At 45.5% G+C, this 71027-nt stretch overlaps 2 protein-coding genes and 1 non-coding gene across 11 annotated transcripts; 1 reads left to right on the top strand and 2 right to left on the bottom strand.

Moving 5' to 3' along the window:
* Positions 1–4771: 4771 nt before the first annotated feature.
* Positions 4772–4844, bottom strand: TRNAK-UUU. Its single transcript has one exon. It is a non-coding gene; the product is annotated as a tRNA-Lys (tRNA).
* Positions 4845–13928: 9084 nt separating this feature from the next.
* On the bottom strand, positions 13929–28857 carry LOC122489095 (zinc finger protein 883-like). Of its 3 annotated transcripts, XM_043590602.1 has the most exons (4): positions 28403–28857; positions 27853–27943; positions 20671–20734; positions 13929–16501 (listed from the first exon to the last, which is right to left on the bottom strand). In XM_043590602.1, the coding sequence occupies exon 4, from the start codon at positions 16315–16317 to the stop codon at positions 14395–14397; it is 1923 nt and encodes a 640-aa protein (XP_043446537.1). In that variant the 5' UTR covers positions 16318–16501; positions 20671–20734; positions 27853–27943; positions 28403–28857; the 3' UTR covers positions 13929–14394. The 3 variants fall into 3 exon arrangements, 2 of the variants coding, with proteins under 2 accessions (XP_043446537.1, XP_043446538.1); XM_043590603.1 differs by lacking the exon at positions 20671–20734; XR_006298833.1 differs by lacking the exons at positions 13929–16501; positions 20671–20734 and adding an exon at positions 26623–27106.
* A 10765-nt stretch (positions 28858–39622) lies between these two features.
* On the top strand, positions 39623–50258 carry ZNF391 (zinc finger protein 391). 7 transcript variants are annotated; one of them, XM_043590612.1, is made up of 6 exons: positions 39639–39865; positions 40228–40280; positions 44560–45430; positions 45977–46072; positions 46153–46240; positions 46823–50258. In XM_043590612.1, exon 6 carries the CDS (start codon positions 46900–46902, stop codon positions 47974–47976), a length of 1077 nt encoding a protein of 358 aa, XP_043446547.1. In that variant the 5' UTR covers positions 39639–39865; positions 40228–40280; positions 44560–45430; positions 45977–46072; positions 46153–46240; positions 46823–46899; the 3' UTR covers positions 47977–50258. The 7 variants fall into 7 exon arrangements, with proteins under 7 accessions (XP_043446544.1, XP_043446547.1, XP_043446548.1 ...); XM_043590609.1 differs by lacking the exon at positions 46153–46240 and having other exon boundaries at positions 39623–39865; positions 40228–41399; XM_043590613.1 differs by lacking the exon at positions 46153–46240 and having other exon boundaries at positions 45314–45430.
* The last annotated feature ends 20769 nt before the right edge of the window (positions 50259–71027 follow it).

The raw sequence follows: 71027 nt of genomic DNA, 5'->3' as shown, positions 1-71027 counted from the left end.
CGCCGCGCGGGCTTCCCCTCCAAAAGGCTCGCAGACCGTCGCGAGGAGGAAAAGGAGGTTTTCTGTTTGCGCTGCAAGGAAGCAGACTGTCCCGGGGACGGCGCGCCGGTAACAGAGGGGACCCACCCAGCGCGGTGCTCCCGGGCTTGCACGGGGGCCACAGTCTCCGCTGGACCCCGTCGGGAGCCGTTTTCACACGCACGCGCGCACTCAGACTCACACGCGCGCACACACGCACTCACGCACGTACGCATTCACGCACACACACGCGCACAGTCACACTCACACACGCCGTCGGAAATAAAAAACGAGACACCGATAGAGACAGGAGCTGCATTCCCTTGGCTCCGATCAGAGCAGAACTTTGGGCACGTCCCGGAACAACCGCCCTGGCTCGTCGCTGCCCCCGCGAGGCCGCCAGGCCCGAGGGCGCGTCCCGATCGCTGAGAACCTCGGATCCTCGCTGATGGAAACTTCGGGACGACGGGCGTGAACGAGCTCGCGGGACCGCCGCTCGCTTGCTGCAGGTATTCGTCTCCCCTTCGCCCCACGCCCGTCCGCAGGGACACTGGAGGGGCGGCCTCTGCACGCTTGCTCCGGTGCCAGAGTCGGGGCGCGCGCGGCCAGTCCCGGGGCAGAGAGGGGGCGCGCACGGCCCTTCCGGGGACAGAGCGGGGGCGCGCGCCGCCCTTCCGGGGACAGAGCGAGGGCGCGCACGGCCCTTCCCGGGGCGGAGCGGGGGCGCGCACGGCCCTCCCCGGAGCAGAGCGCGAGTGCACAGCTTTCAAACTTTCGGACTGCACCCCCGAGTCAGAAATACATGTTAAACCACAACTCAATACAGTATGCAAACAATCTGTCTACTGGTTTATCTATCTTTCAATCGAGAGAGAAAGAGAGAGAGAAAGGAAGAGAAACCAAATTCCATCACACAATATTTTACTACATGGGGTTTATTCTGATAGTTCCCACTCCCATGATAGTCTATTTCATTTATTAAGAAAGCAGTCTTGGCCTTTTCTTCGCTGTTGATTCTACACTTCTGAGACACATGGTAGGTTGAAAAACACTGGCACCTGTATAATGGTAATAAAAAATGGCTTTGTCCCCCTGGAGTCAAACAGTGGAGTGGAAGACAGTGCCCTTTTCATATTGGAGGGGACCAGTAGTCAAAGAGTTAGGGAAAAGGTTCTGGTTCCAGCAGCTTTTCCGTTTGATATTACACAGTAAACAAGTGAACTTTGTCAGGGTCTATACTCCAGATGCCTCCCTGTATGTGTGTCCCTGTGGCAGGTGAAGGGATAGTACACGGGCCACACTGTCCTCTCTGAGTCAGCTTTCCCACCTCTGTCCTACATTTGAGAGGCGGTTTCTGTCCCCTCATCTGTGGAAGCATTCTTGCCTCTTAGGGCACATTCCGCTGGGGTTTTTTGCTGTTTTACCGACCGTTTCCAACGTATTGTTCTGATGGTCCCCTCTACCTGGAGAATTCTTACTTCTGATCTCTATAGGATTTGCTCCCGGCCTTTGTTCACATGGCAGGACCCATGAATCCAAAGGCTTTGGAGAGATTCAGCCTGCCCTCCGTTTTCTGTGAATACCTCGAAGAGCTGTTTGTTTGTTTGTTTGTTTGTTTGTTTGTTTGTTTTTACTGCTGAGTTGTATTCCATAGAATAGATGGACCACAGTGTGTTTACCCAACCACCTACTGGGAAACATTTGGGTTGTTTCCCAGTTTGGGCTATTACAAACAAAGCTGCTCTGAGTAAGAATGTAGGGGTTTTGTGTGGACATAAGTTCTCGTTGTCCTGGGATAACTGCCCAGGAGTGGAATTGCTGGATTGCATACAGTGTTGTGTGTAGCTTTTTGAAAGAGACGACCAAACTGCTTTCCAGAGCGGCTGCACCACTTTCCCTTCCCATCAGCCATGGGTGACAGACCCGGTTTCTGTGCCCCCTGGCCAGTCCTAAGCAGGGTCACACAACTAAACTGTGTTATTGTAACTCTTCTGAGGGGTGCGCGGTGACACCTCATCATGGTCTGAACTCACATTTCCTAAATGACTGGTGATATTGAACATCTTTTCCCGGGCCATTTGTATATCCTCTTTGGTAAAATGTCTCTTTGTGTCTTGTGCCCACCTTCATTTATTTATTTCTTTTCTTTTTTTTTTTTTTTCAAAGTTTATTTATTTTTGGGACAGAGAGAGACAGAGCATGAACGGGGGAGGGGCAGAGAGAGAGGGAGACACAGAATCGGAAACAGGCTCCAGGCTCTGAGCCATCAGCCCAGAGCCCGACGCGGGGCTCGAACTCACGGACCAGGAGATCATGACCTGGCTGAAGTCGGACGCTTAACCGACTGCGCCACCCAGGCGCCCCTCATTTATTTATTTCTTAAGTAGGCTCCACACCCAGCGTGGGGCTTGGGATCAAGTGTCAGATGCTCTATCCACTGAGCCAGCCAGGCATCCAGGTTGATTGTTGTTTTAATGTTGGGTTTTGAGAATTCTTCATATAGTCTAGATATGAGGCTTTTGCCAGATATGTGGTTTGCAAATATTTTCTCCCAACTGTAACTTGCCTGTTTATCCTCTTAAGAAGGTCCTTTCCAGAGCAAAAGCTTTTAATTTGATGAAATTCAATGAGTCACATTTGTCTTTTATGGATGTGTTTTTGGTGTCATGTCTAAAGCTCTGCAAGCCCGAGGTCCTCCAGATTTTATTTTTTTCTAAAAGTTTTATACTTTTATGTTTTTTTAATTTATTTTTGAGACACAGAGAAACAGAGGGGGGGGAGGGGCAGAGAGAGGGAGACAGAATCCAAAGCAGGCTCCAGGCTCCAAGCTGTTAGCACAGAGCCCATTGCAGGGCTCGAACCCACAAACCACGAGATCATGACCTGAGCCCAGGTCAGACACTCAACCGACTGAGCCACCCAGGCACCCCTTGTATTTTACTTATCATTTCCAATTACTTTTTTAATAAGGTGTGAGGTTTAGGTTGAGGTTTGTGCTTTTTTGCCTATGGATATCAAATTCGTTCACCAACATTTTTTTTTTTCAACGTTTATTTTATATTTATTTTTGGGACAGAGAGAGACAGAGCATGAACGGGGGAGGGGCAGAGAGAGAGGGAGACACAGAATTGGAAACAGGCTCCAGGCTCTGAGCCATCAGCCCAGAGCCCGACGCGGGGCTCGAACTCACGGACTGCGAGATCGTGACCTGGCTGAAGTCGGACGCTTAACCGACTGCGCCACCCAGGCGCCCCACCACCATTTTTTTTTTGAGAAGACCAAGACTTTCCTTCCTCTTCTAAACTGCTTTTGCACTGTTGTCAAAAATCACTTAGCTGTACTTGTATGTGGCGATCTATGGGTTCTCTACTGTTTCTTTGACTTACACGTCTGTCTGCCAATGATGTACGGTCTCTTACTGTGGCTGTAAAATAAGTCTGGAAATAAGAAGATTGATTTCTTCCACTTTATTTCTCTTTTTCTCAGAATTGTTTTAGTTATTCTAACTCATTTGCCTTGCCATATACATTGTAGAATAGTCGTGTTCGTGTCTACAAAAAACTCACCCGGATTTTGGTAGGAATTCTGTTAAACCTGTATCTAACTTTGACAAGACTTGACGTCTTTGGGTCTTCCAATCAAATGAACACAGAATATTTCTCCATTTATTTAGGTCTTTGATTTGTTTCAACAGCATTTTGTAGTTTTGTGTTTTTCCGCATGTACATATCCAGGTAGATTTGAAGCTAAGTTATTTTTTTAAGCACCATTTAAATGGTACTGTATTTTAGTTCTGGTGCCCACATGCTTATTGCTAATGTATAGAAATACGATGGATTTTTGTATTCTGATCTTGTATTCTGTGACTTTGCTGAACATACTTATTAGTTCTAGGACGTTTGTGTTTGTTTTGAGTTTCCTTAGGATTTCCTGTGGAACCATCATAACATCTTCAAGTGGAATGGGAAGTACACTCTGTAGGCAGAGAGGGAGGGGGAAGTGTGTATTTCTGGAGAAAAATGTAATCCACTGAGCAATTAACAGCACCATCAACCCAGACTTTGCCAAAATTGTAGAAATGAACAAAATGCACTTTTGCAAAATGCAAAGTGTCCTGGTGTTTCTGGGTCGGATAAGTATGTCACCTTAGACCATACTGCAGTATCGGACGAGTAACTCCACACCGTTTTTGTGCGTCATTAGAATGTGACATGGGCGCCTGGGTGACTCAGTCAGTTAAGCACCTGGCTCTTGAGCTCAGCTCAGGTCTTGATCTTGGGGTCTTGAGTCCCAAGCCCGTGTTGGGCTCCGTGCTGAGCGTGAAGCCTACTTAAAAAAAAAGAAAAAACAAAGTGACGTCAGGGGGGTTTGGCAGAGACTCTCCTCACCTGCCAAGGGGCTCAGTTGTGAGCACAAAGGACAGGAAATCTGAAGGTCCTGGATTTTGACACGGTGAACACCTTACTCCGTAAATATGGTTTCCAGTTCCTTTTCTAAAACACCCAAGTCTAGAGGAATAGTTTTCTTACACTCCATGGACTTTTGAACATTTTGTACTGTGTTCCTGGGAAATCTATTAAAAAGTGCTAAAGTTGTCTTCTGCTTGCAATAGAATAAATAGCAAACCTTGGCTACTGGGTAAGGTTTTACTTGGGAAAGGTAAAAGTCGTCCAACTTGGGCCCAAACTTAACCTTCTCTGAAGGACAAAAACCTGGAGAACCTTCACACCCCTAGGGAAAGCAAGGGCCATACTGCCTGGACAGGGACTTGAACCCTGGACCCTCAGATTAAAAGTCTGATGCTCTGCCAACTGAGCTACCCAGGCTCTTGGAGCACAGCTCTGTCCAGATGCGTAAATAAGATCGAAACTACTTCAGCTCAACAGTGTGGTCGATTCATTCTTGCATTCAGGAAAGGCAGCTGAACAGGCGTTTCATCTCTATAGTCAGTTCACTCAGCACTTGTTTATGTTTTCTGTAGGTAGAGAAGGAATATACATCCAGAAAACAATCCTTATTTGAGTACAGTTGTAGAAGGGGAAGATAAACAAAAGCAACCGATTGTTTCCAGTAAATATTTATGGAATGCTTAGTGAAATCTTTAACCCCTTATTTACGGGGCACCGAGAAATAACCGAAAAGGATACCAAGAGGAACAAAGAAACAATAAAAATATAAATAACTAACAAAGAACAAGAGAAGAAATGTGAAAAGCAACCAGGGGAGAACGATGGTAAGAATCTGAGAAATTTGGGAGCATCTGCCAATTTTTTTTTCTTGCCATAAGAAAAAAATGAGTCATTAAAAAGGAAGAGAAATGTCGTGGTGACTGTGAGTGGCCCCACTTTGTACCCTGGGCTGGTATTCTTAACCCCTGAAAGAATGTTGGCAATTTAGTACTCCCTGCTACATTTTTTTCAGTGGGCATGCAACATTTTTCTTCACATGTTTAAATTCTTCCAAAGGGTGTTGTGACTTGTATCAAAGAAATCTAAAAGATAACTTAATACTTAGCCACATGCCTCCTGGCGCCTGAGCGGCTCGGTTGGTTAAGTGGCAGAGTTGAGGTCAGGTCCTGATCTCACAGGATGTGTGTTCAAGCCCCGCAAGGGGTTCCGTGCTGGCAGCGGGGCCTGCTTTGGATTCTCTCTCTTGCTCTCTGCCACTCCTTGCTTGCGCTGTCTCTCTCACAGATAATTAAATAAACATTAAAAATATACTTAGCGATATCCCTTGTGACAGAGAGACCCCTTCTTTAATCTTCCGTGGAAGAGTTTACTTGGATCCTTTAGCCCCTTGAATTCGTTATTTCCACTTCGTGTCTCCCATGGAACTTTATCCCAATACTGTCATTTTGTATTTGGTCTTTCTTGATCTTCCTACCATACGCTTCTAGGAACCAAAGACAGGTATAAGCATTGAAATCTGATGTTATTTCCTGCGACCCCAAATCTGTGTTAAAAACACTTCCTGTGGGTTGTGTTCTATTTGCACCTGCCTTAGTGGGAGACGTAATGGACGTGCATGTGGAATTTGTTACCCCCCCTTCCCCTCATCGCCCCCCAAAGAAATCGTGGAAGAGACCCAGTCCTCCAGCAGGAGAGTGTGACAGCAAAGCTGGAGCGCACGGGGACAGTGACCTTCCTGTTGTCTCATGTCCTCCCTTGCTTCTCCGCTTTGCAGGCGCGGTCACCCTGGAACTCCGTCCCCTTTCCCCATTTGCCAGCCCCTGCTTGTGCTTTGGGTCTCAGTTCAGACACCACCCATCACCTCCTTCTGGAAGCTTTTGTGGACGCTTCAAGATTGGCTTTGCAGCTCCCGGAATGCACCCAGGATTCCTGGGGTTATTTATGAATTAACAGCACTTGTTACATGATGTGGTATCACTCCCTGGTTTGTCCCTTCCCGGGGCATGGCCATGTTCGGGGCCCAGTCCTCAAATGCCGTGTATGTGCAAATGCCTCTTTTCATCTCGGACTCTGCCTTCTAACTCCAGCTTCACAGATGCAATTGTTTCCCGCACAGGTATTTTACACTTGCCGCCGTCGGAACTGGGCTCCTGCCCCCCTCCCCAGTCTGGCTCCTCACCCGTCTTCCCCAACTATAACCCGTCTGTGCGGTGCTGTCCCACTGGAACGCCCATCTTCCCTTGCCTGCCGCCGAGATTTGTGCAACAGACTCGTCACTGGTCTCCTGTTTCAATTTTCCTTGCCTTCTTCCTGTCTACACAGAATGAGGGCAGAACTCTCCAGGGGCGCCCCTCTCATTCGGATAAAAGCCCAGCTGCTTCCAGTGACCTCCCTCCCCTCCCCGTCTTCTCCAGCCACAGCGCCTCCTGCTGGTGCTCAGACAGGCACGAACCACGCCTGCTCCAGGCTCAGGCCTTCGCCCTTGCTGTGTGCTCTACCCCGAAAGCTCTTTCTTCCCAAAGATGCGCCTAACTCGTTTCCTCCTGTCCTTCAGGCCTTTGCTCAAATAGCACTTGCTCAGTGAAATCTTACCTGCTCAATATACGTAAAATTTCAAACCACTTTTTTTTTATTTTTTTTTAACGTTTATTCATTTTTTGAGAGACAGAGAGGGACAGAGCATGAGCAGGAAAGGAGCAGAGAGAGGGAGACACAGAATCCGAAGCGGGCTCCAGGCTCTGTGCTGTCAGCACGGAGCCCGACACGGGGCTCGAACTCACAAACTGTGAGATCATGACCTGAGCCCGAGTGGGATGCTCCACCGACTGAGCCACCCAGGCGCCCCTCAAACGACTTTTTAAAAGTTGTCCCCATCATCTTCCTGCTTTATTTCTTATAAGTGCATATACTACATACTTTTTTCCCTCATTTGTCTGAATTTCCCATTAGCATGCGAATTCCACGGGACAGCAACTTTTGCCCATTTTGTTGACAGCCATCGTCCCGGGGTCCAGAGGAATGCATGTCCTCTGCGGCTACACCTTAATAATCCGTTAAGTGCGTGTTGAACGAATGGCCTACCAGCCACGCAGTAAACAAGTTTCCTGCAGGAGGACGTGTGAACACATTTCAAGAGTTTAAGACCGAAAGAGGACACGGATGGTCTTTTCCTCGGTAGAATGTTCTAGGCTCTGCTTACATGGCTCCTGGTCGTGTGTCTCAACCTGAGTTGCCGACCGTGGGTCTTCTGTCTAATCATGTGGCCTGACCGCGCTGGTCGGTGCTGGTGCAGGAGCCACAGCTTGTGGTGGGACTTCACACCTGAGACTTCCTGTCTGCGCACCTTGTCTCCGTGGTCATTAGTTCTCCCCCTTTCCAAACCTTTAGGTCACCAAGGAATACTGAGCCGCTTATTTTTTTATTTTTGAAAGAGAGAGAGAAAGAGAGCGCGAGTGGAGGAGGGGCGGGAGAGGGCGGGACAGAGGATCCAAAAGGGGGCCCCACGCTGACAGCTGTGAACCCGACGCGGGGCTCAAACTCATGAACCGCGAGATCATGACCTGAGTCGAAGTTGGACGCTCAAACCACTGAGCCACCCAGGCGCGCCATGGGCCTTGATTTTGATACTTCAAACTACATTTTGGAAACTGTCGGCATTACAGTAACTGCGTAGTTACATTCTTAATACATTTCACCACGTGCACATGTTAATTTTGTCTCCTTTTGAAACTTACATAAGTATAATCGTACTAAATGTTTCCTTTGTGTCTTCCTTTCACAGTATTATGCTTGTAAGGTTCATCCGTATCGTTCTCTGTAGCTCTGATCTGTTGTCAGCTGCTGAATAGTGTTTGACACTGTTTATTGGCGTTGGTGCAAATGTCCACTCGGGTTGCTTTCAATTGTGGCTCTACAAACAACACTACTGTGAAAATTCGGATACTCCTCTCCTGCTCTATGTGTGCACGTGTTTCTCCTGGGGAAACATCTAGGGTAACGCGGTATGTGTATCTTCAACTGATGAAAGTCCAGCTGTCTCCCACGGTATTTGTGTCAGTTTAGACTCTGAATAGTAGTGATCGAAGCTATTACTTCACATCCTTGCCAATAATTAGTATTTCTTGTCTTTTTAATTTTAGCAATTCTGGTGGAAGATCAGTAGCATCATAATTGCAGGATTATTTTGCCTTTTCTTAAGTTTCTAATAAGGTTGATTGCTGTAGTTGTTTTAAAGTATGTGCACAAATTCTTTGGCAGTCTGTCCGGTCCGCAGAAAGTGGTCCAAATTCCCTCTCCTTGACCGGGGGCCCTAGTGACTCGTCTCTGAGTGAGGCAGAAGGGACACTGGTGACATCTCAGGCTAAACATCTGCCTGGCTCCCTCTCTCTCTGGGAGTCATAGACTTCATAGTCCTAGAGGCTCTTTCTGAATTCTGAGTTTTCACACTAGTCTTCTGTAGGTTACTTACATCACAAACATCCCCTCCCATTTTGTGAGTTAGGTTCATTCTTTCGTAGTGCTTTTTGATGAACAAATTCTTCATTTCACTTATTCTTAAAATAATTTGTAAATTTAATCTCATTAAGTCAATCCACTTTTCCTATGTTTATTTTTTTTAATTTTTTTAATGTTTATTATTTTTGAGGGAGAGACGGAGTGCGAGCGGGGGAGGGGCAGAGAGAGAGAGAGGGAGACACAGAACTTGAAGCAGGCTCCAGGCTCCAAGCTGTCATCACAGATCCCGACGAGGGGCTCGAACCCATGAACTATGAGATCATGATCTGAGTCGAAGTCGGACGCTTAACTGACTGAGCCACCCCAGGTGCCCCCACTTTTCCTATATTTAGTGCTGTTGTGTCTTATTCCTTACTCCTGTCCAAAAGTCCCCAGTGTATATTTTTTATCTTCTCTTCTAAATGCGTTATAGTTTTGTCTTTTGCATTGCAGCATTAATGCACCTGGAATTAGCTCTTAGGTATGGTGTATATTTTTCTCATACAGATGTGTAATTATGCCAGCACAATTTCCTCTCCGTACTCCTCTGCATCCCATTTGTTAAATACAGAATGTGCTCCTCTTTTGTTCCATTGATCCACTTGTCCGTCCTTGCACGGACACCACGCTGTGTGCCTTCATGAGGTTTTAGAGGGAGGGTTTTTTTTTTTTTCACTGAAGAAAAATTGGCATATAACATTAGTAGCAGGTGCACTACATAACAGCTTGGTATTTGTATACAATAGGAAGTTATCACCATACAAGTGATGCCCTCCACCCATCCTCCAGCCCCCTTCCCCTCGACAACTACCAGTCTGCTTTCTGTATCTGTGAGTTTTGTTTTGTGTGTTCATTTGCTTTGTGTTTTAGAAAGCACATGAAGCGAGATCAGACAGCACTTCTCTGACTTGGTTCCCTCCACCCGCGTGGAGCGTGGCCCAGGGCTGAGCGAGGGGCTCCCAGGAGCCCAGGTGATGCAGGCTAGGGGCGCTGGGGACCCGCACTCCGGGCGGCAGTGTTCCCCTGTGCCCCTGAAGTAGCGAGACGGTGCTCACCAGCACCTCCATCATCTGGAGATAGTCCCAACTGCTCCCTGCCCCTCCGGCAGCCACCGTGAGATTAGCAGTGATTTCCTTTACAAGGAATCCAGGCAGCTCTGGAGGAGACAGTCAGCCCGGAGACCTTGAAAACTAGGGCATCTCAGGCCCCAGAGCCCCTGGGGCCCCCAGAGAGAAGCGCCTCTTGCTCCCCAAGCCAGATGTTCTAGGGGTGTCCCCGCCCCAGCACAGGTCCCCAGGTTCAGGGGTGCCTGCGGTGGGACACACACCCCTCCCTGCTCAGGGAGAAACCCCCGCTCTCGAGGTCCCTCCTGTCTTGTGTCTGCTCCCCGGAGGTGGGGGTCTTGGGTGAAACCGCATCTCCCCTCCCCTGCCCACCCGCCTTGGCCTTTTCCTCCCTTGCTGTGGAGGGCTCCGCTCAGCTGGATTTCAGGTCTCTTTTGGCCGTATCGCTTTGGTTTCCAGATAGGCTGGAGGAAAACCAGTGCTCCAGTTTCTCGGACAGACTTGTGCGAAGAGCGCACGAGCACACGCCAACACAGACCTTCACCCGGCTTGAAACCCGTTTGAGATATCCTTGGTCACGTGCCTGCTTTGGGGGTGCCTGTACTTGGCTTGGTGCTCAGCTCTGGGCGCATCGCGTGGCGAGAAAGACCTTACAGTAAACGTTAATGCATTTAGAAATCAGCTGAATTTCCCCTTGCGGATGGGGAGCACGGCCTGCCCCTCCTGAGAGCGCCTGGCCTGTGCAGACCGGTCTCCCTGCTTCCCCTGTTCCCCAGCGGCCCTAGGGGACCACCTGCCAGCCTGCCCTCCAGACTGAACTCCTGGGCCCTGCGTTATGAAGCCAGGGCGTTTCTACTGCAATGTCAGCGACAAGGAGCACACTCGCTCTGAGATCACAGCTGGCTGTTTATTACCATTCTCCCCTTTAGAACGACACATGACTTTGCTCCTTCTCCTTCTGCAGGACATGAGGTCACAGCGGTGGGGTTTGGGAGTGGTGCTGGGGTCCAGAGCCCACGGCCAAGAGAGAATTCTTGAGGTGTCCTCAGGGCAAAAAGGTGGTTTTATTAAAGCTCGGGGACGGGACATGTGGGCAGGAAGAGCTGTCCCAGGACCATGAGCAGAGACGATTACGTACCATGGGGTTGGGGGAGGTAAAGTCACGGGGAGGTTTCCAGCGGGACTTTCATACCTACGGAAGACTCACAGGATGCAGGAGAGCCAGCTATCCTCAAGCCAAGGTTGTCTTCCCCTCGAGCAAAGCATTAGCATTGACAGTGGGAGCTCCTGGAGGAATGTTGTGCTCTGTCTTTGCCTGAGTATTTGCCAAAGGGCTGCAGGTTCTGAGGAAAGTTGATTGTACCTGCCATGTCCTCCTGCCTTTGTTCCCATACCACTATGGCCCGTTTACGGTCAGTGGGATATGAGTAATATAATGCACAAAACTTCCAGATTAGGTCACACTCCTAGTGGGAGAGAGATGTCCTTTCACTTCTGCCGTCTTGAAGAGGGACAAGATGCCTGGATGTCAAGGCCAAGGCACACAGCGAGGATGGTGGGGCAACGAGACTGAAAGCCCATGTTCCTGCCATCTTGGAGTTCCCATCCCCACGGAGCCCCCGTGCTCATGTGCATAATCTGTGTGCCACCACTGGTCTGGGTCTGTTATGAGAGTCACCCCTAATCCTAACAAATGCAAACACTCTGAATACCGAGCCAAACCTGGTTGCTAAGGGGTTGACAAAGGAAATCATCTAGGTATAACACATATAACGCATGCTTCCTCAGTCAACGGTAAACAGCACCTTCTTTTCCTGAGTCACGGCACCTGCTTCCCTCCTGCGGTGCTCCCGAGCACTGCCCTCCCTCAGTCAGCGCCCCTACAGCACCCTCCCTCCCTCCGTCAGTGCTCCCACAGCATCCGTCCTCCCTCCATTAGGGCTCGCACGGTGGCTGCCCTCCCTCCGTCAGTGCTCCCAGGGTGACCACCCTCCCTCTCTCAATGGTCCCACAGTACCTGCCTTCCCTCTGACAAAGCTCCCATGGTGCCCTTCATCCTTCCTTCAGTGAGTGCTCCCACAGCACCACCCTCCGTCAGTGCTCCCATGGCATCCATCCTCCCTCAGTCAGTGCTCCCACAGGGCCCGCCCTCTCTCCGTCAGTGCTCCCACAGCATCGACCTTTCCTCGGTGAGTGCTCCCACAGGGCCCGCCATCCCTCCATCAGTGCTCCCATGGTACCTGCCCTTCTTTAGTCAGTGGTAAACAGCACCTTCCCTTCCTCAGTCAATGAAGATTATTGAACATCTACTATATTTCTACTTTGACTTAGTTTCTGTGAAGGTTTAAAACTAAGGTATAGAACCTACTTTCCATATTCCTACTGAGCATCAAGGAACCACTAGATACTAAAAAGTCCATGTGAATAAATGTTACAGAAATGCAAAGAAAAAAGAGATGAGTGCTGATCACCATCATCACCAGCATCATCACCATCATCACTGTCATCACCACTGTCATCACCACCATCATCACACCATCATCATCACCATCATCATCACCATCACCACCATCATCACCATCACCACCATCATCACCACCATCATCACCACCACCATCACCATCATCACCACCATCACCATCACCACCATCACCATCATCACCATCACCACCATCACCACCATCATCATCACCATCATCACCATCACCACCATCATCACCACCATCACCACCATCATCACCATCATCACCATCACCACCATCACCACCATCACCACCATCATCATCACCATCATCACCATCACCATCATCACCACCATCATCACCATCACCACCATCACCACCATCACCACCATCACCACCATCATCATCACCATCATCACCATCACCACCATCACCACCACCACCATCGTCATCACCATCATCATCACCATTATCACCACCACCACCCAACAGTGTGTGTGTGCCAGGCCATAAGATGAAGCTTGAAAGAGACAGGGCTGAGGAAGGTAAACAAGAAGGGTATACGAAGTTCAGTTAGCACATGGTCAGAGTGTTGGGAAGCAGGAGAGAAAGTGAGAACCGCCTGGCTGAAATGTGTCTCCGTGGGAAAGTGATGGTTGCTGCAGGGGGAAACAGGCTGAGACAGCAACAACAAAAATGCCACAAAACAGCTTTATGACAGTCTTAAACTTGTGCTCAGAGTTTTTAAATCCATTGCATAATTTGCTAAAGTAGTCTCCTATTCCAAAACCATTAAATTTGCTTAGTTATCAAATTCCTTTTAAAAATTGTTTCCTTGATTATAAGACAATGCACAGGCATCACAGAAAATCTGGAAAAAAATTAACTGGTCAACTTAGTATCACAGGCTTCTGAAATAAATCTTCATATTTTCAGGCTATTGTCTCTGTAATCATAGGAAAAAGACCAGAGACCAACAGACTCTCCTAGATCAACTTTCATTTTCATTCACGTGGCCTTTACATATTTAGGTGGAAATGGCAAATACACTTTCCAATTTCATCTGTTCTTAGAAATCTGCTTGAGACTTTAGAACTGCTTTCCAGTTCCTTTTCACTCGGGACATGATACCAACCAACTGAACTTAATAGAGAAAATTTATATTGCACCATTAAGTTTGGGTGGATTCTAGGTAACCCAGCCTTTACCAATAATTTGATTCATTCTTTTTGAGGTTTTATCCAACACCATATTCTTTTTTTTTTTTTTTTCAACATTTATTTATTTTGGGGACAGAGAGAGACAGAGCATGAACGGGGAGGGGCAGAGAGAGAGGGAGACACAGAATCGGAAACAGGCTCCAGGCTCTGAGCCATCAGCCCAGAGCCCGACGCGGGGCTCGAACTCACGGACCGCGAGATCGTGACCTGGCTGAAGTCGGACGCTTAACCGACTGCGCCACCCAGGCGCCCCTCCAACACCATATTCTTAATCAAGAAAAGATCCCAACCTTCCTACTGCAATAATTAACAGAATTCACATCACTTTATCTCTTAATTTCCTTGAATAGTTATAGTATGTTTAATTTTGGAGGACCCATGGTAATAAATAGTGTGTAGGCCATATCTTTACTGAATCCATAATGATGACCACATCCTCACAATGTAAATCAGAACTGTTGTAGAATAAACAGGTCACAATTTAAGAATCACCTCTGTAAAAGCCCACATTGGTAATAAATAAAATAAATGTGAATCTTAAAGATCAATTAGTCAGACCTTCAAATTTTTCAGGTGAGTAAATTAAGGTTTAAAGAGGTAAAGTGACTTACCCTAAAGTAAGTAATGCACTCAGTTAGTAATAGAGCTGAGATTAGAACCCAGGACCTCTAAAACCCATAAATGCGCTCTTCCCACTAAGCCATGTGGCCACTCTAGTTGACAGTTTTCATGATCCTTCTGTTTCCCTGGTCTCCACAGCAGCCAGACTCTCAAGGCATTCAGAGGATTTCTCTCCAGTGTGAGATTTTTCGTGTCGAACAGAGGAGTTTTGCTTAACGGTTTTCCTACAGGCAGTATGTATATTTGCCTTCTCGGCACTGTGAATTTTCTGGTGTTTTGTAAGATACGTGCTCTGGCTAAAGGCTTTTCCACATTCATTACATTTGTAGAGTTTCTCTTCGGTATGAGTCTTCTGATGTTTTTTAAGGTCTGTCCCCCGGCTGAAGGCTCTGCCACATTCACTGCACGCATAAGGCTTCTCTCCAGTATGAATGATTTGATGTTGAATGAGGCCTGAGCAGTAACTAAAGGCTTTTCCACATTCACTACATGTATAGGATTTTTCACTAGAATGAGTTTTCTGGTGACTTCTGAGGTTTGTACTCTGACTGAAGGCTTTTCCACATACGTTACACTTATAGGGTTTCTCTCCAGTGTGAGTTCTCTGATGTTGAATAAGTGCTGACCTATCGCTAAAGGCTTTTCCGCAGTCATTGCATTTATAGGGCTTCTCTCCAGTATGAATTCTCTTATGTTGAATAAGGGCTGAGCAGAAACTGAAAGCTTTCCCACAATCATTACATTCATAGGGCTTCTCACCAGTGTGAGTTCTCTGATGCTGAATATGCCCTGAGCGGTCACTGAAAGCTTTCCCACATTCATTACACCTGTAGGGTTTTTCTCCAGTGTGAACTCTCATGTGTTGCGTAAGGAATGAACTCTGGGCAAAAGTTTTCTCACACTCATGACATTTATATGGTTTATCTCCTGTGTGACTTCTCTGATGTTGAGTAAGGTATGTGCTTCTGCTAAAGGTTTTTCCACATTCCTTACATTCATAGGGTTTCTCCCCAGTATGAGTTCTTTGATGGCGAGTGAGAGCTGAGTAGTTACCAAAGGCTTTCCCACATTCACGACACTCATAGGGCTTCTCCCCAGTGTGAATTCTTTGATGCTGGATAAGGGCTGAACAGTCACTAAAGGCATTCCCACATTCACTGCACCTGTATGGTTTCTCTCCAGTATGTGTTCTCTGGTGTTGAATCAGGTCGGAGCAGTAGCTGAAAGCTTTCCCACAGTCATTACATTCATGAGGTTTCTCCCCAGTGTGGATGATATGATGTCGAATGAGAGCGGAGTGATCACTGAAGGCTTTTCCACAGGCATTACATTCATAGGGCTTTTCTCCTGTATGAATTCTTTGATGTTGGGTAAGATGTGCACTCTGACTGAAGGTTTTACCACATTCACTGCATTCGTAAGGTTTCTCTCCAGTATGAATTCTCTGATGTAGAGTAAGATGCGTGCTCTGGCTAAAAGCCTTTCCACATTCAAGACATTTATAGGGTTTCTCACCAGTGTGAATTCTTTGATGCTGAGTAAGGTATGTGCTACGACTAAACGTCTTACCGCATTCAGTGCACTCATAAGGTCTCTCCCCACTATGAATTCTCTGATGTTGAATAAGGACTGAACAATAACTGAAGGCCTTCCCACATTCATTGCATTTGTAGGGCTTTTCCCCTGTGTGAGTCTTCTGATGGTTTGTCAGGTGGGAACTCTGGTTAAATCCCTTTCCGCATTCGTTACATCTGTAGGGTCGCTCTCCAGTATGCGTTCTTTCATGTTGAATAAGAGTGGTGTGGTCTCTTAAGGCTTTCCCGCATCCACTACATTCACAAGGTCTCTTTCCATCACACTCCCTTTGTATAATTAAGTCTGAGTTTTGTTGGAAGATTTTCCCACGTGTAGCATGTTCACGAACACACCGTTCTACAGGCTCACACTGCTCCGAAACTATTGATTGTACAGTGACAGCTTTTCCAAATTCATTAGCTTCTATACCTCTTTCTTGGGCAGGAATTTCCATGCAGGTGACTTTATCTCGTCCCAGATGTGCTGATTCTTAAACTGTTCTCTGGGTCTCCAGGTACCTCCCAACACAGACTTTATCTTTGTAAGTTCTTCCGTGTTTATTCCTCGGGATGGAATTTCTTTGAAAATGTCCTGCTGCCGTAGTGTTGACTTCTCGGCTTCAGGTCCAGACTCGCCATCTGCAAGACATGAAAGTCCAAAGCTGGAATATAAGAAGCTGCTCTGTGAGGAATGGGGTAATGAAGCTGTAAACACTGAGATCATACAACAGGGGGATGTAAATATTACCTGCTCTCTGGGGAGGAAATGCTAGCGGTGTGAAGGGGTTGGAGCTAAATGAAAGTGACCGAAGGGAATGGAGCAAACACGGTCAGGTGAGAAGGTGGTTCGGGAAAAGTCTAAACTGAAGAGATTACAAAAAAGAAGAACATGAAGATGAGGAGGTATTAGGAAAGGAGAACTGTGATCAAAGAGAAATGGCTTCTAGGGAGTCTTCTGTGAGAAAAGTACTTAATCAGCATTGAAACTATCATCCTAAAGCCCATTAAGAGCTCTTTAAATGTCTCTTTAAAAAACCTTTCCTTTTGGGGCGCCTGGGTGGCTCCGTCAGTGAAGTGTCCGGCTTCAGCTCAGGTCATGATCTCACGATTTGTGGGTTTGAGCCCCGTGTCGGGCTCTGTGCTGATGGCTGGGAGCCGGGAGCCTGGAGCCTGCTTCCGATTCTGTGTCTCCCTCTCTCTCTGCCCCTCCCCCACTCGCACTCTATCTCTCTCTCTCAAAAATGAATAAACGTTAAAAAAAAGAAAACTTTTCTTTTTGAGCCTGATATTGGGTGCAGAGATTACATAAAAAGAAAAGCTTAAAAACAACAACAACAAAAACATTTCTTTTAAATTTGTTTTTTTGACTTACACAAAACAATACTTTTACCTAATTCCCCTTTGGTGAATCACTGCTACTGACATTACTGTTTTACATTTAATGTAAGAAGAGGGAAAGAAAAGGAAAGTTTGAATAGGGAGGAATCTACTCTTTTGCAATGAAAAATAATTCTCGTGGCTTTCCAAGGACAACGTATTTCTTTCTTACTCTCAGCCATGGACAGAAAGACAAGAAACACTATGAATAGAAGACAAACAAGAGAGATGACCCTTCATCTTCTATGTTAGCATGCCTAGAAGTAGTCTTTAATTATGGGTTCACGCTTAAGACTGAGTTACCAACGTGCTGGTTGAAAGTCAAGTGCTTGTGTGTAAGGACATGATAAATGATGGGTTTCATCGCAGGACCGCTGGGCACGGACTTGGCTGTTTCATTAGACAACCCCCAAGTGTTAGCACCTATGCAGCCTTTGACTTTGGGCTGGTAAGGTTCCCCAGAAGGGATAGTAAGCAGTAGATTTGTCACTTAAACATCCGTTTTCAGTGATCACGGCATATCACAGGCAAGCATTAAACACAAGGAATTAGTGGTCTTATTAACTGTATTCCCAACATTCAACGTTCATTCCTCATGTAACTCATCATTCCTTCTCCTGCCCCCAAAGTCTTTCTTTCCTTCCTGATTTTGCCCACCTAAATCTTGACCGCATTTTAGAGCCCCTCTCAAATTACATAAGCCCCATGACAGTCTTAACTCCCATTTTCCGGATCTCCCACAATATTTCCTGTACTGTTTCAACTTCCAATTTCAATACCTAAAAGCCATGCCTTTTGTTGTTTACCCCTTATCTGATGTGCACGTATTTGTGTCTCCAGAGTTAGTTTCTTGTCTTGGGGGGAAAGAAACTTGGAAGACTCTCTTGGCTGTGGAGCTAACAGTTCTTGAATTTATTCCGAGCTGACCCACAATACTGACATAGTTAATTCTCCTAAAAACCCTGTGAGGTGGAAAACAGGATCTTACTTTAAGAGAGGTTCAGGGTGCTGAAGTCACTTGCCTCAAGTTACACGTAAGCCAGAATTCCAGAGTTGAATCTTAATCTCTGCTGCCCTAGGGAGCTGCCTGATGAAGCAGAGGATAATGGGTAAAGACACAGAAAATCTAGAGCTTTAGTCCCACTTTTCTACGACTATCTGTGTGACATCAGGGGAAGCCCTACCATCTGGCCTCTTTCCAGTCCTCAATACCACTTACGGTGTGAATTTTTTCCACATACTTAAATTCTTCTCATACTTTCGAGATGGAGATCCTTCGTGAGCTGACCCATCACCAGTCAGCCTCGCCATTTGTCACTCACACACACCCTACACTCCAGCCACCCTGTGTCCACTTCCTAGCACTTATCAAGTCTCTCACATCTCCCTGCACTTGATCTTTTGTCCAGAACTGCCCTTGAACCACCTACTGTTTGCTATGCCGATTCCTGCTCATTCTTCAGGATTCAGTTCTAACGTCACCTGTTCTAGGCTCCTTATCTATGTTCTCCTAGCCTCTGTCATCATAAAATAATTGTTCCTACAAATAATAACAGCTAATATTTAACAAGTGCTTACGCTTTGAACAATCACTGTTCTAAGTACTTTACATGTATTTAATCACTTATCCTTTACTGGAACTCCATGGGTAGAAGCTATTATTGTCTCCATTTTACGAGTGAGGGAAGGGGGCATAAACCCATAAAGCCCTGTGCACCGACCTCTAGCCACATGTGGCTGGACACCAGAAACATGGCCACGCCAAACTGACCTGTACTCTGTGTAAAATACACACCAGATTTTGAAGATTAAAAAAAAAAAAAAAAGGAGGGGCGCCTGGGTGGCTCAGTCGGTTAAGCGGCCGACTTCAGCTCAGGTCACGATCTCGCGGTCCATGAGTTCAAGCCCTGCGTCAGGCTCTGTGCTGACAGCTCAGAGCCTGGAGCCTGTTTCAGATTCTGTGTCTCCCTCTCTCTGACCCTCCCCCGTTCATGCTCTGTCTCTCTCTGTCTCAAAAATAAATAAACGTTAAAAAAAAAGTTTAAAAAAAAAAAGGAAAATGTCTCATTAATAAGTTTTTATACTGATTACGTGTTAAAAAGTTTTACACACACGGGATTCAACAAAAGATATCCTTTTTTATTTATTTATTTATTTATTTATTCAACGTTTATTTATTTTTGGGACAGAGAGAGACAAAGCATGAACGGGGGAGGGGCAGAGAGAGAGGGAGACACAGAATCGGAAACAGGCTCCAGGCTCTGAGCCATCAGCCCAGAGCCCGACGCGGGGCTCGAACTCCCGGACCGCGAGATCGTGACCTGGCTGAAGTCGGACGCTTAACCGACTGCGCCACCCAGGCGCCCCTAAAAGATATCCTTAAAGTTAATTCTACTTGTTTCTCATGACTTTTCTTAAACATGACTACTAGGAAATTTTTTAAATGACACATGTGGTTTGCATTATATTTCGACTGGTCATGTTGGCTTAGAGAGTTTAGGGCATTTGTGCAAAGGCTGCACAGCTAGTAAATGGCAGAGCCAGGATTAAAGCCAGCCCCAGAGCCCCTTCTTCACCACTGCTCCCATGCTGTGTCCGCACTACTCCATCACGGCACCCACCAGTGTTTTCACTGGACGTTGAGCTTCTGGAGGTCACGGACTGAAGTCTTTAACCTCCGAGCCCTCAACTCCTGGCATGGTTTTTGGCGCACAGACTATGCCTGACGAATGCTTGGTGAGTGGACAAATGCTGGTGGTTTGCTTATGAGAATGCCCCAATGACAGCCGTTTTTAAAGATAAGTCCGGCCAGGTGTGTGTGTGGGCGTGTTTGTTTGTTGTTGTCCTTTTTTGGCAACCAAGCCCTAGAAATTACTTAAAGCTAAAGGTGAGTTAAAGCCATTACCCTAATATTTGGAGCAGTACATGTCTGAGAGCATCTACTGCATAAACGCTAAGAGGGATTTTCAGCCCGTAAACCAAAACAACCACTGCAGAACAACTTTTCGCAGATACCCGTTAAGAGGCACAAACAGAAACCACTGAAGGAACCCACGCAGGAGTCAGAAAATCGGGTGAACTGGAGCTCTGCGCTGTCACGCACGCACAGCATGAGAAGGTGGGTTTGTGAAGGACAGCGGACTCAATAGATACAAGGAGGCCAAGGAAATCGGACTCTTCTGAAAGAAAAGGAGTAACGCTCTTTGTAAGTACACGGAGTACGGTGGGGAGAGACAGCCAACTCGTAGAATACACAGACACGGCGGGCACGCTGGACTCCTGACACTGGGAATTTAAAACTACTGTAATTAATAAGCTAAATGGTCGAATGGAGAAAGCAGGCAGCAGGCAAGAGCAGATGGGCAGTGTGAGCACAACCAGAAAGACATGCTAGAGATTTAAAACACAACCAGCAGAAACGAAGAACTCACTAGCAGACTGGACACCGCTGACAAGACCGTCTCCGAGAGAATGCAGCAACGGGACCCCCGAAACCTAAAAAGCAAAAAGCATAACGTCTGAAAAAAAACCAGAACAGACCCTTGGGAGCCCTGTCCCAGGTATCTCTTCGTCTGGCTGTTCATCTGTAACCCTTATCGCGTCCTTGACAATCCACTAAATGGTCAACCTAAGCGTTTCCCTGGGTCCTGTGAGCTGTCCTGGCAAATGATCTAATCCAAGGAGGGAGGTCATGGGACCCTCTGACTTGTAGCCACGTCAGGCAGGGGTCGTGGGCAATCCGGGGACCCGCTACTTGCCACCGGCATGTGAAGTGGGGGGGCCGTCCTGTGAGACTGAGCACGTACCCCCTGGGGTCCTCACTAGCTCTGATTAGGGTCAGAACTGAACTGGACACCCAGCTGGTGTCACAGAGAATTGCACATTTTACCATTATAATAATGCCTCCTGATTATCTTTCTCCTTCCAAGTATTTTTAGGATACCTCTGCTTTTGGTGCTCGCTTCGACGGCACATATACTCGGATACCTCTGTTTTGGAATAAATGACCGAATGAATACACCTTTATTCTTTCAACCAATATTTATTGAACCCGGTGCTCAGTACTGACAATACAGAGCTTAACAAAACGTGGTACCTGATCGCACGGAGCTGAGTGTCCAGGAGATAAACAATAACCAAATAGTCACACAAACAAATAGGTAACTATAGTTGTGACGGGTGTCCTAGAGAAGAGTCGTGTGAGGCCATGAGCGTCTTTAATAAGGCGATCTGACCTGGTCGGGGTTTCGGCGGGGTTTACTTGAAGAGACGATGCTGGACCAAATCCCGAGGGATCAGTAGGAGTCACCGGGGCGACAAGATAAAGAAAAGCGCCCCAAGCAGAGGAAGCAGCAGCTGGTGCGAAGGCGGCATCACTCCAGGGGACACGTGAGGGTGAGACGCTGAAGGAGGCCGCGTGCACGGAACAGACAAGGTGTATGAACGAATGGGGGGTGGGGGGTGGGTGGAGAATGCCACTGCAGGGGCAGAGGCCAGCTCTGGGAGGTCACAGCCCGGGCAAGAGCATACGGTCTTCAACCTGACACAGGAAGAAGCCATCTCAGAGGAGGGGACAGAAGACAAAAGCAGATCTGGGTGCTAGAAAGGCTCTCTCTCTGGCAGGGAGGAGGGAGGTGGAAAGGCCAGAACGGACACGAAACAGCACTGTGTGGATGCTGCAGAAATCTAGGCGAGATGAGAACGCGGATGAGAGAGAAAGTGAGCAGAGACAGAAAGAAGGGACACATTGGCAATACGCGTAGGAGGCAACGTTGACAGGGCGTGGTGACAAGCTGGACACGCGGGCGAGACAGAAGGGGCTGTAACGGTGCACTTCTGGGTCTCTGGCTGACGTGACTGGGAGGTGGGCCTCTTTACCATGACAAGGCACACTGACAGACGACCAGGCGTGTCTTTTGGATTTTTTTTTTTCCGATTGTTGCCGAAGCGATTAAGTTCTTCAGGATGAAGGAAAATGACACCAGATGGAAATTCTGATCCCCACAAAGAAATTTAAAGTGTTAGAAATGGCAAATATCCGGGTAAATTAAAATGTAAGAGCTTGCTTTTATCTAATTTTTTATCATACATACGACTATGTAAAGGAAAAATTATAACACTGCCTAGTACAACTCATAACATATGTACAGGTAATACATGAGCCAGCTAGAACAAAAGAATGGAGTGTGGTAATTGGACCTATGTGGTTGTAAGGTTTCCACATTTTTACGGGAAGTGAAATGTTAATGCTAAGAAGACTGAAGAATTAAGGATGTATATTGTAATCCCTAGAGGAACTGCTAAAAATAATAATGAAAAGGAGCTCCTTTTTAGCACAGCTAAAAAGCTAATAGGAAAACTTAAAACAAATATCTAAAAGTATTTAAATGGCCCACAAAACAGAAGAAAAGGAAAATCAGGGGAAAACAAAGGGATGAACAATGGTGAGACAAACCCAAACGTACCAGTAATTACAGTAAATTCAAATAGTCGAAACCAGGGGTTGACAAATTATGGCCTGAGGGCCAATCTGGCCGATACTGGTTTCTGAAAATAAAGTTTTACTGGATCATAGCTGCATCCATTCATTTACACACCGTCTACCATGGCTTTCTCTCTTTTTTTTTTTTTTTAACGTTTATTTATTTTTGAGACAGAGAGACAGAGCATGAACGGGGGAGGGTCAGAGAGAGAGGGAGACACAGAATCTGAAACGGGCTCCAGGCTCTGAGCTGTCAGCACAGAGCCCGACGCGGGGCTCGAACTCACGGATCGACCTGAAGTCGGCTGCCCACCGACTGAGCCACCCAGACGCCCCCCCGCGGCTTTCTCTTTATTGGCAGAGTTGAGTGAATGGCCCACCAAGGCTGGAGTATTTACCATTTGGCTCTTAAAGAAAAACGTCTGTCTAATCCTCCTCTAAGCTCTCTGATTAAAAGGCAGAGATCAAGATAGAGAAGACAAACTATATATTTTCTACAAGAGACATTACTTCCTATGTGAAGTCATAGATCAAGGGTAAATGGATAGAGACAGATTTATTATGCAAACTGCAAGAAGGCTGGATGGCTATATTGTCAGATAATAACAGATTTCAAGATAGAATATTGTCAGAGCTGAAGAGGGACGTTTCTTCATGTTCAACAGCCATCTCTCAACAATTGACCAAATGCACTTTAAAAAACAGTAAGGACACAGAAGATCTGAATGACATTGCCAGACACCTTGACCTGTTTGCTATTTAGTACACAACATCCGACGACTGCTGAATCCACACTTTAAGTCCCCAGGGACATTCACTAGGACAGACCAGATGCCAGGCCAGAACAATTCTCAGTAGGTTTAAACAGACGGGAATCAGCAGCCGAGCTGGCACTTGCCCTTCTAGCCACAATGAACTTCTAGCCACAGTGAAGTAACAAGAAGCAGGCTTATCCTCCTGCCTGGAACAACCAAGAAATATATGAACAATGACAAAACTGGAGGTGACAGGACAAAATATATAAAACAATGGTAAGATACCAGACGTCCAGTAATAACGGTGACCCCTGCCCTGGTGTGGTAGGCAGCCTGTGAGATGACCCTCAATGACCCGGGACCCATTACAAGTGTAATTCCCTTCTCTTGAGTAACATGTGTCAACCAATAAAATATTGCAACATTGAGGGAATGATGAGGTTACTAAAGAATGTTATTTCCGTCCTAGTAGTGGACTCTTTCTCTTGCTGACTCTGAAGAGGCTGAAACACTGGAGGTCTGTGTGGCACGGAACCGAAGGTGACCTCCGTCCACGAGCCGACAAGAAGCTAAGTTCCTCGGTCCAACAACTCAACAAACCGAATCCTGCCAACAACCACTTAAGTAAGTTAGGAAGTGAATCTTTCCCCACTTGAGCCTTCGGATAAGATCTCAGACCTCGCTGATGCCTTGATTGCAGCCCTTGCAAAAGACCGTGAAGTAGAGGATCCAGTTAAGCCATGTTCCATTCCTGACCCTGGGATAATAATGCATGTTGTTTTAAGCCTGCAAAGTGTCGGGGGTGACTTGTTATATAGCAAGAGACAACTAATCTCTCCAACTGCCTGCCTGCAGAGTTTCCAGGCTGTAGCATAGGGTTAGGGAATCCATATGTAAGAACTGAACAGGTGGAGTGTGGAGTCTGGGGAGGCCCATGTGGCCGGAGTTTGTTGAACAGAGTGGTGAGAAAAGAGACTTGTAGAGAGAACTCTGGAGATCTTCAGAGGGCCCCCCTTGAGTATATAGCAAGGTGTACATCACCATACGCATGTGAGGAAACTACTCAAGGCTAGGAAAAGAACTATTTAAAAGTATTAGAGGTAACGGTGCACGGAGCTCACACAGGGCCCATTTTGACAGCCAAACTAGGAAATTGCACGATACACGAAATACTGCATTGAATCCACAGAACGGTCGTCTTAGCATGAGGAAAAAATTAGCCCTAGGCTGAGAACTGCTTTGATCCCACTTAACAAATCTTAAAAGCAAGACCTGGAAGGATCAAATTGTTTCCAAGTATCCCAGATAAAAGCTCAGAAATGCCTTTAGGAACACAAAACTACCTAGCACTCAAAAAGAAAAATTGATAATGCCTGGCATCCAAACAAAGATCACTAGAGGAAAAAAAAGAATAAAATGACAACCCACAATGAAAAAGAATCAGTCAAATGAAACTAATCTGAATGAACAGAGGTGAGAATTACAATTAATACAGCTACAGTCCATGTGTCCAAATAAGTAGAGAACAGTGGAGGAAGTTTAAAAAAAAGGTTCAAACAGAATTTCTAGAAATAAAAAACTAATGATCAAGATGAAAAATGCATTGATGGGTCAATGGCAAAGTAGACACTGCAAACGTAAAGGTTAGTGAACTTCAGATAGCAACAGCAACATTCCAAAAATAAATAGATCATTTTTTTTAAAAGAATGAACAGCGTATCAGTGAGGTGGGGGGCAAATTTAAACAGACTAATATTTGTGCACTTGAAATCTACAGACTGGGGGAGTGGGGCAGAAAAAGTATGTCAGGAAATAGTGGCTGAAAACTGTACAAATCTGATGAAAACTACAGACCCGCAGACCCAAGAAGTTCAACAAATTCTAAGCTCAGAAACATGGCGAAAACTAAACCAATGCATATAATAATCAATGTAGTCAAAACTAGTGATAAAGAGAAAATCTTAAAAATCAGCCAGAGAGAAAAAAGACACATTGTATACAGAAGAACACAGACAACACGTCAGAAACCATGCGATCAAGAGGACGATGGAGGAACTTCTTGAAAGTACTTACAAAGAGAAAACTACCTGTCACCTTAGAACTGTATATACAGAGGAAATGCCTTTCAAAAATGAAAGTAAAATACGGGGCGCCTGGGTGGCGCAGTCGGTGAAGCGTCCGACTTCAGCCAGGTCACGATCTCGCGGTCCGGGAGTTCGAGCCCCGCGTCGGGCTCTGGGCTGATGGCTCGGAGCCTGGAGCCTGTTTCCGATTCTGTGTCTCCCTCTCTCTCGGCCCCTCCCCCGTTCATGCTCTGTCTCTCTCTGTCCCAAAAATAAATAAACGTTGAAAAAAAAATGAAAGTAAAATAAAGGCATTTTTCAGATGTAAGAAGACTGAGATCATTCACAATATATTCTCTGAGAAAAATGGAATTAGCAACCAGTCACAATAAGATATCCAGAAAAATCCCCATATAATTAGAAACTAAACAGTGGTAAATCAATTATTCAAGAAATTATTATTTTTTAAATTTTTTAAAAAGTGTATTTATTTGGCGAGAGAGAGCACAAGCGCATGTGCAGGCACAAGCAGGGGAGGGACAGAGAGGAGGAGAGAGAATCCCAAGTAGGTTCCGCGCCATCAGCGTAGAGCCCGATGTGGGGATCGAACTCGCAAACTGCGAGATCATGACCTGAGCGGAGATCACGAGTCAGGTGCTTAACAGACTGTGCCACCCAGGAGCCCCTTTATTTATCTTCTTATAAAGTTATAAGAAATGTAAGAAAATATTTTGAACATAATGATAACATACATAACAAATCAAAATTTGTGAGCTATAGCTATAGAAGCACTGAGTAGAACTGTCCACAATAACTTCGGAAATGAGGAAAACTTTCTGTCCCTGGGCTGTCAAATACAGCAGTGGCCATAAGGATTTGAAATATGGCTAGTACAAGTAAGGAGGTGAGTGCTTAATTTCATTTCATTTTAATTAATTTAACTTTTTTTTTTCAACGTTTTTATTTATTTTTGGGACCGAGAGAGACAGAGCATGAACGGGGGAGGGGCAGAGAGAGAGGGAGACACAGAATCGGAAACAGGCTCCAGGCTCCGAGCCATCAGCCCAGAGCCTGACGCGGGGTTCGAACTCACAGACCGTGAGATCGTGACCTGGCTGAAGTCGGAAGCCCAACCGACTGCGCCACCCAGGCGCCCCTAATTAATTTAACTTTAAATAGCTACCTATGGCTAGGGCGTTCTTCAATCGGACAATACAGTTCTAGATCTTGATTTGGTAGACGTTTCACAACCATAAACAATTGTTAAAACTCAAACCATTCAAATAAAATTGATGAAGATAATTGTATGTAAAATACACCTCAAAGCTGGGCAAAAAACAGGAAGGGTACAGTTGCAAAGGTGTATAAACTATGAAGAGGGAGAAGGGAAAATTAAAGGTCTTGGAAATGTAGGATGGATGGGATCCAAGGCGCAGACAGAAGGGCAGACAGCCCTCTACTAACATGGGAGGGATAAAGAATGTGATGACACAGATCTGGGCAGATTTATGTTGGTTTCAGGAGGGTGAAAGGGTTCTCAGCCGAGAGACTGTATTTTCCTTGCCATCTGTGAAGAAAATAGAGTGGTTCAAGGTTTGAGGAGGCCAGAACTGAAATCTTCCTTACACACAACCACAGAGTGTTGTTTCTGTTTTCAGTGATTATTTTGTTTTCAATGATCTTTCTATAAAGGCAACTACCATCGAAATCAAGGTACTTTGTTCTGAGTTTTTACTAAGATTCGGTCAGTTTTTTGTTTTTCTTTGTTTTTTGGGTTTTTTTTTGTTTGTTTGTTTTGTTTTTGGTGGGGGGGGGGCCTGAGTTGCAGTGCGTTCCTTTTTCTTTCTCCTTTATTCTAAAGTTAGGGCATTATATAGCCTTAAGAATTATGTACGTTAGTTTTACCCATTTCATAAATTTCATTTCAGGATAGAAATGAGGGCATTCCACAATACTTGTAATAAAAAAGGGCCTGCGGAGTCTGAAAAAGTGGAGAACCACGGATACGCTGGGTCATTTAACCTCACAGCAACTCCCTGATACAGTTACTCAAAAAAGTTAAGTAACTGGTCTCAGGTCACCACACAATAAATCTCAAACCAGCATTCAAATTCAGACCGGTTTGCTTTTCAAAACCAGGCTGAATGAAAACTTATGTTCACATAAAAACCTGTACCTGAACATTTAGAGCAGCATAATTCATAATTACCAGAACCGGGAAACAATCCAAATGTTCTTTAACAGGTAAGCAGATGAAAAACAAACAAACTACGGTCTATTTGGTGGAATATTACTGAGCGATACGCAACTCACACAAGACAAACGAGTCTCCAAGGCCTGGTGCTGAGTGACAGAAGCCAGCCCCAGGAGGTTATGCAGAGTCAGATTCCATCTCTAGGAGGTTCTGGAAAAGACAAAAGGAGAGAGATGGGGCACGGTCTGCGGCTACCGGCGGTTAGCAGTGGGGGGCAGGGGTGACCACGATAAAGGCAGCAGTGGGGGCAGGGTGACCACGATAAAGGCAGGTGCATGGAGTGCATCCTGCCGGTGCTGGTGGCTGCACCTGTCCGTACAGCTGTTAGATCGGCACGCCCCCCTGCGGTACGGTGACTTTGAAACTGATCAAACCAGGCCTTCTTCCTTGAACCGCGAAGGATAAAAGGCCTGCGTGGGAGGAGGGGTCCCGGGGAGCGACACCGGAGGGGCTTTGCTCGGGGCTCCACACAGATCCCACCTGTCTCCCCACCTTCGCCAAGAGCTCCTCCCCTCGTGCTCTCTGAGCCCCCGGGGAAGCGACAGGACAGTCGTGTCCCCACGTCCCGGCTCCACCTCACCCCCACACCCCGCCCGGCCGAGGTCTCACCTCTCCCGCCGGAGCCTCTCGCAGGCTGCCTCCCGGCGCTACCGCAGCTCTGCTCCCTCAGTGGCTCGGGGGTGGGGGGGCGAGTCCCCTCCGCTCCTCCCTGCGGGACCCCCAGGCCGCGCGTGGGACCACCAGGGCCGCTAGCGCCGGGCTCCGAGGCCCGGAGGCCGCCTCACCCGGGAGACAGAGCCCCTAGAAGACACCGCGCAGATCCGGGCCCGGGGGGGGTGGGCGTGCCGAACCCCGACCCCGCCCCTCTCGAGGGCCACAGCTGGCGCAGGTGAAAAGGCGACCCCCCGCCCCTTCCGAAAGGGCAAGGCCCTGCGAAACTTCGGGGCCTGCGAGACCTGACCCACCAGTCCCGAGCCAGGGGCACCGACTACCGGGTCCCCGTCCCAAAGGAACTACGCCTGAGCAGCTCTCGGCTCCACAGGACCCGCTCTTTCTCCGCCAATTCCCAGCCACGTCTGCGGCTGCGCGGACTCGGCTGGGGGGGGGGGGGGGGGGAGGCGGGTCTGCAGACGTCCACGTGACCCTAACTGGGCGGGGTCTGGGCGTGGCCGCTGGGGAGCCGGGCTTGTCTGGGAGGACGTTCGGTATACGGTCCTGGTCTGGTTGGTGCGGCACAGCCTCGGGGAGTGGGGTTTTCGTGAGTAACTCGCGTGCAATTTAGTTCCTCGGTTTTACAGCACTGACTCTGCTCTCGTAAGCGAAGGAGAAAGGAAGCTTCCTGCTATCTTCTCTCGACATACATTGAACCACTAAAATCCCAGAGCCACAGGAAAATCAGATTCCATAGCAACAGACAATGATTATTAAACGCATACTGTGTGCCAGGCACTCTTCTCCGCGCTTTGTATGTATTATCTCGTTTGAGAAAGCGAAGTCAGCTCTGCCATTAACCAGACTCAGATGACACGGATAGAGCCTGCTGCAAAGTTAACAGCAAATATTTCTCCCCAATTGGTCATACATATTGCAGTTGTGAAATTTCACAGTTTTGGTTTTTTTTTTACTTTTTAATCTTTATTTATTTTTGAGAGAGAGACAGCGTGTGAGCAGGGAGGAGCAGAGAGAGAGGGAGATACAGAATCGGAGCTGTCAGCACAGAGCCTGACGTGGGGTCAGGACCCGAGGTGAAGTTGGAGGCTTAACCGACTGAGCCACCCAGGCGCACAATGATCCTCTTTAAATATTTCCTACGTTCTTACTAATGGTATGCCCACCTTTGCCTTGCTACTCCCACTTTTTTTTTTTTTTAAGAAAAAACTAGTGAGAAATCTTCTTTGCTAAAATCAGAGACCATCAGAAACTATTTGACATCGTTCTCAGGATAAATCAACATCCCACTCTTGCCTGGGGAATTCGAGCCATTTTCAACAGAAACAATCTCTATTTCCAAACCGGGTGCAGAGCTTCAGATACAACATTTTCACACACAACATGTCACGTTCATGTTAACTTGGAGATTTCTAAAACAACAGGCCTGCGTCTATTTTTTAATCCAGACCGACCTTGCATTGAGCCCATCAAAAAAAAAAAAATGCTGCTTTACTTAATTTTACCTAAAATTTACTCTTCCTCGAAATCCTACAATAACCCTGCTTCATTCTTTGTGAGATGGTCCACGTTTCTACTGGTAAAGGTCTACCTTGTTGCAGCGAATGAATAAACCGAATTTTGTTGGACTATACATTTATTCCTGGTAGTCCTTATCAGATGTGTTTTAGCACATTTCACCTCAAAACATAAGCTCCAACAGAGACTGGCACATTGCAGATAATCAAAGAATTTTTGAATAAATGATTGATGTCATTATTAACCTCATTTTACAGATGAGAAAACGGTCTCAGAGAGGTTAAATACCTTGCCCAAGGTCACCCATGATTTGGCTACAGGAGCTCACTTTTTTTTTTTTTTTACAGGAGTTCACATTCTTTTTTTTTTTTTTTTTTAATTTTTGGGACAGAGAGAGACAGAGCATGAACGGGGGAGGGGCAGAGAGAGGGAGACACAGAATCGGAAACAGGCTCCAGGCTCTGAGCCATCAGCCCAGAGCCCGACGCGGGGCTCGAACTCATGGACCATGAGGTTGTGACCTGGCTGAAGTCGGACGCTTAACCGACTGCGCCACCCAGGCGCCCCAGGAGTTCACATTCTTAATTGTTGCGCTGTGTGCCCTAATGCTCACCCAAGATAGGTGGTGCTTAAAATTTCACAACTAGCAAATGTCCAAACTGGGATTAGAGTCCATGTCTAATCCCAGTTCAATTATTCTCCTACTCTATCTACTGTGGGGTGTGTGTGTGTGTGTGTGTGTGTGAGAGAGAGAGAGAGAGAGAGAGAGAGATGTATACTCTAGCTCATCTGCCTGACCTTGGATAGACACCGATATTTTTACCAATGACAATATCTCCAAGATCCAAACACTGTCATATTTGAGATGGAAAGTCTCAGATTCCATCCCTCAGTAAGGTATAGCCTTAGAACACCTCCTGGTGCTGAACAAGTGTCATCTCCGAAAACGTCTTGTTCCTCCATCAGTGGATGAGCCTGAAAAGACAACCATCATTGGATTCGTCTGATCGTCTCTCTACATTTCTTGAGTCTCATATCCTTACATCTAATCAAGCCTCCGAGAATGGGCGGGATTTTGAGACCCCTCAGTGTGAGGCACTCTCTCTCGGCAGATGACACAAGGAACATCTGAAAGAAATTAGGGACAGTTAAGAGACTCAAACAGAGCTCAGAATTATCTAGAACGTCAATGCTCCCAAATGAAAAATTGCCATGAAGATTCAAATAAAGCAAAATTGGAAAAACAAAAGCAATTCTATCTGGAAAAATTAAAAACTACAAAAGCATTGTCAGCATAAACTGGGAAAGATGAAGGCTCATGACCTTCAATAAGGCCGCAGAACATGGCAATGCATATACATACAAGTGTGTATTGTGTGTGTGGAGGGAAATTGATGGGGCTGAGCTTGACTCTGGATCCTACAGTCTTGCAAATCTAAATAAAGAGCTCATTTTACAAACTTCTCAAGAACGTGTGCATGTTTTAAAGAAAAAAAAATCACATGATCTGAAAGAGAAATAATAGAAATCAATGGGCCATTCACATAACATTCTTTTCAAATATTTATTGAGAGTATTTTTAAGTATACAGGTGAACGATGTGACAAATGTATACACTTGAGTAAGCACCACCCCCCATCATGATCCAGAACACTTCTGTGTCTCCAGAAGGTTCCCTGTGTTCCCTTGCAGGCAGGATCCCTCTATAGAACATTTTAATGATTTCCCATTGAATATATGAAACCAGAAAAAAATTTTTTTAACGTTTATTTATTTTTGAGACAGAGAGAGACAGAGCATGAACGGGGGAGGGGCAGAGAGAGAGGGAGACACAGAATCGGAAACAGGCTCCAGGCTCTGAGCCGTCAGCCCAGAGCCCGATGCGGGGCTCGAACTCATGGACCGCGAGATCGTGACCTGGCTGAAGTCGGACGCTTAACCGACTGAGCCACCCAGGCGCCCCAAAACCAGAAAATTTTTATTAACATATTTGGATCATTGATTCTATAATAAAAATTTATATGCTATTTTGTTAGAAGCTATGTCTCTTGGCATTTGTTAACCAACTTTAACTGATTTTGCCAATGAAAAATAACATTATTGACTCTTATGTATTCCAACTACCCCAAATGCCAGCTGCTTACCAAAATAACCATTATCTCATTACCTCATCGATGAATGGATTAAATTGAAGTTAATGGAGGGTGCCTGGGTGGCTCAGTCGGTGGAGCGTGCAACTCTTGACCTCAGAGCTATAGGTTCAAGCCCCACATTGGGTATAGAGATTACTTATTTTTTTAAATTTTTTTAATGTTTATTTATTTCTGAGACAGACAGAGACAGAGCATGAGTGGGGAAGGGGCAGAGAGAGAGGGAGACACAGAATCCAAAGCAGGCTCCAGGCTCCCAGCTGTCAGCACAGAGACATCGGGCTGATGCGGGGCCCGAACTCACAAAGCATGAGATCATGACCCGAGCCCAAGTCGGTCGCTCAACCAACTGAGCCACCCGGGCGCCCCGGGTATAGAGATTACTTAAAAAAAATAGAACATTTTAAAAATGAGAGCGGGCAGAGGAATTATTGAAAATATTGAAGTGAACAGGCTGAAATTTAATATGTTCATTTAAAACTTTTATCTATTTCTTTAAAAACATATGGCCCAGGGGTGCCTGGGTGGCTCAGTCGGTTAAGCATCCAACTTTTGATTTCAGCTCATGATCTCACGGTTCAAGTTCAAGGCCCACGTCGGGCTCTGTGCTGGCAACGTGGAGCCTGCTTGGGATTCTGTCTCTTTCTCCCTCTCTCTCTGCCCCTCCCCCACTCACACTGTTTCTGTCTCTCTGAAAATTAATACACTTTAAAAAATAAAATCAAATAAAATATATGGCCCCAGGAACTTCAGTTAGGTAGAATCAATAGATATTGTTTACTTTATACGTTTTTTCCCCCCATAAATATTAACTGATCCTCTCAATGGGCCAGGCACTGTGCTAAGTACCAGAACACAGAAGGGTGGACTCTATCAAATATGACGTGGTCTGTGTATTAATTTTAAAAATAAGAGTACAACCTAAGAAATGCCTGGAGCATTGTTTTGCCACCCACCGTATGTATACATACACACACAGGCCAATGTCCCTGATGAATATAGATGCAAAAATTGTCAACGAAATATTAACAAACCAAATTCAACACTACATTAAAAGGATCATACACCATGATCAAATGGGACTTTTCCCTGGGATGCAAGGATGGTTTAACACACACAAATCAATAAACCACATTAATAGGATGAAAGACAAAAATCGTGTTATGATCTCAACAGATGCAGAAAAAGCATCAGACGAAACTCAACATGTTTTCATGATAGAAAACACTCACATTGGGTATAAGATGAACACACCTCAACATAATAAAGGCTGTATATGAGAAACATGCAGCCAACATCATACTCAATGGTGGAAGGTTGAAAGCTTTTCCATGGGGCGCCTGGGTGGCTCAGTCGGTTAAGCAGCTGACTGTGGCTCAGGTCATGATCTCATGGTCTGTGAGTTCAAGCCCTGCGTCGGTCTCTGTGCTGACAGCTCAGAGCCTGGAGCCTGCTTCTGTTTCTGTGTCTCCCTCTCTCTCTGCCCCTCCCCCATTCGTACTCTGTCTCTCTCTGCCTTTCAAAAATGAATAAATGTTTAAAAAAAAGAGAATGCTTTCCCTCTGGCATCAGGAACAAGGCAAGAGTGTCCCCTCTCACCATTCTTTTCAACATAGTACTGGAAGTCCTACCCAGTTAGGCAAGAAAATGAAACAAAAGGCATCCAAATCAGAAAGGAAGAAGGAAAATCGTCTGTTTGTTGATGATATGATCTTGTATACAGAAAAGATGTCAAACACTCTCAAAAAATGGTTGGAATGGGAGCACCTGGGTGGCTCAGTCAGTGAAAAGTTTGACTCTTGATCTCAGCTCAGGTCTTGATCTCAGGGCTGTGAGTTCAAGCACTGCGCTGGGCTCCACGCTGGGCACCTACTTAAAAAAATTGAAGTTAATGGAAGTTTAACTTGTATTTTCCATTTCATGTTATTGAATACTAGCCTAAAGATAAGACAAATAACTTGTATACATTGCCATTATTTCTGTTGTCAATGTATGGCTGTATTATAACTGTTGCCATATAATTTAGGGTATATTTTAAATTGTGTTTGCATTTACACTGTTTAATAACAGCCAACTAAAACTAAATAGAAGTAAGTTTGGGGAGAGATGAGGGAATCAAGTTTCACAATTCATCATGTTTAGGTCATTTCTGGTTTCTTTCTCAGATGCTGTGGGTATCTCAAGGGAACTCAGATTTACTATCATCGTACTTTCTGACCTGAGGCCCAATCTCTTAAAATGATGCGACCTTATTAAAATATGGATAATTAGGATTCATTCATGAAGCATGATGACATGGTACTTTTTAAACCAAGTGCCAAGTAATAAGAAATAGGCTCAGAGATAACTGCGTGTCTCTCCTAATCTTCTACTGCTTTACTAGTATGTTCAAAGGAGAGAAGATAGTCTTCAAAAAGTACATGCTTAGATCCTGAAGAATTTATTCTTGTAAAACACCTTGAAAATCACTCTCTTCCCACGTTGTCTTTCCGTCTTAGATAAGATCTTGTGGTGTTGGAGATGAGGTAGTGAAGAGAAGCATAGTGATGAATGGATGGCTCTGTGTTGGGGATGAGGAAGTGAAGCATAGTAGAATGAATGGCTCTGTTTAGGGGTTCAGCCATTTAAAAGATGTCCCTTTGCTTCTTCAGGTCCTCTGGAATTGTCTCTGTCACGGGTGGGAAGACTTATGTGATAGATACTTGGATTCCCGGCTTCTCTGAATAGAACTTGTGGAAATAGAATTTGGGGTGATCTTCTCAATTAAAAAAATTTTCTTAATTTTTATTTGGGTGCTTCTGTTTCCATTTGGGGCACTCTTTTTTTTTTTAATTTTTTATTCAAGTCTACCTGGCATATGATGTTCTATTAGTTTCAGGGACACAACATAGTAATTCAATAATTCTATACACTGCACAATGCTCACCATGATAAGAATAGTTACCAGCTGTCACCATACGTTATTACAAGGTTTTTCTACTATACTCCCTATGTTGTACTTTTCACCCTGTGACATATTTGTTCTATAAGGGAATTTCTTTTTCTTTTTTTTTTAATTTCAGAAAGCTTGCGAAGATGAGAGCATAAAAAATCTGGCCAAAAATGTATTAATGAATGATGTAAGTATTCAAATGGAGTCTCTCTATAAAACACTGATAGAAAGCTGAAATATCAGAACTACACAGTACCCGTCCTCAAGTATCTTACAAAATTTATTTGGTAGTTTCTTGCTCACAACGCTAACTTGATCACCTTTCATGAAATATCAAGTCTTACTTAAACTTTCCTTGTTTTACCAGTGAAATCTTTGATCTCTGGTGATGACTGACATTTACGTGAAGTCATTAATATATTCATCACATTCACAGAATTTCTAGGTAGTGTGAGTTATCGGATGCTTAAAGGAATTTCACTCTGGCTGAAGGCTTTCTCAGACTGACTATGTCCATAGGGTCTTTCTGGAGTGTGTGGTCTTTTGATGTTTGATGAGACTTGTGCTCTGGGTAAAGATTTTGCTACATTCACCACATTCGTAAGGTTTCTTTCCAGGATGAGTTGTCTGATGTGTGGTAAGATTTGAACTCCGGCCAATGGCTTTCCCACACTGGCTACATTCATAGGGTCTCTCTCCAGTGTTTTTTTTTTTCTGATGTTTGGCAAGATTTGAGCTCTGGCTAAAGGCCTTCCCCCATTATGTTCATAAAGGTTCTTTCCAGTGTGGATTACTTGATGTAAGGCAAGGTGTGAACTCTGGCACTTGGCTCTCTCACACTCATTACACCCGTAGGGTTTTCTCCAGTGTGTATTTGCCAATGCTGAATCAGAACTGACTGGTTTTAAAAGGCTTTCTCAGATTCATTACACTCACAGGGTTTCTCTTCAGTGTGTATTCTTCTGTTTAATAACTGTTTAATGAGCCAGGGCTGAAGGACTTTTCATACTCATATGATTTCTCACCAGTATGAGTTCTCTGATGTTTAATAAGAGAAGAATTCTAGCTGAAAGTTTTTACACAATCATTGCATTTAAAGGATTTCTCTCCACTGTCGATTTTCTGATGCTGAGTAAAGGTTAGATTGTCACTGAAGACTTTCTGACTATTACATTCAGAAGATTTCTCTCTAAAATGAGATGATGAATGATGAGTCTTTAGATGACTATTAAGAAAATAATCATAACTGAACAATTTCCCACATCCCTTAGATTTGCATGGCTTCTCAACGCTGTATATTTGACGAGGTCTTGCTTTCTGTTTGAATATATCTTCAGTCTTATCACATTTATATGGTCTCTCCCTCCTATAGGAATTTTTTGTTGTGTAGTAAGAAATGGTTTTGCAAACTTTGTATTTGCCTGGCCCTCTCTTAGGTGAGTATTTTCTTGCTAGCAAACGACATTTGATCCGATACTCTTTGCTGCTCTCCCTGCTGGCTCTGCAACCTATTCTTTTAAAATCTTTTTTTTTAATGTTTATTTATTTTTGAGACAGAGAGAGACAGAGCATGAACAGGGGAGGGTCAGAGAGAGAGGGAGACACAGAATCTGAAACAGGCTCCAGGCTCTGAGCTGTCAGCACAGAGCCCGACGTGGGGCTCGAACCCACAGACCGCGAGACCATGACCTGAGCTGAAGGCAGACGCTTAACTGACTGAGCCACCCAGGCGCCCCTCTGCAACCTATTCTTACATTCCAAATCTTCTCCCAAGTTTAGGTCTTAAGGACCATCTTTTGTGGGTCTTTCCATTATTGCCCCCAAGGCTAAATCTTCTTCAAAAACATCTTGGTTTTCAATAGACTCCTTGGTCTCTAGACTATTTTCTCAACCTGAAGAAAATGTTAAAGATTCATGCCTTTTGTGCTGAGTGAAAAGAAACTGGTAAAGATGAAGGGATGTCATGAAATTAAATATGTTCACCGATATATACGGCTCTTACACTCTGAAACATGTCTTTGCATTTGATGGAACTCAGGGATGGGAAAGGAGAAAAGGTACGTTGGGACAAGAATGGTAGGAAAGGGAGCACATCGATCTATATACAGAATTCAAAATGTGAGAGAAGGAAAGTGATCTGGTGGGAAGCATCATCAGAAATTAGTGACATATAAGACACACACACACACACACACACACACACATTTCAAGTTAGTGTTTTCCTCTTCTTCAGATCAATATTCAGCAGGGGAACTGCGGGATCATAAAGTAGTTCTATTTTTAACTTTTTGAGGAGCCTCCATACTGTTTTACACAGTGGATACACCAATTTACATTCCCATCAACAGTACTTGAGGGTTTGCTTTCCTTCACATCCTTACTAACATTTGTTATTTCTTTTCATTTTTTGGTCCTAGCCATTCTAACGGATGTAAGGTGATAATCTCATTGTGGTTTAGATTTGCATTTCCCTGATGATGAGTGATGTTGAGCATCTTTTCATGTACCTGTTTCTTTGGAAACAGGAAAATGCCTTTGGAAAAATGCCTATTCAGATCTTCTGCCCATGTTTTAGTTGGGGTGTTTGGCTTGTTTGTTGTTGTTGTTGTTGCTTATTTGCATGTGGTTTTTGTTCTTTTTTTCCTCTTGAGTTGCACGAATCCGTCATATATTTTGGGTAACAGCCTCTTACTACTTAAATGATTTGCAATTTTTTCCTCCCATTTAGTAGGTTGTCTTTTCATTTTGTTGGTGGTTTCCTTTGCTGTGTAGGAGCGTGTTCGTGTGATGTAGAGCCACTTGTTTATTCTTGCTTTTGTTGCTTTTGCTTTTGGTGTCAGATCCAAAAAATCCTTGCTAAGACCGGTGTCAAGTAGCTTACTGCCCGTGCCTTCTTCTAGGATTGTATGACTTCAGGTCCTGCAGTCAGGTCTTTACTCCGTTTGAGTTAAATTTTATGCATGGTGTGAGAGAGTGGTCCGGTTTCATTCTTTTGCACAGTCATAACCAGGAAGATTTGTTATTATTTGTTCCACTATTGAGAAAGGACTCTTTCATCTCACCAACCCCGGCTCCTTGGGGAGACTCCTTGGGGGACAGGGCGAACATGCTGCCTATATCCAACTCTACCAACCGTACACAGAGTTACGCTCCCTTGACAAGCGGCATGTCATGCCTCGTTTGATGTGTTCAAGCGCAGGCTGGATAGTTTTCCGGTGGGGTGTTAGAGAAAGGACTCAGTCATTGAAAAAGTGGTGGGGGCTAAATCTATAGTTCTCACCCGGGGCAGTACAATCTCCCGGAAGTCATTGTGGAAATGGGCTGGGAGTTTCTAGTTGGCTCTATGATTAAAGGGTACAATGGCATTGTGTGGACAGGGACCAGATATACCAGATATTATGCACTATACCAAAAGCAGTCCCACACAATAAAAAATTGTACCTTCCTGTACGTGAACACAAACCTAAGTGCGTTTTAAAATAAACATTATATACCTTTTGCATGTTTTTAACAAAGCCTGAATTTTCCAAGGAGGCAACTTCCAGATGCCAGATGTATTAAGATAAAAGAAGACTTTATTTCGCTCTGATATATACCATGAGCGATTCGTTGATACAATGCTACTCATGGTATTTGGGTTGCCAGTGCAAGAGGATGAGACACTCTCCCTGGTCTGCATTGTAGCTGTATATTCACGGTGATTTTATCTACATTTAGCCCTTGTTGGAACATATTAAATGCAACGAAAAGTATAGACAATATTCAATTCAATATTGTCTTCCTTCTCTAAGCCACATTTGTTCATTGTTTTTAGGTGCAAGCATTTGACAGCCTCATTAGGCAGTCATGCCCAAGCATTTACAAACCGAAACACGTATTACTTTGTTATGCGTTCCTTTCCTTTTATTTCTTCATCTCGTAATTACAGCATCGTATCGGTGGTGCTAAATTGCGTATGTGGTTTTACTTCTTTTTGAAATTTCAAGAAGACAAAGAAAATGTTATAAAATATTTATCATGTAAGGGTTTCACTGGGCTTGGCTGGGTAGTGTACTCATGGTGTAGATGAATTCGAATGCATCTTCCAACATTGAGGTTCTGACAAACAATTTAGGGGGAAAATGAACACATAGACTAAACAATTATTTCGTGTGTGATAAAAGCTGGGTTTTTATCTGAGAAAAACCAGGGTAGGGTCCTGATTTCACCCATCTCCCCGGCTCCCGGTGGGGTCCGGCGTCCAGGCTGGGCGAGGAAGCCTGTCTGTCCGGGGCGGGTCGGGGACGCTGGCATCGGGAGAACGAGCGATGCGCACCGGAAATGCCGCGTCCCGGCGCCCCTCCTCGGACCCAGGGGGACACCTTGGAGCGCGAAGCCTGGGGATCTGCGTCCTGCCCGGTGGTCCGGGTGCGCTGGGTAACACCGGGCACCCCTGGTCTGCGCTGCGCCGTGCGGAAGGCACAGAGGCGCTCAGGGCCCCCGACGCCTCCCTCAGCCTCGCGCCCGACGGGAGGGGCCGAGCGCTGGGGCGCAGGCGCAGAGCCGCCCGCGCCGCCCGCGCGCCCCGCCCGCTCCGTCCGGCGGCGGCTCGTCAGCGCAGGGTGAGGCCGCGTCCGCGCAGCCGGGCTCCACGCGGAGCGCGAGCGCCGAGGCGCCGCTACCCCGCAAACCGGGAAGCGTGGGAGTCGACGCGAGGGCTCCCCGCTAACCCTTCCGGCTTCCTCGAGCGCCTCGCGCACTCCGGTTCCGTCACCGCGCGGGCCCGGCCCCGGGTGTGTCCCGGCGCGCGGCCGGAGGCGGCCGGTGAGTGCCGCGCGCGGGGCCCGGGGCCGGGCCTGGGCGGCTGGGCCTGGAGGCTCCGGGAAGCGGTGTCGCGGAGAGCATGGGTGGTGTGGCCGCGGGGGCGGGGACGCTGGCTGCGGGGGGCCGGGGTGGGGGGCAGGCTGGTCCTGGGGCTGCGCGGTCGGCGGGGGGGTGGGTGGTCTCGGGGTGCGTCCCCGCCACCAGTTGCGTTCCGCTCCCCTCTCGGCTCAGCCGGGCGACCGGGGTGTCCCCGGTGCTTGCCGTGTGCCGTTCACTGGTCCAAGCGTTTTTCCACCTGGACCGACTCCTCTTGTCCTCGCATTAACCCCGTGACATGCCCTGTTCTTGCTCCCATGTTGCAGATGAGGAAACTGAGGCACAGAGATGAAGCACCTTCCATGACGTTACGGATCTTGTGAGTAGTAGTCCCCATTTTGTGGTTCCGATGGTGACGGTTCGTACTTTGATATGGTAGTTTATTAATTGGTGGGGGTATTGACAAATTCTGTGCATCGAATCGTGTGATCTGCTATTATTTTGAGCCGATTTCCCCGAACGCTGTTGCCTGAAGACCATCTTGCAGTCGGTCTCAGGACTTCGCTCCGTTCTAGGGTTGAACTGAGGCTGCCCAGGCCCTCGTGCGGATTCCTTTGCGCGCTGGCAAAGGCTCCAGCAAGCAGTCCAGCTGAAATACTACAAAACAGAGCACCTGGACAAGAGCGGTTCCAGAACCTTCCGAACCTGCTTCCTTCCGAATGACATAAATTTTTAACACTGAAGGGAGCAGAGCTAAGCGAGCGTTCTTGCTGGATTCCAAGTTGATTCTAAGAAGAAGTGGCATGGGCAGAAGAATTTCGGATGGTTAGGGTAACAGGAGGTGGCCAGCGCTGGAAAGATTGGGGCGCTTGTGACTGCTCTGCTTGAGAAAAGGATTTGGAAGGATTGGCAGGATCCATAAAGCAGGGAGGTGACCCAGAAAAGGAGAGGATGAGGAAGGAAGGAGGAAAAGAGAAAATGGGAGGCGACTTCCCACACTATGGTCGAGAAATCCCTTGGAGGGAAATCTGGGTAAGGGCATGGCCCTAACCTTGGGGAGATCCAGTGACCTGCCCTCTCTGAAATCTGGGGGTTCCTCCCTGAGACTTGGGTCACACAGCCCAGTCATGCCTTGGTGTGCATCCTCCAAAGCCGGGATCTGTCCAGGCTCTAGAGCAGCAGCCGCTGGAGGGGACCTCACCAGTTCTCTGAGAGCAACTTCCCTTTTTTATTTATTTTTTAATGTTTATTCATTTTGAAAGAGAGGGACAGAGCACAAGCAGGGGTGGGGTGGAGAAAGAGGGAGTCACAGAATCTGAAGCACGCTCCAGGCTCTGAGCTGTCAGCACAGAGCCCGACGTGGAGCTTGAACTCACGAACCGCGAGATCATGACCTGAGCCGAAGTTGGATGCTCAACCGACTGAGCCACCCAGGTGCCCCTGAGAGCAACTTCCCTTAAGTGTGCACCAGCACAATTTTAAAATTACTTCATTTGAGGTATGTCTCCTTATGTTGTGTCTGATATTCCTTATTATAAATGCTTTGCTACCTTTTAACTTGTAACATTGACAGAAGCTTTGTGAGAAAAGCAGGTAGTAGTGACACCGTTTTACAGTGTGGGACCAGATTTTCAGGAAGGCGAGTGACCCGCCCAGGGACGCACAGCCCTGTGATGGTGGAGCGGTGGCAGCTGCCTTCTGTATTGATCCCCAGGGGGAAGTAAGAGACTGCCGTCGCTCGCACCCTCGTGTGAGGAAATTGACAGAGAGGCTGGATTATATGCCTCCATTCACCTAGACAGTTTAGGAAGAGTTTAGGCTTGGCCCAGATCCACCTCCTTTACCTTTGGTCATTAAAGAGTTAGGGACTTAAGGTCAGACATCCGTGTGTATTGTCCTGTTTCTGTCCCTGGGAGGAGGAAGGATTGCTTTTAGGCATTTGTTTTACCTCGTAACCCTTAAGGTTGCGTTCAGCTAGCCAGAGGTGGTCGTTGCTAGACCAGTGGTTCTGGCTGCCCAGGAGAAGACCTCTGCCAGCTTTGCTTTTGGGCAAACAGAAAGCCAGGAGGAAGCAGAAGAGGGAAAGGCAGCTGTCTGTCCTCCCAGAAGAGCTCCAGCCCATGTAAGGGAAGGAGTCTTTTCTGAACGTCTGTCATCTCACCAAGCAGGGGATACACTTATTTCTCTTTTCAAGAACTTCCTTCAGGTGACTCTGCCCAATTTTGCCCCGGATGGGACTCGCCATTGTTTGCCTGCCGACCGCCCTTAATGCCTCGCTCTCCACTCCTTTGGTCTGTTTCGTCATCAGGTGATTGAAGAACACAGCCTCTTGGCCTGTTTCTTGAATGGTTTCATCTGACACATGGACCTTAGGCTCTCACATTTCTCTGGTGCTTTGAAAAAGACAAGGTTCATTTTAGTCTCATCCCCTTAGTCTAGGCAGACAGTGTCCCTTAGCGTTTGGGACCTAAAATTAAACTCCAGGAATCCGAGACCTTTGGACCAAAATCAAGTCTAACATCTTCATTTGATATATGGAGAGACATAAAACCAGATTGGTGGTTTTCCCCAGGTTTTTATATAGCTACCAACAGAGCTGTGACCAAATTCCAGACTACCTGGTGAATGCTTACACCACAGGGCTTCCATCTGGTATTTTGCCGATTCCTGCCAAGGATGCCACCTGCACTGTGGGCCGGCGGATTTGATCCTCAGGCTGCAGGGTTAGGGCTTGAGCGTGCTTGGGACTTACTGCAGCCTCTCAGGGTGATCACCTTTTAGAGACAGGCACTCTCTAAACCTCCATGGTGCTCTGCGGTCAAGGTCATGCTGGTATCCCGGTATCTGTAGAGGTTAGTTTCTTGGCCTTTTAGGGGCCACAGGAGTAAAAAGTGCAACTGAGGCATTCGTCTTTAGTGAGTCTGAGTCTAGCATTTATCACTTGGCCTTGGGCCAATTACTTAACCTCTCTGTACCTCAAATTCTTCCTGTGTTGTATTGTGGGAATAATCATAGTATCCCCCTCACTGATGGGAGGCATAAATGAGTCAACATTCATAAAAATGCTTACAATAAGCAGACACAAAAGACCTCAAGAGCTTCCAAGTTAAGTTCCTTTTTTAAAAAAAATTTTTTAAATGTCTTAGTTTTGAGAGAGAGAGCGCGCGCGCAAGTAGGGGGAGGTGCAGAGACAGAGGGAGACACAGAATCCAAAGCAGGCTCCAGACTCTGAGCTGTCAGCATAGAGCCCGACGCAGGGCTTGAACTCACAAGCCTCGAGATCGTGACCTGAGCCGAAGCCGGATGTTTAACCAACTGAGCCACCCACGCGCTCCAAATTCCTTTTTTTAATGTTTATTTATTTTTGAGACAGGGAGAGACAGAGCATGAACGGGGGAGGGTCAGAGAGAGAGGGAGACACAGAATCCGAAACAGGCTCCGGGCTCTGAGCTGTCCGCCCAGAGCCCGACGCGGGGCTCGAACTCACGGACCGCGAGATCATGACCTGAGCCAAAGTCGGACGCTTAACTGACTGAGCCACCCAGGCGCCCCCAAATTCCTTTTTTTAATGTAGAAATGTTCCCCAGTGGGGCTTCTATGTATCGGTCACACATGCCACATATACAAACGTAAAATGCATGGTACAGTTACACATGTAGTGAGCTTATTTGAAATGCCAAAACAACTACGTTTGGCGACACTTGTACTACCGGAATAAATGAATTGATTTATAGATGCCCTGGTATAACACTGGCTCCTTTCACCAATCGCCAAGGTATTAGTGAGTGTGAGGGAGACACTTGACCTCAAACCGGCCATCTCCTTTGAATTCTGTCCTAGTTCTTTCTCTGTTCAGGATATTCTGTTTACTTTAGATAGCCTACGTTTGCATGGTTCTAATATAAAGATCTTCAAATTTCAGATCTTCCTGGTTGAGGGGAAAACCTTAAACAAATCCCCCCAAACCTAAATATTTTCTCAACAGTGTCTCTTCTCCAGGATGGACTATAATATGTAATAACGTGGTCACATTCCACTACGGACAGAAGTCCCATTTCCACATCACCTTTGTGGCCGTGCGGGTGCTCTCATATGTTCAAGGGCTTCTGCTGGGGACGAGGACTTGGCTTTAGAGGCTTTGTAATTTACCTGCTGTGACACGCACGTGCAACTGTTACCATTTTCGTTCCATTTCGCTAGAGAAGTATTTCTCCTCCTTTCAGACCTACCGTCCCCTTCATCATCCTGAAGTAAAACTTACAAATAATAGTAATGACCTATAGATGTAACTTCCAAAATATCAACACATTACCTATGACATAAAGGAAAGTAACTTATTAGGATGGTACTATTGCAGCACTTAAAGGCTGGATGAAGTAGGTGGCAGCATCTATAGAATCACTGTGAAGACAACAGCTACAAATACAGCCCGGTAAACGAATGGCATATCTGTGAATTCAATACCGTGAGTGGTTTGAGTTTCCTGGAATGGTGAACACTTCCTAATATCCAAAGAAAAAGAAGTGTATTTCCTTAATTTTCCAATATATATCAAAGCTGTGCAAAACATTTTGTATCTGTATGTAAAGCAGCGTTAGGTAACTATCAACAACTTTTTTGAAAGTCTCACAGGATCGGGAACATTTTTTGTTTTGCAGGAATGCCCATTATCCCTGACCTGCACTAAATTCCAATAGCACTATCCAGTCAACGGGACAGTGAAAAAGAAAAAAACAAAAAACAAAAAACGCTCACCGATTCCCCAAACTTTCCCGAGGAGGATTACTGTAATAAGAGAGAGAAGTAGCAGTGAACCGCCAACAAAGTAATGCTAGAGTAGCTAAAGGGTCTGGGCCGCAAGACTGCGGGCCAGCCGGCCCGCCAGCAGGGGGGCAAAGTCCAGTTAAGGGAGGAGGCATCAGGTATGTAACTGGATTTGTGCCACAAGGACCAAAAAGAGTTAGCCTCTTATTCAGCCTGGTGGTAGGGCTTCCGTGCTCCCTGTTTCCAGCTGAAAGGCAGGTTTTTGGCAAAGGTGGATACAGACGGCATCACCCTGGATACAGACAGCAGCCCTCTTGGATACAGACGGCATCATCACACTGCCCTCGAGGCTCACCCTGCGTGACTTCTTGGTGGATGTCCTCCATTCACCCTCACATCTGGGAGGTTCCTGGTCTACGAGAAAGGAAATACCTGTGAAACCAGATCATCTCCTAACCCGGCAGATGTGTGAGCAGAAGCATTAGGGGGAACGTTACACGGTTTGCAGCCTGTTGTCGAGCACAGGGGCTCCAGATGAGTCCACGCGAGAATGGCTTAAAGAAAAAGCTTCAGTGGGGAAACTTGGGAGTCCAGAGATGGGGGAGAAGAAAAGCCGCGGATTCCCACATTCTCCCATTTTCCCAGCAGGAAGGTTGTGGCAGCTGGGGTGCTCCGCCGGTCACTCGGCACGGGTCAGCGTCCCGGCAGAGGGCCTTGCCGCTCTTCCCTTACGAGCCAGTGTAAGCACAGCCCTGTCGGCGGGGCGTAAATAGACCGCTTGGTGCCAGGCAGTCTGTGGGGTGCCGGCTGTTTAACAGGGCGCGTCTGAGAAGCTAGCCGCCTAGTACCTGGGAGCCTTGAGATCCTTGGGAAGTGCCGGCCCTGCCGGCAGCAGGAAGTCTGTGGGAAGCGGAGCTTCTGTTCTAGACCCTCCTACGTGAGGAATGTCGGGTGAGGGGGAGGCTGGTTTCAGCCAGCACATTTCTCAGGCCACTTAGAGTAGGTTTCTAAGGTTCTTTGGGGACAGTTCTACTTGTTAAGTTAGAAGAACTTACTGAATACAAATGTCTGGGCCCCATATCATACCTGCTAGGCCTGAGGCAAAGCCAAGATATCTCGAGCAACAAGCTCTAGAAGGGATTCTGATGCAGATGTATATAACCTTTTGGAGCCCAGTTTTAGCTCCTGTCACACAGCCGTTTTCGCCAGCCCCTCCTGCCACAGCCTCTGAAAGTTGGCAGTGTCTTTTCTGTACATCGAAGCATTAAGACCGAGCTCTGACTAGCCCTGTGTTACATCATTTCCCATCAGCAGGAATCCCAGCATGTGAACTGCTTTGGTCATTCGGTCGGAGGGAGGAGACAGCGGTGGATGCCGGATCTTCAGTGACCGAAAATCCCTGTCTAGGTGAGTGATATCATTGAAAAGACCGCCAATGTGATACTTAGGAGATGTCAGTTCCAGTCTAAGCTCTTGTAATTCGCCAGGTGACTGAAGCTACCCAGTCTGCTTTCTGTTTGTCACACGCGAGCTGGCCTAGATGACCTCTGTGGAGATGAACTCGGATAGTCTCGGGTAGTAGACTTGCTCAGAACACCTAACCGGTTGGAGGGAGGGCTGGGGGACCCATGGCGGTGGCAGTGCTGTAGTTACTTAAATCCTGTTGTCTCTCAGGGCCAAGAGAATGATTGCATTCACACTTGATAGAGTCATCCTGCACTTTTTGCTTTTTCAGAGGGGCTCTCTTCTACACTGAGTCTGTTCTCACCCCTTCCCTTCTTCCCATTTACTACCACTCATCGGCTGCAGTAACTAACAGCTCATTGTCCTTTCGAGGCCCTGCTCTCCACTCATCAGCTGGTCTACCTGCTCATTTCCATTTTTTTGGCTCAGCATAGTACCCGCCTCCCTCCCCCTGCTTCTTGATGTCTCTGTGCTCACCGTGCCTATTATAGGATCTCGGCCTGCTAGCTCTTCTGCCCCTGTGCACTTCCCTTCAACTGTCCCTTTTTATTTTCTCCCCACTGAAAGCTGACACTAGGTGTGAATTGCAAATTTGCTGTCTTTTTTTTTTTTTCCCCTGATGGCTTCTTTCCCTTGGTCTCCACACTAGAGGCAGGTGAGGCAGGTGACATTTGCACTTTAAATGTCTTTCAGATAGGGAGATTTGAACTGAGCCAAAGCATCAACACCAATCAGGCTATTGCCGAAGAATAGAGTTTTCAGGGTCAGCAATGGAAGGTCTCAGAGGGAAGACTGCCCAAGGTCGTACGAATGAAGAAGCCTGTAAAAGTGGGGGCCAGTTGTCAAGGCAGACAAAATGTCCCGTACGGAAGACATCTTCTTTTGGGAAAACAGCGATCAGAAAAGTGTCAGTGACCCTCAAGGAAATTTTCACGAGGGAGAGAGGTCCCGAATCTAGTGAATTTAGCCCGAGCTCAGAAGTTAATACTCAGCAGAAAACTCCAGAGGGAGCTAGATCCCCCATATCTAGAAAACACTTCGAAGACAATTCAGACTTAATTCAACACCAAAAACTCTTCCCACAGAAGAAACCCTGTAAATGCAATGAATGTGGCAAAGCCTTCAGTTACCAGTCAGACCTTATGGTCCACAGTAGAACTCATGGTGGAGAAAAGCCTTTTGAATGCCACGAGTGTGGGAAAACCTTCAGCCGAAGCACACACCTTCTCGAACATCAGAGAACTCACACTGGAGAGAAGCCGTATGAATGCGGTGAGTGCGGAAAGGCTTTCAGCCGGAGTACTCACCTTAGTCTACACCGGAGGATCCACACGGGAGAGAAACCGTATGAATGCGGTGCGTGCGGGAAAGCCTTTAGCCGAAGCACTAACCTCAGTCAGCATCAGCGAACTCACACCCAAGAAAGACCTTACAAATGTAACGAGTGCGGGAAAGCCTTCGGTGACCGGTCAACCGTAATTCAGCATCAGCGCACACACACCGGCGAGAACCCGTACGCGTGTCGCGAATGCGGGAGAGCTTTCAGCTGGATCTCCTCCCTCGTTGAGCACCAGAGGACGCACACCGGGGACAGCCCCTACGCGTGCAGCGGCTGCGGGAAGGTGTTCAGCAGAAGCTCGTCCCTTAGCGAACACCAGAGGATCCACACCGGAGAAAAGCCCCATGAGTGTGGAGAGTGCGGGAAGGGCTTCGGTCGGAGCTCCTCCCTCATCGTTCACCAGAGAACTCACACGAGAGAGAAGCCGTACAAATGTAACGACTGTGGGAAAGCCTTCAGTCAGAGTTCAACTCTCATCAGACATCAGCAGCTTCACGCGAAAGGGTAACATCTGAGCTCTCGTTGATGGCAGCGTAAGAGCACACGGCGTGACTTCCTGTCGCTACACGTCTTGGAAGTCCCCCCTCTACTAGCTGGCCAGAAGCCAATTTCAAGTTAGCCTTCCTGCCTTCCTTCCTTGATGCTCAAAGGACTGATCAAGACAAGGGGATGACTTTCAGAAGCCAACACGTTCCATCCCCCACTATTCTGGAGGACTCCAGACTTAGAGTATAGACCTCCTACCTGACACCTTGTATTTGCTCACTTTATCTGTTCCGCAGGGCTTGGCTCCCTGAACAGTCAGTGAACCTTCTGTTTCCCGACCACGTCAGCCCCTCTACTTAAGAGGAAATCCTGTGTGTGTGTGTGTGTGTGTGTGTGTGTGTGTGTGTGTGTGAGAGAGAGAGAGAGAGAGAGAGAGAGAGAGAGACAGAGAGAGAGATGCTGGCTCTACTCACAGAAGAGAAGGAGCTGGCTTCAGAACAGGACAAAACACTTCCCACTGGTTTGGTGATAATAGTGTTGAGGCAAATTCAGTCCCTCATCTTACAAGGACAGGTTTTTCTCTTAAACCTTTTTTGCTGTAGCATATTTTCCTCAAAGTATACACCATGGTTCTACTAATGTGCTTAATTAATCCTAGTAGTATTTTATCTCTTCCTTACCAAGAATGTCCTGACACTTAACGTTTAATTTTTCCATTATTTAGAAAAAATGCTGCCCTAGTTTTTAAATTTTTCTTTTGTTTACAGACTTCATGAAGCTTCGGCCCTCTGGCCCTAATGCTCACTGATCCTGTAGAGCTGATCTCTCAAGGACAAATTCAGTGCCTATTTCTTAGTCTTTTTCCTACTTGACATTTGCAGAATTGGCACTTTTGGCCACTCTTAGGCCTTAACATTTGCGCTTCTGCTGGGATCCATGATTGTGTGCTGATCCACACTTTCCCTACCTCCCAACATTCTCTGATTACACAGTGATGAGCTCTATAACTTTGGGCAAGAATTAGACCAGAATAGTCTCATTTTATCGGGCCATAATACTTGAGGTTATTCAATGAGGTTGTAAGCTTCTCGAAGACACAAACCTTTCTTTAGATCCCTTTAAAGCATCCAAAGTGCTGAGCAGTCCCTAAATGCCCTGTGATTATTGCCCGCCTTATCCCAGGTAATCAGTTGGCTAGGTTTTATCTGAAATGGCTTACGAGTTGATTTCTCTCTCTGTTCTTAACTGCTGCTGCCGGGGCCTCAGGAGTCTGGGCCCAGATTGTGAGAGTAAACACCATTGCCCTTGTCTCCCTGTCTCCAGCTCGATGCCTGACTAAACAGTCACCTTGTCTGAAGAGTCCACAGTTCTCATTGTCCCTGGGAAAAAGGTCAGACTGTAACTTCAAGGCCTTCCACAGTTAGGTCCATTTCCTTATTTTCCATTACTGCCCGGTATCCGTGGGCAGACCTGTCCTTTGTCTGTCCCTACCACACCCTCTGTTCACACTTGGCTTCTTTTCAAACTATTCTGTGGCACCCTTTTACACTTCCTGCTTTCTTCCTCGTGTCTCCGGAAATCCTATCCACACTCAAGTCTGCCCCCACTGACACTTCTAGTTCCCCACCTGAGAAGTCCTTTGCAGAAGGGGCGCCTGGGTGGCTCAGTCGGTTGAGTGTCTGACTTCGGCTCGGGTCATGATCTCGTGGTTTGTGAGATTGAGACCCGTGTCCGGCTCTGTGCTGACGGCTCAGAGTCTGAAGTGTGCTTCAGATTCTGTGTCTCTCTCTCTCTGCCCCTCCCCCACTCACACTCTCTCCCAAAAATAAACATTAAAAAAGAAGTCCTTTGCAGTGATGGTTTGCGTGTATTTTCCTACATTACACACTTTCTTATTCTGTTCTCAGATCCTTTCAGGTGCTTTTTTTCCATAAGCTTTTGAAGTTAGAAATTGTCTTAAGTCTCTCAGAAGCCCCATCTAACACATGGTACAATGCAGGTCTGCACTCTCGTTTTAATCTAAACCAGGAGGGTTTAATTTAATAGTGCAGTGTCTTTAGTCTTTTGACTGGTGAGATGACCTCATAAATATTTTGGTCCTTTTTGTCCTACTTGGAATTATGTAAATTCACTCTTGGGACTAAGTGTCCTTTAGAGCTCTGGGATGCTGGCGTCTTGGCTTTCCATCTCATGGGACTGTTGTAAGGAACGAATGAAATGAGTTTATTCATGTAAAGTGATGAAAACAGTGGCTGACAAAGTAAGCGCTCAATAAATGCTAATTGTTATCATTCTACTGCTTCACATTGGCCTGTAGCCTTTCATTTCATCCCCTGCAGGGTCTGTAAGTCCATTACCAGAAATGGAAGCCTGGGATCACCATCCATTAGATTAGGAGACATTTCTTCTAACCTCAGTAATAGGCAAGAGCCGTCTATTATATTACAACTCTATCATGTATCAAAAAGGACTCAAGATAGTTTACAACGTATGATAAAATAGAAAAACAAACACACATACAAATCAGCATTAGGGAAAGGAGAAAGCCTGGAAGACCAAGATCAGGACAACTTTTGGCATGCTTGAGTCATCCAGCTAGGGATACAAACTGAGCATTCTGGCAACTAACGTGAGTAAAGTGAATAGAGCATTTGCTTACTTAGTATTTAGAAAGAAAAAAAAAGTCCATTCTTCAAGGAAAACAAACCTTTCCTCATAGATTTAAGATGCATTTCTCCATTGGTCTGCATGTAATTATACAATACATTTGATAACAAAAAAATGAAAACCAATATATTCTCCACAGCACCTAGCATGTAGTAGGTTCTCCAGTGAATAGTTCATAGTGGAGGCTCAGAAGGGTAGGGGTGGAGTGGGGTTAGAAGGAGCAAAGCACAGAATACTTGGATAATCACATAATAACTGGGTGCTAGAAGAAAAGATCTTTTCACACATTTGAGTCCTTTAATTGCTTACATAATGGGATGAAAAAAATTGAAGTTTACAGATGTTACGTAACTTACCAAGGACCAGGACTGGGCCCCTTAAGCTGGCCCCTGGCAAGGTCTGGAGAAAGAGCCGTAAGGAAAGGCATAGAGATGGGAAAGCCCTGTTTGTCCCAGTAGATGAACTGGACTGTGGCAGGAAGCTCAATGAAGTGCAAATGAGAAGCTTGACTTAGAACTGGGTACCTCGATGATGGCACCCTGGGGTCCTAGATCGTGTTTGGGTTTAATAAGGGAACTACAGGAGGTTACTGATCGTATCGTGCTGATCAGGTGTGGTTTCAGGGGGAAGGACTAATTCTGGAGAGGAGACAGGATGGTCTGGAATGAGAGGGCAGTCAGAAACGAGGTGGGAGGCTGGACTGTAAGGGCAGTGGTTTGGGGACTCGGAGAGGGCCGGTTGTTGGAAGACACGGTGCCCAGATCCGGGCGACGAAGAAGAGCGGGAGAGAGGTTCCGTTCCTTAATTGCTCTTAATTTTCACGAAAGCTACCGGCACCTGCAGGGAGGGGTTCTGATCTGCCGTCCGCAGGTAGCCAATGAACAACACGTTAAATGCCGACCGTCTGACAGTGATTACTTTGCGTCTTTTCGAAGAAGTGAATGTGGAACCAGAAACGTCTGGGATGTCTCGTGGGGAGGTCAAGTCAGAAGGGAAGAGTGATCATTGGGAGGACCGGGGCTCACTGCGAGCGACTCGACTCACGGAAGCCCCGCCCCAGGAACGTGCGCCTCACGCGGCGCGCACGTGCCAGCGTGCAGCGCGGGCCCCTGGTTCCCACGCGCCCCGCGTTCCGACGCGCTGCGGCCCTTCCCGGCCTCCGTCGGCGGCGAGCCAGGCGCGCGGCGGTTCCCCGACGTGGGCGCGACGGCCGCTCCCGGAGCCTGCGGACGCGGCCGGGCCCAGGCTTCCGCGTCCCTGCGTCCTGCGGGCGCTCGCGGCGACGCGGGCCCCTCCCCCCCCCCCCCCCCCCCCCCCCGGCCTCCGCGTCCCCGCGTCCTGTGGGCGCTCCGGGCGACGTGGGCCCGGGGGCCGGGAGAGCGCGGCGTCCGGGCAGCCCCGGAGAGGCTGCCGCCGCGGCTGGTTGGGTTTCTTTTTTTTTCTTTCTTTTTCTTTTTAAACTAGCTTGCAGCCTTTTACTTTGAGACAGTTTAGAACTAGCAGTCACCACCTCGGTTCACCTGCTGAGAAGGACGTGAGCGCGGTTTACCGCGCGGACGCAAGCAGGGCCGGCGGTGCGGCGAGTGCCCGGCTCCCCGGGACCAGGCGGCGGCGGGACGGCAGGTGAGCGGCGCGGGTGCCTTCGCCGGCGCTCTGCTTCCCCTCGCGGACCTCGACCGTGACTTCCGTTGTTCTCTACGTCGTCTTCGTGCCTTTTGACAAGGGGTGTGGAGAGCCGACTCTAGATTCTGCTTTATTACGTTTTGATGAAGGAAGTGCATTGTTGGCTGTGTTCGCTGAATCAGTATACTTATTTTTCAGTCCCGTTTCTATGCTAAGGTTTGTGTTGAAATTCTAGTGGTTTTCCGCCTTGCGTGATAGGAGTTAACCTATTCCTGCACACGGATCAGCGGGTGTTGCATCTTTTGTATTTTTTAGCCGTTGGGGGCTCCGGGGTGGCTCGGTGGGTTGAGCGGCCCACTCTGGTTCGGCTCCGGTCACGATCTCACGGTTGGACGGCCTGCGCTGTGGGCACAGAGCCTGCGTGGGATTCCCAGTCCCCCTCTCTCTGCCCCTTCCCTGCACGCGCTCGCTCTCTCTCGCAAAAGAAATGAACTTAAAGACCTATTTTGTAGCAGTTGAAGATAGAAAAAGGAACGTGGATGGGGCACCTGGGTGGCTCAGTCGGTCCGACTGTCTCTCCTTCTCAAAAATAAATGCGTGTTAAAAATGTTTTTTAAAAGAAAAAGGAACATGGACTTTGAAATTGCTGAGGAATAGCCTCTGCCTGAAATCCTAGTTGATGGCTCTTTATGCAGAGTTTTGGGACATAGAGGCAGCAGCTGCTGATACATTTAACTTTTACATCTCATCAAAGCCATTTTTGCCTCTCTGTGTCACCTTTTGCCTTTACTCTCCCAACACATGAGGTCTTTTCAGATTTGGTTGTGAAAGGACACGAAGGAGATGGAAAGGAAGGGCGATCATATAGGGTGATAGAATTGAGGAAAAGGGGTTGGAGGGGAATCAAGACACCAAGTCCGTATCTACTGATTGTTTTGAAGTTTTGTTTTGTTTTTAATGTTTATTTTTGAGAGACACAGAGTGCGAGCCGGGGAGGGGCAGAGAGAGGGAGACACAGAATCCGAAGCAGGCTCCAGGCTCTGAGCTGTCAGCACAGAGCCCGACACAGGGCTTGAACTCACGAATTGTGACATCATGACCTGAGCCGAAGTCGGACACTTAACCGACTGAGCCGCCCAGGCGCCCCTAAAATTTTTTTAATTTAGTTTTAAATCCTAGTATAGTTAACACACAGAGTTATATTAGTTTCAGGTGTCCAATGTAGTGGTTCAACAATTCCATACAATGCCCGATGCTCATCACTTCTTTATATTCATCCCCCCTCCACACCCTTCTGGTAGCTGTCGGTCTATTTTCTGTAGTTAAGAGTCTGAAGTCTGTTTCTTTGTCTCTCTTTTTCCCCCCTTTGCTCTTTTGGGTTTTTGTTTGTTTGCTTCTTTAATTCCACATACTAGCGAAGTCATATGGTATTTGTCTTTCTCTGAGTTTTTTCACTTAGCATTATACTCTAGCTCCATCCTGTTGTTACAAAAGGCAGGTGTCATTCTTTTCTATGGCTGAATAATATTCTCTTGTGTATACATATGGCGTCTCCATTCACGCATATTTCGTCTGCCTCCATAGTTTGGCTGTTGCAAATAATGCTACTATGAACGTAGGGGAGCACGCATCCTTTTGAGGTAGTGAATATTTTGAGTAAATACCCGGTAGTGTGATTCCTGGGTCATAGGGTAGTTCTGTATTTAATTTGTTGAGGAACCTCCACACTGTTTTCCAGAGCGGCTGCACACCAGTTCGCATTCCTACGAACGGCGCGTGAGGATTCTTTTTTCTCAGCATCCTCGCCAACACTTGTTGTTTCTTGTGTTCTTGGTTTTAGCCATTCTGCCGGCCGTGAGGTGATATCTCATGGTAGGTTTGATTTGCGTTTCCCTGATGATGAGCGATGTTGAGCATCTTTTCGTGTGTCTGTTGGCCATTTGGATGTCTTCTCTGGAGAAGTTTCTGTTCGTTTCTTCTACCCGTTGTTTAATTGGATTATTTGCCTTTGGGGTGTCGGGTTGTATTTTGCTGAGATGTTTTAAATGAAACTGAAACACCATGTAATTTCATCCTTGCCTATTTCATTATGCATTTCTAAAAACCGGGGACAGTTTGTAACCACAGTGTAACCACAGTGCTACTGTCATGCCTGAAAAAAGTAACCGTAGTTCCTCGAGACCCTTCATTTTGTAGATGAAATACAACCCGAGCCACATCTTCTGTTTTGGAAAATGGACAGAAACTAAGGTAGTTTGGCACCGGATGTGGATCCGTACTAAGTTCAAGGGTTGAGGTAGGGTATTTCTTCCCACGTGATGCTCACCGTTTATCCCAGCTTCCAGGACCCCGGACTGGAGCTGTATTAACCTAGCCAGTTGGTTCCTTCAGAACATTGGCTTCTCCTGGGAAGCTGGAGATTTGAGTCCTTGAGAACCATTCTCTAATATTTTCCCTTACTTTTCATCTTCTCTGATAGGCCTCTTCCCGCGGTTAACAATTTCCTTACAACCTCATAGTCTAAAAGGACTCTTGAGCAGTGTGGCAACTGAAAATAAAAACATCCCACATCCGGTCCAGCAGCAGATCCTACTGGCCCTGCTTGAGAATTGTTCCAGAATCAAACTGTTTCCCACTGTCTCTACCCTGACGCAGGCTGCCTTCTATCTCTGCTGGAGTGTCGCCTTCTAACTAGTCTCCTTGTTTTCGTCCTTGTCCCCCTTCCCACCCCGGGCACACACAGACACACAGTCTGTTCTCAGCACACGACCAGGAGGGACCCTCTTCAAATGTTTGTTCATCATGTCACCCCCGCTCAGAACTGTCCTGTGGCTTCTCGTCTTACTCATCGGAAAAGCCAAAGCCACAGCCCCTGGGGTGGCCTACAAGATCCCACCTAGTCTGGCTCCTTACGACCCCTTGAATGTAACCTTCTGTGGCTCTGCTTCTCATTCTCCTTCCTCTGGCCACACTGGCCTCCTCTTGTTCTTCAGCGGCCTGGCTGCTCTTGCCCCAGGACTTCCACATCTGCCCTTTACTCTGCTTGGGTGGCCTCCGCCCAGACCTCACCTCCTGTGCCGTCTTCTCAGCGTGAGGCTGTTTCTTGTCACCCTACTTGAAATTGCAACACAAACCCTACCGGAATCTTCTGTCCCCCTGTCTTGTTTTATTTTTACCTATAGCATATACATGGTACTTTCCTTTTAAAATTTTATCGTCTACCCCGTCACTAGAATGTAAGCTTCATGAGAGGAGAGATTTTTATTCATCGTATTTACTGCTGTGTTTTCATTATCTGAAAGAGGAAGCGCCTGAGGAATGAACACACAGAAAAGTTGGTCTTTGTCTTTTTGTTTGCTTCAGATTCAGTGATGAGAACTTAGGCGGAGTCAGTGATTTCAGAGCAGAGGCAGAGCATTTCTGAATAAGCAGTCCCAGAGAGATACTTTGAAAACCTTCCTCAGCACCCTCTGTATGAAGAATCTCGTGTTGGGGAGACAAGCAAAGCTTAGAAGGAATTGTGTAGGAACACATCACAAGAAAGTGCCTTGTCGAAGAAAGGGGCTTCACAAAAATTACCACTTACCTAAAAACCCCACGGTGGAGCAGCAGTATGAAAGTGATGGGTTTTGGAAAAGCTAAGGCAGTATTCACTGAACAACGGAGGGTTCTTACGGACAGATCTCATTAATTGTACCATATATGAGAAAAGCTTCACATGGAATTCAAAGGCAATGAAACATCAGATCGTTTTTACTGAAGAGAAAACATACTGTTGTAATGACTATAGGAAAGACTTGTACACCATTCCAGTCTCATTCAAGATAAAAAAAAGACAGAGTCCTTATTTATCATCAGAGAAGCCATAAGAAGAGAGGTCTTGGGGGCACCTGGGTGGCTCAGTCGGTTAAGCGTCGACTTTGGCTCAGGTCATGTTCTCATGGTTCGTGGTTCAAGCCCCCTGTAAGGCTCTGTGCTGACAGCTCAGAGCCTGGAGCCTGCTTCGGATTCTGTGTCTCCTCTCTCTGCCCTCCCCTGCTCATGCTCTGTCTCACCCTCTCAAAAATAAACATTAAAAAAGAAGAAGAAGAGAGGTCTTATGCGTGCATTGAATGTGGCAGATCCTTTACCCAGCATGCCTATCTTGAGTCAGTGTCACATAATCCGTACGGGGACGAGGCCCTATGAACACACTGCATGGGAAAAGGCATTTCGTTGAAGTACCTTCCTTCCTGTGCAAAATAGAATTCGTATATAGTCAGTGAATGTGGGAACATTTTTTGACAGATGTCTTTCTTCTCTCCCTTTCTCTGTTACCCTCCATACCTCGCCCTTCCTGTGTCCCTCTCTCCCACTTCTTCTCCCTCCTTTCTATCTTACTACATCAGAACTCATACTGGGGAGAAACCATATGAATTCAGTAAATGCAAGAACACTTGTGGTCACAGTTCACATCTTACTCAATAAGGGTAGGAGAACTCTTTCAACCAAAACGTATGGCTTATTCAGCACATAATATATCATGCTGGAGAAAAACCAAACAGATGAAATTAATATGGGAAGGCCTTCACTTGCTCCGCACACCTTGTCAAACATCAACCACTGATGCCGGAAAAGGCTGTACAAATGTTGTGAACAGGAGGAGACCTTTAAGCTGTAGGGGCCAGCAGCAGGCCGCCGCGAGATGGGCCACTTTGGCAGGAAGAACGTTTTGAGTTCAAAAGCAATCAAAACCCAGCAGATTCAGGAAAAGCTATTTACCTTCCCCAACAACAGCCTAAGAATAATTTAGATAGACGTCCTTCTCCGGGAAGAGAGCTGTCGCCATGGGTAAGTACACTGTGATATAAACTAGGTATGGTGGGACAGGGAGGAACCTAGCAAGACCTATTTGACAAGCGTCTTCTCTGTGTCCCATTCATTTACCAGCAAATGTTTGTTTACCAAACTTGTACTCTTTTTCATTATTCCTGAGAATTGCATTCCTGCCCTTTGAGTCCCAGACCTCTACTCCTTTCTCCTTAGTTGAGAATGACATGTGTCTCTCATTTTGCGTGGCTGTCTTTGGAATGTCATGTCTGTGTGGATTCCCTGTACGTACACTATTAAATTTGATTTTCTCCTGTCACATGTGTCTCATGTCAATTTGATTCCTAGTTCAGCTAGAAGGACCTTGAAGGGGACAGGAGATTCTTGCTCCCCAGCAAAGTGTAACTCATCTCCCACTATGACTTGACACATACAGGTTCAAAACATTTATCTCATCAGTGTGGGAAACCTTTTGGTCTTGTGTCATCTATTAACATCAAGGAATAAATAAATACTAGTGAGAAGCCCTATCAGTCTGCCAAATATGGAAGGATCTTCACTCAGAGTTTATGTCTTTCACAGCAACAGAGAAAAATCTCAGAAGCAGTTCTGTTCTTACACAGCATCAAAACTCTGTAACACACAACACACACTTCTGGTTTCCAATCCAACATGTAAAGAACTTGGAAGTTATCATTCCCATCCTCCCAACAAGTAAAGCTACAGAAACTGAAAATTAGCAACTCTTCTTCGATTCATCAGAGAATTGCAGTCACGGGGCAAATACCACCCTGAAAACTGGAGAGACAGATAGGCAGACACGGAGCATCATAACTTACCAAGAGCAGAAACTGAGGCTGGAGCCAGTTACTGATGGGATTAAGTACAGGCTGATTGACTAATTCCTGAAGACGGAGCATGGTCTAACTTGAGAATTAAAAAACCGGGGGGTCCGACCTTTGTGGAGCCCTGCATTATGCATTATTATAAAGGTTACCTTCAGGAGCCCTTCTCACTGTGAAGATCTGAGAAAAATCCTTTCCCCGCTGGAAGCAGTGATTTTGAAATACAGCCAGAGCTATTCCATTCTCCTTAACAAATGCCCTCAAAGAAAACCGTTTCACTAGAGTCTGGCTACATGGGGGAAGGGAAGTTCCCAATCCTAGCCCCCTCTTGCCTTCCTGTCTCTCTTAAAAGGGAGGAGGAGTACTGAGAAGTACTTGTGACAGTCCCAGCCCAGGTCACAAGCACACGAAAAGACTGATGCCTAACCATAGATTAGAGAACACTTCCCCACCCACCCTGACATCTTACCACATGTCAGTGTGGTTCCTGTATGATAACGGGGGATTACACATGAAAAAGCTGTAATGTTACTAGGTGAACAGGGGAGACTCCGGGCCCTGAGACCTCAACCCAGCCTGCCCCAAAGCCATCACCGAATGCTCTTGGTCTTGTCATGAGAAAGGGCAGACAACGCAGCGGATGAGCAACGCAAGAGGGCGTTTATTCTAATGAAGGTACACTCTCAAGTTGTGAGAGTGGGTGAGCTCCAGGGAGAGTGAGCTGTGCCCTTGGGGTTTAGGTTTCTGTCTTTTATTGACAGTTGTGCATGGTGGTGGTGGAGCGGTGGATTTCTTGGAAGCAAGGTTTTGTGTCTTTTCTGTTTTTGGTCAAGGGTTTCTTGTCATGGCATCTGCCATCTTGGGCCCATCTGGTGTGATGGGGCTTCTCATGAATGCTGCCCGGACAGACCTCTGACCCTCCCCACAGCTGGGCATGGCTTCCTCTTTGCTGGCCTCCAGACATCCTGTCAGAGCCTAACTAACTGCCTGCTTTCATAATAAGACTCAGGCCATATTTAAGAAACAGTCTCTAGGGAAACCCAAGGACAACAGAGGAGACAAAAACAAGGACAGAGAGGAAATTAGCCTCTGACACCTATGGCTGAAGAAAATATTAAACACAGTCGAACTCCTAGCCACACAAACATAAAATCCCACACACTAAAGGCCTGTTTACTTCAGTTCCTTTTACCCAATATATTGTATCTGGATTTCAATAGAAAATTACAAGGTATACCACAAAGCACAAGACGAGGCTAAAGAGACTAAGCAAGTGTTGATGAGAAGCAGATTCCAGTATGGCAAAGATTTTGGGATTATCAGACCAGGAATTTAAGATATGATGAATATGTTAAGAGCTTTAAAAGGGACAACATAAAGGGCACCTGGGTGGCTCAGTCAGTTAAGCATTCGACTCTTGATTTTGGTTCAGGTCATGTCTCACAGTTCATGAGTTCAAGCCTCGCATCGGTCTCCACAGTGACGCTGTGAGGCCTGCTTGGGATTCTGTCTCTCTCTCTGCCCCTCCCCTGCTCGCTTGCTCTCTCTCTCAAGATAAATATTTAAAAATTAAAAAAAAAAAAATAAAAGAGACAGCATAAAAGAACAGATGGATAATGTAAGCAAAAACTCTAAGAATGAATCAAAAGGAAATGCTAGAATTCTAAAGCACTGTAAAGAAATGAAGAGTAGTTTTGATAGGCCCATCAGTAGACTGGACACAGCCAAGCAAAGAATCATCGAGCTTGAATATATGTTAGTAGAAACTTCCCAGACTGAAGAGCAAAGAGAAAAAAAGAATACAAAGAGCAGAACAGAATATTCGAGAACTGTCAGGCAGTTACCAAAAAAAGTGTATCATACTTAATGGGAATACCGGGAGGAGAAAGAGACAAAGGACCAGAAGAAATGTTTGGAGTAATGATGGCTGAGAAGTTTGCAGAATAAGTGACAGACAGAACATAACTGTGGGGAACAAACTGATACGAGAACAAAACAAGGTCAGTCATATTTATCGTCTTGTGAAACCTAATTAAAATGTATCTGGGACTTTTCCATTGTTCAGATAAAAGAGTGTTAGCTATTCAAAGACCAATTTGCGTGCACTTAACTTTCCTAGTCCACAGTCTTATGCATCAAGACCTCAGAAGTACTATAATCACCACCCCACACATTTATTCCTCGTAGTGAGCTCTTTGTGAGGAACTGAGGGCAACTTCTGCACAGATTATTTGATATACAGTAAAACCTTGGATTGCGAGTAATTTGTTCTGCGAATGTTCTGCAAGATGAGCAAACGTTTCTAATAAATTTAAACAAGGGATGTCTTGGAATACCAGTCGTACAGAACACCAAATGTCACATGATCACAACTGAGCCAATAGTGTTCTCTCTCTCTCTCTCTCTCTCTCTCTCTCTCTCTCCCCCCCCCCTCCCTCCCCCTCTCCCTCCTTCCCCGGGGTTGTGGGTGATCATCTCCCATGCTCAGATGCACAGTCTGAGGCCAAGGTGTTTGGCACAAATCAGTGATTTTTCAGCACATTGGAAGGTGCCCGTAACTGGCACTAGTGTATTTTTTGTTACTTCCAAGCACCTGTGGACAGTCCTTTGCTTTTCCAGAAAAGTGAGCTTAGGAATGCTTTGCTTCATTCTAGGTCAGGCTGCCTGCAGATATAGGCCCTTTCCTCTGCCGCCTCGTCGCCAGTTACATTAAATACAGTATATGACAAGAGTTTATCGACACTGCACTGTAGTCAACATCCCTGCGAGCGTATACAATGGCCCCCATGCAGAGAAAGATTCCATTGAGCCAACAGGTGGCAGTGATTCTGTCAGTGATAGTGAAAGTCTTTCTACACAAGAACCCTCCTCTCTCTGGCCTCCCTCACACCAGCCGTGAAAGTTTTCAAAGGGAAGTGCAGGTTAATTTATTTTTCTTTATATTTTCTTGATTTTTTTGTATTATATTACAATATTGTAGTCATTTTTATATGAATATTTCTGGTTGTGGAATGAGTCATCCGAGTTTCCATTATTTCTTTTGGGGAAATTCACTTGGATACACAAGTGCTTTGGATTACAAGCATGTTTCTGGAAGGAATTATGGTTGCAAACCCTGGTATTATTGTATTGTTAATCCCAGGAGTACTGATTTAGCAAAGCAATGACAAGGAAAGAGGTTTGGAAGACTTCGAAGTAAATAACACCACGCTGCTGTGTAAGTACTGATCAAAGGACACAAGGCAGGAGTGGCTGGATGGAGATGTGTAGGGCTAGGTATGTGGGAAGGGGCACAGAGCTTCCTTGCCCTCTCCTGGTACTTTGATGTACGCACCAACCTGGAAGTTCCCGGAACGCCTTAGGTTGGGGTTTTAATGGAGTCATTACCTTGGCACCATTGGTTAAGTCCCTGGCCATTAGTGATTAACTCAACCTCTAGCCCCCCTCCCCCTACTTGGAAGATGGGAGTGGGACTGAAAGTTCCAACTCTCTGGCCACCTGGTTGGTTCCCCTGACAACCAGCACGCCCATCCTTAGGGGCTTCCGGCCCCTAAAGATCTTCACTTCATTAACATTAACTCAAGGTGGTCGAATGGGGCTTTTGTGAATAACAAAAGATGCTCCTTCATGTTTTTCATTCTGGAGCTTGTTTCTGGAGCTGGGGACAAAAATGAAATATAAAAGTAGTTGCTTCTGTTGTTTTTATTACTGAGCAAATTACAAGGGTTTTTAGGAGCTCTGGGACTGAGGCAAAGACCAAGTACAAATTTCTTTTTATGATATCACAATCAGAAATACAAAAGTTTGGAAAAGAACAAAACTCAAGAAAGAATTGAAAAAAATAATTTCAGAAATGAAGACTAGACTACAAGGAACAGAAGAACAAATAAATACAACAAATAATACATCAAGAGAAATAAGGTAGACAAATATTTAAAATCCGAACTAAATCAAGAGATAAGGAATTGATGGAGGCAATGATCATCAGTGGCTGACAGCATTGCCATTCCGTGTCTCTGATAGAGGTATGCAACACCACCTATGAAGTATCCTTGCCCCTTAAAATCAATATAGATATATTTATTATTTTTTAATGTTTTTGTTTTATTTTTGAGAGAGACAGAGTGCGAGCAGGGGAGGGGCAGAGAGAGAGGGAAACAGAATCTGAAACAGGCTCCAGGCTCTGAGCTGTCAGCACAGAGCCTGAGGCAGGGCTCGAACTCTCAAACTGTGAGATCATAACCTGAGCCAAAGTGGGATAGTTAACCAACTCTTGACTTTGGCTCAAGTCGTGATCTCACGGTTTGTGAGTTTGAGCCCCGCGTCAGGCTCTGTGCTGACAGCGAGGAGCCTGTTTGGGACTCTCTCTCTCCCTGGTTCTCTGCCCCTTCCCCACTCATGCTTTTTGTCTTTCTCAAAACAAATAAACATTTAAATATTAAATGTATTTATAAATTATATATAAATATAAAAAGCATAAAGATAAAGATATAAATAATATAGATATATCTGATCAAACCTCTTGGACCTATTGATTTATAGGAAACACAGGGACAAAATAAATCTATTAAATGACACTGTGGAAATACAACCAGCAAAATCTAGTACAACGATAGGAAACACTGACAAACAACATAGCTAATTCAATAAAAAATTGCAAGAAAAAAATACATGGAAGAAGACTTCATGGATTAAAAAGTCGCAAGAGACAAACTAAATCATAATATATGGGTATTATTTGGATGCCAATTCAGCTTGTTAAAGTGAGTTAGTTAGGTTCCAACAAGGTGCGTGGAGGTCGGCCAAGAGGAAGTCATGGTCACCTTTGGGAAACTCAGAGGCCTGTCTACACAGCATTCCAGAACAAGCCACAGGCCCATGATGACTAACAAAGTAGGCTGGAAACCCCCAATCAAATAATAGGTAAGGTACAAAACCCTTCCAAGAAATCCTCACCTCAAATAATGGATATCACACACCCCCTTGTTAACAACTGTCAATAAAAAATGAAACCCAACCCCAGGGCACCAGCTCGCTCTCTCTCTCTCTCTCTCTCTCTCTCTCTCTCTCATTCACCTGTTCTCACATGTAAAGAGTGTCCTTTCACTTTAATAAGTTTTGCTGCTTGTATCACTGCACATCACGTAATGTGTCCTTGAATTCTTTCTCATGAGGAGACCAAGAACCTTCAGCGACATCTTTGGGATGGACTCAGGGCCTGGGGTCTCCCCAGTTCACCAAGCAACAAAACAAATACTTGTAAAATTTAAAAAATATATAAACAAGAAAATGTGAACCGGGATATTATGTAGCTCCAATGAGAGAACATATATAGAAATAATATAAATACTGTAAACAACAAACAAATAAGGTACTAAGACCATTTTAGATTGAAAGCAGAAAGTACCTTAGGTGAAGAAAGTTGAGTTATGTGAGAGGCTATTATTTCCTAGTGCTACCAGAGTTATTAATTTTCTTATTTTATTTTATTTATTTTTTAATTTACACCCAAGTTAGTTAGCATATAGTGCAACAATGATTTCAGGGGTAGATTCCTTAATGCCCCTTACCCATTTAGCCCATCCCCCCTCCACAATCCCTCCAGTAACCCTCTGTTTGTTCTCCATATTTAGGAGTCTCTTACGTTTTGTCCCCCTCCCTGTTTTTATATTATTTTTGCTTCCCTTCCTTTGTGTTCATGTGTGTCTTAAAGCCCTCATATGAGTGAAGTCATATATTTGTCTTTCTCTGACTAGTTTTGCTTAGCATAATACCCTCTAGTTCCATCCACATAGTTGCAAATGGCAAGATTTCATTCTTTTTGATTGCCGAGTAATACTCCATTGTATGTATGTATGTGTGTGTATGTATGTGTTTATATATTTTATACACACGTACATACATAAAATGGGTATATACATATATATGTACACACACACATATACACAATACATCTTCTTTATCCATTCATCTGTCAGTGGACATTTGGGCTCTTTCCCTACTTTGGCTACTGTTAACAGTGCTACTATAAACATTGGGGTGCCTGTGTCCCTTCAAAACAGCACACTTGTATCTCTTGGATAAATACCTAGTAGTGCGATTGCTGGGTCGTAGGGTAGTGCTATTTTTAATTTTTTGAGGAACCTCCATACTGTTTTCCAGAGTGGCTGCACCAGTTTGCATTCCCACCAGCAGTGCAAAAAGATTCCTCTTTCTCCGCATCCTGGCCAACATCTGTTGTTGCCTGAGTTGTTAATGTGAGCCATTCTGACAGGTGTGAGGTGCTACCTCATTGTGGTTTTGATTTGTAGTTCCCTGGTGATGAGTGATGTGGAGCCTTTTTTCATGTGTCAGTTGGCCATCTGGATGTCTTCTTTGGAGAAGTGTCTATCCATGTCTTTTGCCCATTTCTTCACTGGGTTATTTTTGGGGTGTTGAGTTTGATAGATTTTGTATACTAACCCTTTATCTGACAGGTCATTTGCATATATCTTCTCCTATTCCGTTGATTGCCTTTTAGTTTTGCTGATTGTTTCCTTTGCTGTTCAGAAGCTTTTAACTTTGATGAAGTCCCAATAGTTCATTTTTGCTTTTGTTTCCCTTGCCTCTGGAGACGTGTTGAGTAACAAGTCGCTGCAGCCAAGATCAAAGAGGTTTTGCCTGCTTTCTCCTGGAGGATTTTGATGGCTTCCTGTCTTACATTTAGGTCTTTCATCCATTTTGAGTTTATTTTTGTGTCTGGTGTAAGAAAGTGGTCCAGGTTCATTTTTCTGCATGTCGCTGTCCAGTTTTCCCAGCACCACTTGCTGAAGAGACTGTCTTTTTCCATTGGATATTCTTTCCTGCTTTGTCAGAGATTAGTTGGCCATACATTTGTGGGTCCATTTCTGGATTCTCTATTCTGTTCCATTGAACTGAGTGTTTTTGTGCCAGTGTCATACTGTCTTGATGATTACAGCTTTGTAATACAGCTTGAAGTCCAGGATTGTGATGCCTCCGGCTTTGGTTTTCTTTTTCAAGATTGCTTTGGCTATTTGGGGTCTTTTCTGGATCCATATAAATTTGAGGATTGTTTGTTTTAGCTCTGTGAAGAATGCTGGTGTTATTTTGATAGGGATTGCATTGAATATGTAGATTGCTTTGGGTAGTATTGACATTTTAACAATATGTGTTCTTCCTATCCAGGAACAGGGAATATTTCTCCATTTTTTTTTGTGTCTTCTTCAGTTTCTTTCATAAGCTTTCTATAGTTTTCAGTATATAGATTTTTTATATCTTTGGTGAGATTTAACTCCTAAGTATTTTATGGTTTTTGGTGCAATTGTAAATGGGATTGATTCCTTGATTTCTTTCTGTTGCTTCATTGTTGGTGTATAGGAATGCAAAAGATTTCTGTGCATTGATTTTATACCCTGCAGCTTTCCTGAATTCATGGATCAGTTCTAGCAGTTTTTTGGTGGAATCTTTTGGGTTTTCATATAGAGTATCATGTCATCTGCAAAGAGTGAAAGTTTGACCTCCCCCTGGCCGATTTCGATGGTTTTTATTTCTTTGTGCTGTCTGATTGCTGAGGCTAAGACTTCCAATACTATGTTCTACAGTGGTGGTGAGAGTGGACATCCCTGTCTTGTTCCTGGCCTTAGGGGGAAAGCTCTCAGTTTTTCCCCATTGAGGATGGTATTAGTGCTGGCTCTTTCATATATGGCTTTTATCATCTTGAGGTATGATCCTTCTATCTCTACTTTCTTGAGGGTTTTTATCAAGAGAGGATGCTGTATTTTGTCAAATGCTTTCTCTGCATCTGTTGAGAGGAGCATATGGTTCTTGTCCTTTCTCTTATTGATGTGATAAATCACATTTATTGTTTTGCAGATATTGAACCAGCCCTGCATTCCAGGTACAAATCCCACTTGGTTGTGGCGAATACTTTTTTGTTGTATTCTTGGATCCTGTTGACTAATATCTTGTTGAGGATTTTTGCATTCACATTCATCAGGGAAATTGGTCTATAGTTCTCCTTTTTAGTGTGGTCTCGTCTGGTTTTGGAATCAAGATAATGGTGGCTTCATAGAAAGAGTTTGGAAGTTTTCCTTCCATTTCTATTTTTTGTAAAGCTTCAAGAGAATGGGTGTTAACTTTTCCTTAAATGTTTGGTAGAATTCCCCTGGAAAGCCATCTGGCCCTGGACTCTTGTTTTTTGGGAGATTTTTGATGACTAATTCGATTCCTTTACTGGTTATGGGTCTGTTCAAATTTTCTATTTCTTACTGTTTCAGTTTTGGTAGTGTATATGTTTCTAGGAATTTGTCCATTTCTTCCAGATGGCCCATTTTATTGGCGTATAATTGCTCATAATATTCTCTTATTATTGTTTGTGTTTCTGCTGTGTTGCTTGTGATCTCTTCTCTTTCATTCTTGGTTTTATTTATTTGGGTTCCTTTATTCTTTTTGACCAAACTGGCTAGTGGTTTATCAATTTTGTTAATGCTTTCAAAGAGCCAGCTTCTGGTTTCATTGATCTGTTCTACTGGTTTTTTTTTGTTTTGTTTTTTGTTTTTTGTTTTGATAGCATTAATTTCTGCTCTAATCTTGATTATTTCCTGTCTTCTGCTGTTTTTGGGTTTTATTTGCTGTTCTTTTTCCATCTCTTTAGGGTATAAGGTTAGGTTGTGTATCTGAGACCTTTCTTCCTTCTTTAGGAAGGCTTGCATTGCTATATAGTTCCCTTTTATGACTGCCTTTGCTGCATCCCAGAGGTCCTAGGCTGGGGTGTTGTCATTTTCATTGGCTTCCTTTTACTTTTTAATTTCCTCTTTAACTTCTTGGTTAGCCCATTCATTCTTTGGTAGGATGTTCTTTAGTCTCACAAGTATTTGTTACCTTTCCAAATTTTTTCTTGTGGTTGATTTTCGAGTTTCATAGTGTTGTGGTCTGAAAACATGCATGGTATGATCTCTATCTTTTTGTACTTTTTGAGGGCTGATTTGTTTGTGGTCTATTCTGGAGAACATTCCATGTGCACTGGAAAAGAATGTATATTCCGCAGCTTTAGGATGAAATGTTCTGAATATATCTGTTAAGTCCATCTGGTACAGTGTGTCATTCAAAGTCATTGTTTCCTTACTGATTTTCTGCTTAGGTGATCTGTCCAATTGTTGTAAGTGGGATGTTGAAGTCCCCTACTATTATGGTATTATTATCAATGAGTTTCTTTATGTTTGTGATTAATTGATTTATATATTTGGGTGTCACATTTGGAGCATAAATGTTTACAATTGTTAGGTCTTCTTTGTGGATAGGCTCTTTAGTTATGATATAATACCCTTTTCATTTCTTGTTACAGTCTTTAAAGTCTAGATTGTCTGATATAAGTATGGCTACTCTGGCTTTCTTCCGTCAACAATTAGCGTGATAGATGGTTCTCATTCCCTTACTTTCAATCTGAAGGTGTCTTTAGGTCTAAAGTGGGTTTCTTGTAACAGCATATGGATAGATCTTAGTGTCTTATCCTTTCTGTTACTTTATGTCTTTTGATTGGAGCATTTAGTCTATTGACGTTTAGAGTGAGTACTGAAAGTTATGAATGTATTGCCATTATGTTGCTTGTAGAATTGGAGTTTCTGCTGGTGTTCTCTGGTCCTTATTAGTCTTTGTTGGTTTTGGTATTTATTTATTTATTTATTTATTTATTTATTTATTTATTTAGTCAGTCTTTTCTCCCCTCAGAGAGCCCCCTTAAAATTTCTTGCTGGGCTGGTTTAGTGGTTCCAAACTCCTTTAATTTTTGCTTTGGAAGCTTTTAATCTCTCCTATTTTGAATGACAGCCTTGCTGGATAATGAATTCTTGGCTGCATATTTTTCTGATTCAGCACATTGAATATATCCTGCCTCTCTTTTCTGGCGGGCCACGTTTCTGTGAATAGGTCTGCTGCACACCTGATCTGTCTTCCCTAGTAGATTAAGGACTTTTTTCCCCTTGCTGCTTTCGTGATTCTTTCCTTGCCTGAGTGTTTTGTGAATTTGACTATGATATGCCTTGTTGATGGTCGGTTTTTGTTGAATCTAATGGGAGCCCTCTGTGCCTTCTGGATTTTGATGTCTGTGTCTTTCCCCAGGTAAGGAAAGTTTTCCGCTATGGTTTGCTCACATAACCCTTCTACCCCTTTTTCTCTCCCTCTTCTGGGACCATGATTCTGATGTTGTTCCTTTTTAATGAGTCACTGATTCTTAAATCACGCTCTTTTGCCTTAGTATCCATCTTTTTTTGTGCTTCATTAGTCTCTATAAATTTGTCCTCCATATCGCTGATTCTGTGCCCTGCCTCATCCATTCTTGCCTCTGTGACTGCAGCTCAGTTATAGCACTTTTTTATTTTATCCTGACTAGCTTTTACTTCTTTTATCTTCACAGAAAGGGATTCTAATCTATTTTCGACTCTAGCTAGTATTCTTATTGTGATTCTAAATTCTGGTTCATGTATCTTGCTTGTATCTGTGTTGCTGTCATTTCTTCCTGCTCTTTCTTTTGGGGTGAATTCCTTTGTTTCATCATTTTGGAGGGAGAAAAGGAATTAACGAGGTAAAAAACATTAAAGTTAAAAAATTAAAATTAAAAAATTAAAAACAACCCCCCTCCACCCCCGACACACACAAATCAAATAAATAGTGCTAGATCCTAGGTGTGTTTTGGTCTGGGTGTTGAAAGGGGCTTGATAGATTAGAGAAAACAGGAGAAAGGAAAAAAAAAGAAATCGCTTGAAAATTTGAAAAAATGAGTACACTGAAATAGAATAAAATGAAATGATGGAAGTAAAATAGACTTTGAAAAAAATTTACACAAGTAAAAAATATAGTGGGAAAAAATAAAAATATTTTTAATAAAAATTGAAAATAAAAATAAATGTTTTCTTTATGAATTCAAGAAAAAAGAATGAAAAAGACAAAGAAAAAATTGAATAGATGGACCAGTGAACAGACTGAAATACGATTGACATTACTTTATTTTCCCCTAGAAGTCAAACCATGAAGTGCTTTATAGTCCCTAAACTAAGCCGGCAGAGAGATCTGTGTTCCTGAAGAGCAAGGTTGGCCCAGTTGGGCGGGGCTTAGTGTACCAGCTCTGTTCTCCACTAGGTGGCGCTTCTAGCCTACTGGGGTGGATTGTTGTGGTGCTTGTAGGTGTGTATGCTCATGCACAATTGGGGCAAAAATGGCGTCACCTAGCTACCCGGTCTCTAGTATCAGAACTCTGTTCTTCCTGATCAGCAGTCACGCACCCATCCTTTCTCTCTGGCTTCCATCCACTCCCTGCTTTTACACTGTCCTGACCGAGCCCCAGGCAGCACCTCCCTCCTGAGTTTTATCTCTGATGCGGCTGTTTCCCGACCTCTTATTTCTGAGGGACTGCGGCTTGTACCTGCTCAGATCCTCTGTAGGAGGGTCTCACCAGCAGTGGCCGGGTGCCAGCTGCACCCAGGAACATTCGCGGGACCGTGCTGTTGCCGATGCCCAGAGATTGCTGCCGGGTGCCAGCCTGCCCCAGCAAAAGCACACACGACTGTGTAGCAGCAGCGTGTCAGCCTTTCAGGGATTATGGAAAATCACAGCACACATCTGGCGCCAGGCTTCACCCCCAAGGACCTTGTTCCGGCACCAGCGAATGTAGTTGTTCTCCCGGGTCCACTGGGGCCTTGCCTGTGGGGAGGTCACACAGCCTCCACCAGATGTCCTCCCAGCAGGGACACCACCTCTCCCTGTGTGGCCCAAAGACCCCCGGACTTCACTCTCTGCTCCTGGGATTCACCCTTCCCACCAGAGCACCTCCACTTACCAAACTGCGGAGTTTCAGACTCTGCGCTCCCCCTTTATAGAGTCTCCGTGGAATTTAAGCTCTCTCCTTTCTCATTTCTCCCTTTTTGGTTCCGTCTGTGGGGCTGTTTCCACTCTTCCACTTTCTCTCCAGCTGCTTTCATTGGGAGGTGCTTTTCCTGCCCCCTGTCTCTGTCCTTTCTCCACAAGCAAAAACAGCTCCCTGCCCTCTGTGGCCTCTCTCTCCCCCAGTTAAACACTGCACGGCATACCTGCTGAGTTCTGTGGTTCCGGTTGTGCAGGTTGTTGTGTTAATCCTCAAGTCAGTTTTCTAGGTGTGCAGGATGGTTTAATGTTGATCCGGCTGTGTTCCGTGGACGCGAGACACACAAAAAAACTTCCATGCTTCACAAAACTTCACAAAACTTCACAGTTTTGTATTGTTTTTTTTTCAAAATTTTATTTAAATTCTAGTTCATTAACATACAGTGTAGCATTGGTTTCAGGAGTAGAATTCAGCGATGTCATCACTTACATACAATACCCTGTGCTCATCACAACAGGTGCCCTCCTGATACCCATCACCCATCCAGCCCATCCCCCACCCACCTCCCTCTATCAACCCTCAGTTGGTTCTCTATTGTTAAGAGTCGCTTATGGTTTGTTTCCCTCTCTCTTTCCCTCGTTTCCCATATGTTCATTGGTTTTTGTTCCCTAAACTCCACCTATGAGTGAAGTCATATGGTATGTGCCTTTCCTTGACTGGCTTATTTCTCTTAGCGTAATTCTAGCTGGATCCATGTGATTGCAAAGATTTCATTCTTTTTGATGGCTGAGTAATATGCCACATCTTTATCCATTCATCAGTCGACGGACATTTGGGCTCTTTCCATACTTTGTTGTCGGTAATGCTGCTATAAACATTGGGATGCATGTGCCCCTCCGAATCTTTATTTTTGTATTCTTTGGATAAATACCTAGTAGTGCAATCGCTGGATCGTTGGGTAGTTTATTTGTAACTTTTTGAGGAACCTCCATACTCCATAGAGTGGCTGCACCAGTTTGCTTTTCCACCAACAGAAATCTGTTTTCCATCTGAATAAAGATAACATTCTTGAATTAAAAACATTTTTTTAATGTTTATTTTTGAGAGAGAGACAGGTGTAAGCAGGGGAGGGGGAGAGAGAGGGGGAGGCACGGAATCTGAAGGAGGCTCCAGGCTCTGTGCTGTGATGCAGGGCTCGAACTCATGAACTGTGAGATCATGACCTGAGCTGAAGTCAGACGCTTAACCGACTGAGCTACCCAGGCGCCCCCAAAG

Source organism: Prionailurus bengalensis, chromosome B2 (genome assembly GCF_016509475.1).
Source record: "Prionailurus bengalensis isolate Pbe53 chromosome B2, Fcat_Pben_1.1_paternal_pri, whole genome shotgun sequence".
Lineage (NCBI taxonomy): Eukaryota > Metazoa > Chordata > Mammalia > Carnivora > Felidae > Prionailurus > Prionailurus bengalensis.
The sequence above is the reverse complement of the archived record's forward strand: the minus strand, read 5'-3'. Positions and strand labels throughout refer to the sequence as shown.

Coding starts and splice junctions, on each gene's coding strand:
- LOC122489095 (XM_043590602.1), bottom strand. CDS start 16,317: ATGGAAATTCCTGCCCAAGAAAGAGGTATAGAAGCTAATGAATTTGGA.
- ZNF391 (XM_043590609.1), top strand. CDS start 46,900: ATGGAAGGTCTCAGAGGGAAGACTGCCCAAGGTCGTACGAATGAAGAA.